Source organism: Scyliorhinus torazame, chromosome 5 (assembly GCF_047496885.1).
Source record: "Scyliorhinus torazame isolate Kashiwa2021f chromosome 5, sScyTor2.1, whole genome shotgun sequence".
Lineage (NCBI taxonomy): Eukaryota > Metazoa > Chordata > Chondrichthyes > Carcharhiniformes > Scyliorhinidae > Scyliorhinus > Scyliorhinus torazame.
The window spans coordinates 152,867,709-152,938,493 of record NC_092711.1 but is presented as its reverse complement, the minus strand read 5'-3'; the positions used below and the strand labels follow the sequence as shown (position 1 = coordinate 152,938,493).

Genomic DNA, 70,785 nt, shown 5'->3' with positions numbered 1-70,785 from the left:
TCATGTGGGTGATCAGTCTGTAGAAGCGTAACCCACTCTGGCTCCTTCTTTGACAGTAATTCTTGTGGGATTCAGCCTCGGGAGTCTGGCTCCTTCTTTGACAGTAATTTCCTTGGAACTCGGCCTCGGGAGTCTTCAGTACTTGGCCAGTAAGGAAGACCTTCAGAACCTCTACTTTTGTCCCCAAGTGACCATTACCTCACGTCAGAGTTGGGCCTGTTGTAACATGACAATTGGTCAATTTGGTCACTAGATTAATTTAATTGGATCCTAATTACTGACACCACCTTCTCTCATTATCTCAGACAGGAATACAATAGAACGGTTTCATAATATCCCTTTATCTGATTCTATACAATCCCTTATTCATACAGTTTCAAATGTTGAGGCTAATCAGAGGTTGAAGGTCTCTCTTTCCAGTACATTTATCCTCATTGCACATTCTTCACATGCACAGCAATTAAGCTTTTACATTTTTACAGCAAATAAAACTCAATCTCTTACTGTAACTACTGATTCATTATTGATTATTTTATTGTAACTCAATTAAGGCTCATTACTGAATCAGTCATCTGTTACTGACTGGTAGCTAATTAATACAGTAATCTTTCATTAATACATTTGGTTAATACAATATCCACTGGTTGAAAAAGACTTTTATGGAAGACAATCACTTTCTTTCTTACTAACTTTGATTGGATTGAACAATGAGTCTTAGACTTGAACCAGACTTTGGCAGGATGATACCGTGTAGCTTTACAAAATTTTGGAACAATGTTACTTTAAACAGTTTCGCCTCATTCAGCAGTTTCTAGAAACAGTTTGGTTTATACAGAATGAATTTTTAAAATAAAGGTCCAGTTTCAGAATTTAACATGGCTTCCTTAACCTTGTTACTTATAACAGTGAAGTTGGACGAATGATTGATCTTTTAAACAAAATATTATTAATGAGGCATACCCAGAATTTCCGACATTACAACAGTGACTAAACTTCAAAACTACTTCAAAGGCTGTAAAAAGCTTTAGAAGATTGTGTGGTCATGAAAGGTGTTGTAGAAATAGATATAGAATCCCTTGAGTGCAGAAGGAGGCCATTCAGCCCATCGAGTCGGCACCGACTCTTCCAAAGAGCAATCTACCCATATCCACGCACCCGTAACGAAAGAGAAAATGCTGGAAAATCTCAGCAGGTCTGGCAGCATCTGTGGGGAGAGAAAAGAGCTAACGTTTCAAGTCCAATGACTCTTTGTCAAAGTTAACAATCAGAGAATGTGGGGAATATTTATACTGTGGAGAATGAAAGATGAGTCATAGCCACAGAAACCCAGGGAAACGGGGTAATATTTCCCACTTTCTCTGTCTGTTAGCTTTGACAAAGAGTCATTGGACTCGAAACGTTAGCTCTTTTCTCTCCCTACAGATGCTGCCAGACCTGCTGAGATTGTCCAGCATTTTCTCTTTTGTTTCAGATCCCAGTATCCGCAGTAATTAGCTTTTATCCACTCACCCGTAACCCCATAACCTAATGTGCACATCCCTGGACAGTGAGGGGCAATTTATCAGGGCCAATTCTCCTAACCCATATATCTTAGGACTGTGGGAGGAAGCCAGAGCACTCAGTGGAAACCCACAGACACGGGAGAACGTCCAAACCCCACACAGACAGTGACCAAGGTCAGAATTGAACGTGGGTCATGGTGGGGTGAGGCAACAGTGCTAACTACTGTGCCACTGTGCCGCTCAATTAAATGTAATTTATTTTTACAACTTGTCAAACTTGGATATATCACACTCGGTCCACTCACGAAGATCACTCATAAAGACTGAGACTTGATTTTATGTAACAACCATGTTTTTCACTGCATTTCAAATACCCTGTGAAAATCCAAACACAGTATCTCATGAAGGTATTAGATTTAAAACAGAATGACTTGTTGTGATTTGGGATTCACTGCCTGACAATGGTGCAGGAAGTAAATTCTACTGTAACTTTCAAAAGGGAACTGGACAGATTCTGCAGGAAAATAAACTTGCAGGGCGATGGGACCAATTAGACTGTTCGTTCAAAGAGCTAGCATGGGAATGGTGGGCTTAATGGCCTCCTTCTTTGCCCTTTGATTCCTGTTTACATTTGAAGAAAATCTTAGACTTGAACCAGAGTTTGGCAGTATTTGGGAATTACCTGAAACCCACTTCCGAGGAGGGGGGTAGAAACGGAGATGATGGAATGTTTCCAAAAGGAAATTGGATGGGCCTTTGAGGGAAATAAACCTACAGGGATACGGGAATAGAACAGGGCAATCATTTGATCAATAGAAATCTACAAGTTGTGAATCTTTGGAATTCTTTACCCCAGAGGACTGTGGGAGCTCAGTCATTGAGTGTGTTTAAAGCAGAGACTGACAGATTTATAAATACCAATAACACAAAGGGATATGGGGATAGTGTGAGGAAAAGCATTGAAGTGGATGATCAGCCATGATCGTATTGAATGGTGGAGCAGGCTCGACGGGCTGAATGGCCAACTCCTGCTCCTATGTTCCAATGATACAAAGATAGGTAGGAAAGTAAATTGTGAAGAGGACATAAGGAGGTTACAAAGGGATATAGATAGGTTAAGTGAGTGCGGAAAACATCTGTAAAATTGAGTATTATGTGGGAAAATGTGACATTGTTCATTTTGGCACAAAGAATAATAAAGCTTATTATCTAAATTGTGAGAGATTGCAGAGCTCTGAGACTCAGAGGGATCTGGATGTCCAAGAGCATGAATCACAAAAGACAAGTATACAGGTACAGCAAGTAATTAGGAAAGCTAATCGAATGTTATTGTTTATTGTGAGGGGAATTGAATACAAAAGTAGGGAGGTGATGCTTCAGTTATACAGGACATTGTGGTGGGACCACATCTGGAGCACTGTGTACAGTATTGCTCTCATTTAAGGGATGATGTAAATGTGTTGGAAGCAGTTCAGAGAAGGTTTACTGGACTCATACCTGGAATTGGAGGCTGGTCTTATGAGGAATGATTGGACAGGCTGGGCTTGTGTCCGATAGAGATTTGGTGACTTGATTGAACCGTAGAAGATGCTGAGGGGCCTTGATGTGGAAAGGATGTTTCTTCGTGTGGGAGAATCTAGAAATTGGAGTCACGTTAAAACTAATAACTTGTCCACTTAAGGCAGAGGAGAACTTTTTCTCTCCGAGGGTCGCGAGTCTTTGGAACTCTCTTCCTCAAAGGGCAGTGGAAACAGAGTCTGTGAATATTTTTAAGACAGAGCTGGATAGAGTCTTGATAAGAAGGTGAAAGGTTATCGGGGGGGGTCGCCGGGAATGTGGAGTTGAGGTTACAATCAGATCAGCCGTGAACTTATTGAATGGTGGAGCAGGCTCGAGGGGCCGAGTGGCCTACCCCTGCTCCTAATTCGTATGTTATCACGCCTTTATAATAGATTGTAGCATTTGCCCTCCTACTGATGTCAGGCTAATGTCTGTGGTTCTCTGTTTTCTCTTTCCCTCCTTACACAGTGGGGTTACATTTACCACCTTCCAATCTGCAGGAACCATTCCAGAATCTATAGAATTTTGAAGATGATCACCAATGTATCCTCTATCTCTACAGCCACTTCTTTTAACACTCTGGGATGTGGAGCATCAGCTTTTGGGGATTTATTAACTTTCAATCCCATTAATTTCTCCAGTACTACTTTTTCACTAATACTAATCTCTTGCAGTCCCTCCTGCTCACGAGTCCCTTGGTTCTCTCGTGTTTTTGGGACGATTTCTGTATCTTCCTCTGTGAAACAGACACACATTGTTTAGTTTCTCTGCCATTTCCTTATTGCCCATTATAAACTCTCCTGTCTCTGCCTGGAATGGACCCACATTGGTCTTTGCTAATCTTTTCCTGTTCACATTCCCATAGGAGCTTTTCCAGTGGGTTTTTATGTTTCTCCCCAGTTTGCTCTCATATTCTAATTTCTCTTGATCAGTTTATTGATCCTTCTTTGCTGAATTCTAAAACACGTTCACAATCCTTAAGCTTACACTTATTTTGGCCATTTTAAGAACCTCTTCCTTTGATCTAATGAATTTTTAATATTTCTTGTTCGCCACAGTTGCATCACTTTTCCTGTCTCAGATTCACTGAAAGAGAAGAGAGAACGAAATGCAGTCCTGGGTGTAATTGAAGCAGAAACAATGACAGTAGAATCCATCACTGTAATCAATTGTGAACTTGTTGGTGTCTCAGCAGGGACCAGGAAACACAGAATCCCTTCCCACACTGAGAACAGGTGAACGGCCTCTCCCCAGTGTGAACTCGCTGGTGTGCCTGCAGGCTGGATAATTGAGTGAATCTCTTCGCACACTGAGAGCAGGTGAACGGCTTCTCCCGAGTGTGAACTCGCTGGTGTGTCTGCAGGCTGGATAATTGAGTGAATCCCTTCCCACACTGAGAGCAGGTGAACGGCTTCTCCCGAGTGTGAACTCGCTGGTGTGTTTGCAGGCTGGATAATTGAGTGAATCCCTTCTCACACTGAGAGCAGGTGAATGGCTTCTCCCCAGCATGAACAAATGTGTGACTCCGCAGGTTGGATAACCGAGTGAATCCCTTCCCACACTGAGAGCAGGTGAACGGCCTCTCTCCAGTGTGAACTCGCTGGTGTGCCCGCAGTTTGATTAACTGACTGAATCCCTTCTCACACTGAGAGCAGGTGAACGGCCTCTCCCCTGTGTGAACTCGCTGGTGTGCCCGCAGGGTGATTAACTGACAGAATCCCTTCCCACACTGAGAGCAGGTGAACAGCCTCTCCCTAGCATGAACACGCTGGTGTATCTTCAGGCTGGACAACTGAGTGAATCCCTTCCCACACTGAGAGCAGGTGAACGGCCTCTCCCCAGTATGAATTCGCTGATGTAAATTCAGGCGAGATAACTGAATGAATCCCTTCCCACACTGAGAGCAGGTGAACGGCCTCTCCCCAGTGTGAATTCGCTGATGTAAATTCAAGCTAGATAACTGAGTGAATCCCTTCTCACATTGAGAGCAAGTGAATGGCCTCTCCCCAGTGTGACTACGTCGATGAATCTCCAGCTCTGATGGGACTCTGTATCCCTTCCCACAGTCCCCACATTTCCACGGTTTCTCCATATTTTGGGTCTCCTCGAGTCTCTCCAGGTTGGACTATCAGTTGAAGCTTTGACCGCACACAGAACACGTGTATGGTCTCTCCTCGCTATGAAAGGTGCAATGTTTTTTCAGGCCGTGTAACTGGTTAAAGCTCTTTCCACAGTCAGTGCGTGTGTCTCGGTGCTTTTCCAATCACAATGAAATCTTTTGAAGCAAACAGGTTGGGCAAACAATACTCCTTCTAGATAATGGCCGATGAATCGAGTGACTGTCAGAACTAGACGGATGTTTGAGATTTCGGTCTGTAAATCCTATCTTTTAACATTCTGTAAAAGGAGTTTACAAAAGACATCACTGTCAGTGCAGGATAGAAATTCAGAACTGACAATTGTAGTTTCTCTGGAACATTCTTTCCTCTCTTGATCCCCAAAAGTTGCAAATCTCCATCCCACACACTCTCCCTCCATTCTCACTCTGCTGTATCTAATAGTCACTCTCCCAATTCTCCTGAAGGTGCTGATTCAGGCTGATTGACAGATCCATGCTCACTGCTTCCTGTCCTGGACACAGAGATCATAACAAACAGGTGCTGCAGTCGGTCATTCAGCCCATCGAGCCTGCTCAACCATTCAATGGGATCAGTGGCTGATCTACCTCAGCACCATTTTCCCACACATATCCCCCATATCCCGTGGTATGTTCAATATTGAGAAACGTGCCAATTTCTGACTTGCAAATACTTGATGACTGAGGCTCCACAGTCCTCTGGGGTAGAGAATTCCAAAGCTTCACTACATTGTCTTTAAATTCATTGACGATCCCAGCCCCGTGTCACTGTCCGTGTGGTGTCTGCACATTCTCCCCGTGTCTGCATGGGTCTCATCCCCACAATGTAAAACGATGTGCAGGGTCGGTGAATTGGCCATGCTAAATTGCCCCTTAATTGGGAAAAAAAGAATTGGGTACTCTAAATTTTTTTTAATAAATTAATTTACAGGATTGGGGCGTCGCTGGTTAGGCCAGTATTTGTTGCCCATCCCTAGTTGCCCTTCCGAAAGTGATGATAAGTGGCCTCCTTGCACACCCACTGTGCTGTTAGGAAGGGAGTTCCAGGATGTTGCCCCAACGACAGTGAAGGAACGACGATATATTTTCAAGTCGGTCTGGTGAGTGACTTGGAAGGGAACCTCCAGGTGGTGGGGTTCCCAGGTATCTGCTGCTCTTGTCCTAGATGGTAGTGATCGTTTTGCTGAGCACCTTAGGTCTGTGCACATTCAGGACCCTGACCTTCCCGTTGCTTGCCATTTTATTTATTTATTTATATAAATTTGAAGTACCCAATTAAGGGACAATCTTACCGTGCCAATCCTCCTACACTGCACATCTTTGGATTGTAGGGGCAAACGCCAAGCAGACACGAGGAAAATGTGCATACTCCACATGGACAGTGATCCAGAGCCGGGATCGAACCTGGGACCTCGGCGCCGTGAGGCAGCAGTGATTAACCACTGTGCCACCGTGCTGTCCCTGCTTGCCATGTTAACACAAGACCTGTTCCCAAGCCTGCCCTTGGCTTGTTGCAATGTTCCAGTGACGCTCAACACAAACTGGAGGAACAGCATATCATCTTCCGGTTAGGCAGGCTACAGCCTTCCGGTCTCAACATCAAATTCAACAACTTCAGATGATGAGCTCTACCCCACCTCAACCCCTTTGTTTTCATTCCATTTCATTTTCACTGTCTATTACCTTTTCTTTCTTTCTTGTCTTTCTTCATATATATATATTTGCCCCTCACTCTTTCCCCCTATCTTATCCTCCCTTTCTTTACCTTTTGTTTCCTTTGCTTCCCCCCTTTTTCTCATTTTACCGCTCTCCCAACCATGTCCCCCCTCCCCCCACATCTACATCTGTCACAGCTTACCCTCTGATTTTAGTTTCCCTGCTGTTTGGTCTTTCACACCTTTTATTCTTTCTGGGGACTGCCATTATAATCTTTATTTTATTAATAATCTTTATTGTCACAAATAGAATTACATTAACACTGCAATGAAGTTACTGTGAAAAGCCCCAGTCGCCACATTCCGGCACGTGTTCGTGTACACAGAGGGAGAATTCAGAATGTCCAAATTACCTAATGGCACATCTTTTGGGACTTTTGGGAAGGAACCAGAGCACCCGGAGAAAACCCACACAGACATTGGGAGAACATGCAGACTCCGCACAGTGACCTAAGCCGGGAATTAAGCCTGGGACCCTGGCGCTCTGAATCCACAGTGCTAACCACTGTGCTACTGTGCTGTCCTTTAGCACTCTTTTTCCTTTGTTTCTGTGGTTCTGACTCATCTTTCTTTCCCTCGCCCGACAGTATAAATATCTCCCACTTTCTATCTTTTTTCCCTTTGACAAAGGGTCATCTGGACTCGAAAACATTAGCTCTTTTCTCTCCTTACAGATGCTGCCAGACTGGCTGAGATTTTCCAGCATTTTCTCTTCTGGAAATATATAATGTAGCTCTACAGTACTATATTACACAACTGGAAATAATAATAAATGTGCTTTATTACAGAACCAATAATATATCTAATCTGTATGATGTAACAACACTACACATATTTCAATCCAAAATTAATTTACTGTCCCCTTAAATGTCAGCCATCTCCTGGGGAAATAGCCAGTTAACTGTGAACAATAGGAAAGAGACCATCAGGGGCAGCAAGGTAGCACAGTGGTTAGGCGAGTTGCTTCACAGCTCCAGGGTGCCAGGTTTGATTCCCGGCTTGGTTCACTGTCTGTGCGGTGTCAGCACGTTCTCCCCTTGTCTGCGTGGGTTTCCTCCGGGTGCTCCGGTTTCCTCTTACAGTGCAAAGATGTGCAAGTTAGATGGATTGGCCATGATAAATTGCTCTTCGTGTGCAAAAGGTTTAGGTGAGGTTACTGGGTTACGGGGTGGGCTTAAGTGGGGTGGTCTTTTCAAGGGCCGGTGCAGACTCAATGGGACAATTGGCCTCCTTCTGCACTGAGTATTCTATGAATCCTTTTAGCCAGACAGATAAATGTGTCAAGCTGAGGGAGCAAAGGATGTCAATGTCTTTGAGAGAGAGAGACCTGGGCCAAGCTTTGCAGAGTCTGCACCCTCCCTGGATTCACTTCCTTTCCCTTCAGTTGCTGCAAGTGAACAATTGAAGGTCAGAATGAGAAACGAAATGGAAAGGAGGAGAAAAGAAAGTGTTTTACTCACAGATGTTGGGCACAGCAGGACGTTTCAGTCTGCATGAAGCTGGAACGTCATTAACACAACTCCCGCGCACTGATTGGCTGGAGGACTACAGTCATTCCATTCCTCCAACTCTTCCCATTGGTTGCTGGCCGACTGGAAAAAAAGCAACGGATGTCACGTGGTCGTGGATGCCCTTTTGACCTAAATGGCAATGCACATCTTTTCCTCTCCTTTGGACATGCGCAGTCCCTGTCCGTCCGTCCCCCGGCGCTGTGGATAGAGCGGTTTCCCGGCGCGGGGGACTATGGGAAATTCAGCCGCCAGTACCCATCCGTAGCCCAGTCACCAAACTCCTTGGACTGGGATAAAAGGGGGGGGGGGGGGGGGAGGGAGGAGAGAAAGAGGGCGCAGGGACCCCACCCTGACACAAAGCACATGTGGGTAGTCACTGGGTTTGATTGTGACGTCCCACTGAGAAAACAGTTCGTTAACTTTAGACACCTGGGTGACATATTGGGGAGGGCAATAGGTGAGAGTGAAACTGAACCCGAGAGTCAGCATCTTCAGGGGAGGAGAATTGGGGGCAAGCAGGAGGAGGATAGTGGGATGAATTAGTGTTACAATCAATAGGGAGGGAGTGTGTGGAGGCAGAGTCAGAGAGAAGTAGTATTTCTGTCACATGATCATGAGCATGGACAATTTTATCAAATCATTTGTGAAACCTGGATTTACAATGTCCGTGAAAACATCTTGGGATATTGAATTACATTAAATGTGCTGTATAAATGCAGATTAATCTGTTATTGAAGGCCGTCACTTGAGCTCCTCTACTACCCTGAACACCAAGTCCCCGATCATGAACAGTCTGATTAACCAGCTTCTTCACACAGTTCAGACCAGCCCACCCATTCTCAGTGAATCTGCTTTTCTCAGACTCCCATGTAACTCCATCCCTGCTCTCACTGCGCTGAACTCAAGTGCGAACAAATCATTTATGTCTTCAGATTTTTAGTGCGGGAGGTTAAATCTATCAGGAGACAATGAATAGGCCAGTCACTGTTCTCATCAAAACACAAGGCTTAGGGGCTAATGGAGGGCTGTAAATTATGAAAGATTTTGATACACATGGAGAATGTTTTCACTTGTAAGGGTAAGAGAAAAACTAGAAGCTATGAATGTGAGATAATCTAATCAGGAATTCAGGAGAAACTTCTTCCCCAGAGAGTGGTGGGATTGTGGAACTCGCTACCACAGGGATTGGTGGAGATGAACATCGATATATTTATGGGGAAACTGGATGAACATGAGGGAGAAATGATCGAGTCAGATGGGAAAGCATGAGAGGAGACTCAAGTGAAGTCTAAACACTGGCATGGATTGGTTGGGCTGTTTCTGTGCTGTATATTCAATGTAATTTCGCCTGGTATTGCCTTTAACTCTCACATAGTCGATTCCAGGTTATAGTGAAAGTTTCACTCCCAGAAACATTTCAGCTCATTGTTTCCAGCTATTGTCCAATCAGTGCCTCTTGTCAGTCAAGTGTCCGTGTGAGGAGTCAAGGTATTCAATTCAACTACAAAGATCTCATGTAATTTGTACCAATATATCTTTGAAGAGCAGATCTTTTTTTCAAATGGACTGGATTATTAAAATTGATTAGGTTTTACTCAATTGTTTAAAGTACTTGATTATCAGACAGTCTTATTCAAATCGGAGAGTTTGTTTTATTCAAGACAAAGTAGGGACATGATCAGCACCCCTTTCACCATCTCCACCATTGATACCCAGTGGCAGCAGTGTGTAGAAACTACAAGCGGCACAGTAGCACAATGGTTAGCACCATTGCTTCACATCGCCAGGGACCGAGGTTTGAATCCCGGCTTGGGTCACTGTCTGTGAGGAGTCTGCACATTCTTCCTGTGTCTGCGTGGGTTTCCTCTAGGTGCTCCGGTTTCCTCCCACAAGTCCTGAAAGATGTGCTGTTCGGTGAATTGGACATTCTGGATTCTCCCTCAGTGTACCCGAACAGGCGCCGGTGTGTGTTAATGTAAGCCTACTTGTGACAATAATAAAGATTATTCTATTAATCTCCCAAGATTTTATTTTTAAAAAAAATATATTTTATTAAAGTTTTCAAACGCAATTTTTCCCCCTTACAAATCAACAAAAACGGTAACATGATAACTGATAGATAACATGGTTTAAATAAAATAGTGAACTAACAATATAACACAAAATAGTGCTCCCCCCCTGCCCCTTCACCCCCTCTAGAACAAAAACAATTTACCCCCCCCCCCCCCCCCTCTGGGCTGCTGCTGGCTATCTATTTTCCCCCTAATGTTCCGCTAGATAGTTGAGGAACGGTTGCCACCGCCTGGAGAACCCCTGAGCCGATCCTCTCAGCACAAACTTAATCCACTCCAGTTTTATGAACCCTGCCATGTTGTTTATCCAGGCCTCCACACCGGGGGGTTTCGCTTCCTTCCACATGAGTAAAATCCTTTGCCGGGCTACTAGGGCCGCAAAGGCCACAATATCGGCCTCTTTCGCCTCCTGCACTCCCGACTCATCCGCTACCCCAAATATAGCTAACTCCCAGCTTGGCTTGACCTGGACCTTCACCACCTTCGAGATCACTCCCGCCACTCTCCTCCAATACCCCTCCAGTGCCAGACACGACCAAAACATGTGTGTGTGGTTCGCCGGGCTTCCCCCGCACCTCCCGCACTTGTCCTCCACTCCGAAGAACCTGCTCAACCTCGCTCCCGTTATGTGTGCTCTATGTAGCACCTTAAATTGGACTAGGCTAAGCCTGGCACACGACGAAGAGGAATTTACCCTACTTAGGGCATCAGCCCACAAACCCTCCTCATTTTCCTCCCTGAGCTCTTCTTCCCATTTTCCTTTCAGTTATTCTACCAGCTCCTCCCCCTCTTCTCTCATCTCCCGGTATATTTCGGACACTTTGCCCTCCCCGACCCACACCCCCGAAAGCACTCTATCCTGGATCCCCTGTGTCGGGAGCAGCGGAAATTCCCTCACCTGTTGTCCCGTGAACGCCCTCACCTGCATATACCTAAAGATATTCCCCGGAGGCAGCTCATACTTTTCCTCTAGCGCTCCCAAGCTCGCAAACGTCCCATCTATAAATAAGTCTCCCACTCTCCTAATTCCTGCCCGGTGCCAGCTCTGGAACCCTCTGCCCAACCTCCCTGGGGCAAACCTATGGTTGTTCCTGATCGGGGACCACACCGAGGATCCCAGCACAACCCTCTGTCGCCTCCATTGCCCCCAGATACTTAATGTTGCCGCCACCACTGGGTTCGTGGTAAACCTTTTCAGGGAGAGCGGTAGTGGCACCGTCACCAGCGCTTTTAAGCTCGTTCCTTTACAGGACGCCATCTCCAGCCTTTTCCACGCCGCCCCCTCTCCCTCTATCATCCACTTACGGATCATCGCCACATTGGCGGCCCAGTAATAGTCGCCCAAACTCGGCAACGCCAGTCCCCCTCTGTCCCTGCTACGTTGCAGGAACCCCCTCCTTACCCTCGGGGCCTTCCCTGCCTACACGAAGCTCATGATGCTCCGATCTATTTTCTTGTAAAAGGCCTTAGTGATCAATATAGGGAGACATTGAAACACAAATAGTAACCTCGGGAGGACCATCATCTTAATCGCCTGCACTCTGCCCGCCAGTGACAGCGGCTGCATATCTCACCTTTTGAAATCTTCTTCCATTTTCTCCACCAGCCGAGTCAGATTGAGTCTGTGTAAGGTTCCCCAGCTCCTGGCTATCTGAATCCCCAGGTATCGGAAGTTTCTTTCCACTATCCTTAGCTGCAGGCCATCTATCCCTCTACTCTGGTCCCCAGGGTGTATCACGAAAAGCTCACTCTTTCCCATGTTAAGCCTATATCCCAAGAAATCTCCAAACTCCCTCAATATCTGCATAACCTCTGTCATTCCCCCCACTGGATCCACCACATACAGCAGTAGGTCATCTGCGTAGAGTGACATTCGGTATTCCTCTCCCCCTCTAACCACCCCTCTCCATTTCCTGGAGTCTCTCAGCGCTATGGCCATTGGTTCAATTGCCAGCGCGAACAGTAATGGGGACAGCGGGCATCCCTGTCTTGTTCCCCTATGTAGTCGAAAATACTCCGATCTTTGCCGATTTGTGACTACACTTGCCATTGGGGCCCCATAGAGGAGTTTAACCCAGCTGACAAACCCCTCCCCGAACCTCCTCAGCACCTCCCATAGATACTCCCACTCTACCCTATCAAATGCCTTCTCTGCATCCATCGCCGCCACTATCTCTACCTCCCCCTCTGATGTGGGCATCATTATCACCCCCAACAGCCGTCGCACGTTGACATTCAATTGTCTCCCCTTTACGAACCCTGTCTGATCTTCGTGCACCACCCCCGGGACACAATCCTCTATCCTCATTGCCAGCACTTTTGCCAACAACTTGGCGTCCACATTCAGAAGCGAGATAGGCCTATAAGACCCGCATTGCAGCGGGTCTTTATCTCGCTTCAGGATTAGTGATATCGCCTCCGACATTGTCGGGGGTAGAGTCCCCCCTTCTCTGGCCTCGTTAAAGGTTCTTACCAGCAGCGGGGCCAACAAGTCCACATATTTCCTGTAAAATTCCACCGGGAACCCATCAGGTCCCAGGGCCTTCCCTGCCTGCATGTTCCCCAGCCCTTTGGTCATCTCGTCCACCCCAATTGGCGGCCCCAGGCCTGCCACCTCCTGCTCCTTCACCCTCAGGAACCTTAGTTGGTCCAGAAACTGCTGCATCCCCTCTTTTCCCTCCGGGGGTTGGGACCTATATAACCTCTCATAAAAGGTCTTAAACACCTCATTCACCTTCCCTGCTCTCCGCACCGTAGTTCCCGTTTCATCCCTAACTCCCCCCATTTCCCTCGTCGCTGTCCTCTTACGAAGCTGGTGGGCCAACAGGCGACTCGCCTTTTCCCCATATTCATATCTCATCCCCTGTGCCTTCCTCCACTGTGCCTCTGCCTTCCCTGTGGTCAGCAGGTCAAACTCCGTTTGGAGTCTTCGCCTCTCCCTATATAGTCCTTCGTCCGGGGCCTCCGCATATCTTTTATCCACACTCAAGATCTCCCCCAGTAATCTTTCCCTCTCTTTGGCCTCTGTTTTCCCCTTGTGAGCCCTGATGGAGATCAACTCTCCCCTGACCACTGCCTTCAGTGCTTCCCATACTACCCCCACTCGGACCTCCCCATCGTCACTGGCTTCCAGGTACCTTTCGATACATCCCCGCACCCTTCCGCAGACTCCCTCATCCGCCAATAATCCCACATCCAGTCGCCAGAGTGGGCGCTGTTCCCTCTCCTCTCCTAGTTCCAGATCCACCCAACGTGGGGCATGGTCTGAAACAGCTATGGCCGAGTACTGGGTTCCTTCCACTCCTCGAAATCAGTGACCTTCCCAGAACGAAGAAATCTATCCGGGAGTATACCTTATGGACATGGGAGAAAAAGGAGAACTCTTTGGCCAGCGGCCTGGCAAATCTCCACGGATCCACTCCCCCCATTTGGCCCATAAACCCCCTAAGCACCTTGGCCGCTGCCGGCCTTCTTCCGGTCCTGGATCTAGATCTATCTAACCCTGGGTCTAACGCGGTGTTGAAGTGCCCCCCCCATTACCAGGTTTCCTGCCTCCAGGTCCGGGATACGTCCCAGCATCCGCTTCATAAATCCCGCATCATCCCAGTTCGGGGCATATACGGTGACCAGCACGACCTCCATTCCCTGCAGTCTGCCACTCACCATCACATACCTGCCCCCGCTGTCTGCTACAATGTTCCTAGCCTCGAATGACACCCGTTTCCCCACCAGTATGGCCACCCCTCTATTCTTTGCGTCCAGCCCTGAGTGGAACACCTGTCCCATCCATCCTTTCCTTAACCTAACCTGGTCTGCCACCTTCAGATGCGTCTCTTGAAGCATGGCCACGTCTGCCTTCAGTCCTTTTAAGTGCGCGAACACTCGGGCCTCTTAATCGGCCCATTTAGGCCTCTCACGTTCCATGTGATCAGCCGCACTGGGGGGCTGCCCGCCCCCCTCCCCTGTCGACTAGCAATCACCCTCTCTGGGCCAGTCCCACGTCCCGGTCCCGTGCACCCACCCGTCCCTCAGGCAGCGCATTCCCGCCTCGACCACCTTTTCTCTTACCAGCTCCCTGTTGTCGATCTCAGCAGCAGCAACCCAGTTGTGTCCTCCCCCCCCCCCCCGCTAGATCCCCATCTAGCATGGTTACTCCCCCCATATTGCTTCCGAAAGTCAGCTGACTTCAACTGACCCCGGCTTCTCCCGCTCTCCTTGAGCCCCCCGTGTGAGGAACTCCCTTCCTCCTTGCGCCTATCTTCCCGCCATCATCTCTCTGGCGCGGGAAATGAAAAAGAAACCCCGCGCTTTCTAGAACCATCCCGCCCCCCCCATGGCGCAGCTCCCCCTACAGCCCTGTTCCCATTCCCCATCCCCCGCCTGTGTCTCTTTTTCCCCCCACCGGCACCCACATTTCTCAGTGTCCCTCCCTCCCCAATTTACACCTCTATACATCAGCATTGTCATTTCCCCTCCAACATCAGTCCCTCAGTTCTGGTCCAATTTCTCTTTTTGAATGAAGGTCCATGCTTCTTCCGACGTTTCAAAGTAGTAATGTCTATCCTGGTGCGTGACCCATAATCGCGCCGGCTGCAACATCCCAAACTTTACTTTCTTCTTATACAGCACCTCCTTGGCTCGATTGAAACTCGCCCTCCTTCTCGCCACCTCCGCGCTCCAGTCCTGATACACTCGTATCACCGCATTCTCCCATCTGCTACTTCGTACCTTCTTGGCCCATCTCAAAACAACCTCTCTGTCATTGAAGCGGTGAAATCGCACGACCATCGCCCTAGGTGGTTCTCCAGCCTTTGGACTCCTCACAGGGACCCGGTGGGCCCCTTCCACTTCCAAGGGGCCCGAGGGGGCCTCAGCTCCCATTAGCGAACGTAGCATCGTGCTCGCATAAGCCCCGCCGTCAGCTCCTTCCACTATCTCAGGGAGACCCAGGATACGGAGGTTCTTTCTCCTTGATCTATTTTCCAGGACTTCAATTCTTTCGATGCACTTCTCATGAATCGCCTCGTGCGTCTGCATTTTGACCGCTTGGCCCAGGATCTCGTCCTCATTGTCAGTTACCTTCTGCTCCACCACACGGAGCTCTATCTCCTGGGCCTTTCGTGTCTCTTTAAGCCACTCGATTGCTTGTATCATCGGGGCCAGCACCTCCTTTTTTAGCAGCTCCACAAACCGTCTTAAAAATTCATCCTGGTCCGGTCCCCATGTCGCCTGGGCTCCTTCCGACGCCATCTTGTTCCTTTCTTTCCTCTGCCGCTGCCCTCGAGGATCGTCCGTGATCTGGCCGCCGCCGCCGATCTTTTTCTTCACACTGCGGGGGGGGGGGGGGGGGGGGGGGGGGGGGGGGGGGGGACTCCCTGTTGCTTCACCCCACACCGGGTTTCGTCGCAAAAAATTTCCCGTTGGGGCTCTTAAAAGAGCCCGAAGGTCCGTCAAAGCTGGAGCCGCCGAAACGTGCGGCTTAGCTGGTCATCGGCGCAACCGGAAGTCCCAAGGTTTATTTTCTAAGGGGCCTCTGTGGAGTTGAGGTTTCAATCAGGTCAACCGGGAACTTATTAACTGGTGGAGCAGGCTCGAGGGGCCGAGTGGCCGGCTCCTGCTCCTAATTCGTATGGTATTACAGCCTTTATAATAGATTGTAGCATTTACCCTCCTACTGATGTCAGACTAATGGGTCTGTGGTTCCCAGTTTTCTCTCCCTCCTTAAATAGTTGGGTTACATTTACCACCTTCCAATCTGCAGGAACCATTCCAGAATCTATAGAATTTTGAAAGATGATCACCAATGTATCCACAATCTCTACAGCCGCCTCTTTCAACACTCTGGGATGTAGAGCAGCAGCTTTTGGGGATTTATTAACTTTCAACCACATTAATTTCTCCAGTACTGCTTTTTCACTAAGACTAATCACTTTCAGTTCCTCGTGCTCACTGGTCCCTTGGTTCTCTGGTGTTTTTAGGGCAATTTCAATATCTTCCTCTGTGAAGAAAAACACACACTGTTTAGTTTATCTGCCATTTCCTTATTCCCCATTATAAACTCTCCTGTCTCTGTCTGGAATGGACCCTCATTGGTCTTTGCTAATCTTTTCCTGTTCACATTCCTATAGGAGCTTTTCCAGTTCTCCCCAGTTTGCTCTCATATTCTATTTTCTCTTTCTCAGTTTCTTGGTCCTCTTTGCTGAATTCTAAACAAGTTCCCAATCCCCAGGCTCACTACTATTTGGGCCACTTTATGAGTCTCCTCCATTGATATAATGGAATCTTTAACTTTTCTTGTGAGCCACGATAGCTTCACTTTTGTTGTTTAATTTTTGCTTCTTAAAGGAATCAATATTTTATGTAAAGAAAATGCGAGTGGTTGCCTGTCTATTGTCTATCGTCATATATAGAACAAAGAACAAAGAACAGTACAGCACAGGAACAGGCCCTTCGGCCCACCAAGCCTGCTCGGATCATGAAGTCTGACTAAACTATTGTAATTTCCCAATCTACTAGTCGACTTGCCCCTCATACCATGACAGTTTCCTTCTGCAAGAAACACACAGATAAATTAGGCAAGAGAACCATGTAACCACCATAGCCCATCTTCATGGCAATGTGGCTGCTTTGGGAACTAAATATCTTCCAACGTACAAACACCTTTTTCATTCTGTGCTCCTCGTCAAACTTGGAACCAGGTAATCGCAACGAGGCTCAAAAATGGTCAGCCCACCGGAGGCAGAGGTGTTAGACCGGCCAGTCCAGCAGAAAGAAACCCTCCAATCATCACCATTCACCAGATGTCAGAATGAACAAAATGCAGTCCTGGATGTCAGTGAGAGCAGAAACAATAACAACGGAGCCAACATCTGTAATTTATTGTGAACTTGTTGGAGTCACAACAGGTGTAATGAATCACAAAACCCCGCCCCACGTTGAGAGCAGATGAATGGTCTCTCCCCAGAATTAACTTGCTAGTGTCTCCGTAGTTGGGATGAATCATTGAATGTCTCCCCTGCTCAGAGCAGGTGAATGGCTTCTTCCAGGTGTGAACTTGCTAGTGCTCTCGCAGGGTGTATGGGTATCTGAATCCCTTCTCTCACTAAGAGCATGTTAACGCCTTCTCCCCTGTGTGAACTCGCTGGTGTCTCTGCAGGTGGGATAACTGAGAGAATCCCTTCTCACACTGAGAGCAAGTGAACGGCCTCTCCCCAGTGTGAAGTCGCTGATGTATCCCCAGGCTCTTTAAAGTAGTGAATCTCTTCTCACAATGAGAGCAGGTGAACGGCCTCTCCCCAGTGTGAACTCGCTGATGTATCCGCAGGTTGGATAACTGAGCGAATCCCTTCTCACACTGAGAGCAGGTAAACGGCCTCTCCCCAGTGTGAACTCGCTGGTGTGTCAGCAGGCTTGATGAAGTAGTGAATCCCTTCTCACACTGAGAGCAATTGAATGACCTCTCTCCAGTGTGAACTCGCTGGTGTGTCAGCAGGTTCGATGAAGTAGTGAATCCTTTCCCACATTGAGAGCAGGTGAAAGGCCTCTCCCCAGTGTGAACTCGCTGATGTTTCTTCAGACTGGATAACTGAGTGAATCCCTTCCCACACTGAGAGCAGGTGAACGGCCTTTTCCCAGCGTGAACCCGCTGGTGTCTCTTCAGGCTGGATAACTGAGTGAATCTCTTCTCACACTTAGAGCAGGTGAACGGCCTCTCCCCAGCCTGAACCCGCTGGTGTCTCTGCAGGCTGGATAACTGAATGAATTCCTTCCCACACTGAGAGCAGGTGAACGGCTTCTCCCCAGTGTGATCTCGATGGTGTCTCTTGAGGCTGGATAACTGAGTGAATCCCTTCTCACACTGAGAGCAGGTGAATGGTCTCTCCCCAGTGTGACTGCGTCGATGAGTTTCCAGCTCTGATGGAGATCTGTACCCCTTCCCACAGTCCCCACATTTCCACGGTTTCTCCATGTTTTGGGTCTCCTCCTGTCTCTCCTGGTTGGACAATCAGTGGAAGCTTTGTCCACACACAGAACATGTGTACGGTCTCTCCCCGCTGTGGATGGTGCAATGTTTTTTCAGGCTGTGTAACTGGTTAAAAGCTCTTTCCACAGTCAGCGCTCTGGAACACTCTCACTCGGGCGTGTGTGTCTCGGTGCTTTTCCAGTCACACTGATGGTTAAAATCTTTTGATGCCGACAGATCGGCAAACATTTCTCCTTCTAGATTCAAAGGCCGATGATATTCAGATCCAAGGTATCGAGTGACTCTGTAAGACTGAGACGTGATAATTGAGATTTCTGTCTGTAATTCCTCCTCTTGTAATATCTGTAAAAGGAGTTTACAAAAGTCAACACTCAGTACAGGATATAAATTCAGAACAGATAATTCTAGTTTCTATGGAACATTCCTTCCTCTCATTCCCCAATGCCTCGTCTTCAATACCTATTCCCCAGACCTAGTCTCCAGGGAGTGGACTCGGAGGGGCAGGGTATCGGAGCAGTGACTGTAGGAAGGATGAGCTAGCTGACCACTGCACCCTGGTACAGGAGGCCATGCAAGTGGGGGGAGGAAGTGGTCGTTGTCGGGGTTTCTATAATTATGGGAACTGATAACATCCTTTGGAAACAGGGCCAAGAGTCCCACATGGTATGTTGCCTGCCCGGTGCCAGGGTGAGGGGCATCTCTAACTGGCTTGAAAGGCTATTGGAGAGGGAGGGGGAGGATCCAGTTGTTGGGGTTCATGTTGGGACAAACAACATCGGCAAGACTCGGAAAGAGGATCTGTTTGGGGAATATCAGGAACTAGGAACAAAATTAAAGAACAGGTCCTCAAGGGTTATAATCTCTGGATTATTTGCCGAGCCACGTGTAATTTGGTGTAGGAATGAGAAAAATTAGGGAAGTAAACACATGGCTAAAGGAGTAGTGCGGGAAAGAGGGGTTCCATTTAATGGGGCACTGGCATCAGTATTGGGACAGGAGGGACCTGTACCGTTGGGACGGTCTCCACCTGAACCGATCTGGGACCAGTGTCCTCACGGAAAGGATAAATAGGGAAGTCACAAAGACTTTAAACTAACAAACGGTGGGGGAGGGGGAGGCCTCAGGCGAACTCAATACAGTTCCAAAAACAAGTAGCAGGATGGTCTGGACTGGGCACGAAATATACCAGTTATAAAGTTTACAGGAGGGACAGAGAATATGGCAGAGGGGGTGAAGTAGCCTTACTGATTAGAAATACTATCACCTTAATGGTGAGGGAGGATAATGAGGGGGAAGCATCCAGCGGAGACCATGGGCTGGATTCTCCGTCGTCGGGATCCTCTGCTTCGCCGGCAGCGCGCTCACGCCCGCCGATTTCCCAATGGCATGGGGGTGCCCATAATGGGAAACCCCATTGGCCAACGGGATGGAGAATCCCACCCCATATGGGTGGAACTGAGGAACAAAAAAATCTAAAACTGTAATGGGTGTTGTGTATCGACCGTCTGGTGGCAGTTCTGAGGTGCTAGATTGTATAAAGGCAGAAATTAGGCGAGTGTGTAGCAAAGGCAGAGTAGTATTAATGGGGGATTATAACTAACACACAGATTGGGAGGGGCAGACAAGCAACTGTCAGAAAGGGAGTGAATTTCTGGAATGTGTCCGGGATAGTTTCCTGCAGCAATATGTTCCAGATGTAACAAGGGGACAGGCAATATTAGATTTAGTTATGAGTAAGGAGCCCAATTTAATTAGTAGCCTAACTGTGCACGAACATTTATCAAATAGTGATCACAACATGATTGAATTCAGTGTAGTGTTTTAAAGTGAAAAGCACGTTACAGACAGTAGAATTTTAGACTTGGGTAAGGCTGACGTTAACGGGATGAGACAGAGACTGTCCACGGTAAACTGGGGAGATCTGTTAATGGGTCAAACAACTGAGGATCAGTGGAGAATATTTAAAGAAACATTTAACGAGATACAGAACAAGTATATCCCCCCGAGAGGAAAAGGCTCCACTTCACAAAAAAAAACAGCCACGGACAAATAAAGAGATTAGGGACAGCTTAAAACTAAAAGAGAGGGCGCACAAAAATACAAGACATGGTACAGATCTGGGCGAATGGGATAGGTACAAGGACCAGCAAAGGGTCACAAAGCAGCTTGTAAGAGCGACTAGAAGGGATTATGAAAGGAAACTTGCAAGGGACATCAATATCAATAAGAAGAAATGTTTAGTTATATAAAGGGAAAGCGGGTGGTGAAGAGCAATGTAGGCCCAGTAAAAGCTGAAAATGGAGATATTGTCAGTGATAATGGGGGAATGGCAGACACGCTGAACAATTACTCTGCCTCAGTATTTACAGTTGAAAAGGCGGATAACTTGCCAGAAATTAATAGTCGATAGAGAACAAGGACTTAATACAATTAACATAACTATACCATCACTAACTAGGAAACTAATGGAACTAAAGAGTGACGAATCCCCAGGACCTGACGGTTTCCATCGAGGGTGTTAAAGGAAGTCGGGGAGGACATTGTAGATGCTCTAGCTAGAATCCCTAGATTCAGGAGTAGTCCCTCTGGGTTGGAAAATTGCACTTTTTGAAGTACGGATACACCAGCGAGTTCACACTGGGGAGAGGCCATTCACCTGCTCTTAGTGTGGGAAGGGATTCACTTTTTAAGAAGGGTGAAAGGGGAAAAACAGGGAATTACAGACCAGTTAGCCAAACACAACATGGTAGCACAATGGTTAGCACTGTTGCTACATAGCGGCTGCAACCCAAGTTCGATTCCCGCCTTGGGTCACTAAGTGTGGAGTCTGCACGTTCTCCGCCGTGTCTGCATAGGTTTTATCCTGGTGCTCCCACAAGTCCCAAAAGATGTGCTGTTAGGTGAATCGGACAATCTGAATTCAGTCCCTCAGTATTAATGTAAGCCTACTTTTGAGACTAATAAAGATTATTGTTATGAACATCTATGGTGGGGAAACTGTTGGAATGTATAATTAGGGGTGGGGTAACTGAACACTTTGAAAAACTTTGTTCGATCAGGGACAGCCAGCTTGACTTATTTTACTGAATTTTCTGAGGAAGTGACTAAGGTAGGGGACAGGGAAATGTCTATGGATGTCATTTATATGGACTCCCAGAACGCATTTGATAAAGTCCCACACAAAAGACAGTTAGCTAAGGTGGAAGCCCTCGGAGTTGAGGGCAAATTATTGACACGGTTAGGAAATTGGTTGAGTGGCAGGAGAGTGTGGGGATATGGGTATTTAATAATATACAATGAAGAGTATAACACCGAGTTGTAGAGAAAACAAAACTTAACTTATTTTATTTAACATTAACTATATACACAGCTCCAGTTGCTGAGTTAGGAGAGATTACTCAAATTTGACCTGTTGCACTTTTCAAGACTAAATTCAATTTGCCACTGTTCTGCCATCTAACCAGCCCGTCCATATCATCCTGTAATCTGAGGCGTTCCTCACCATTTCCCACCCCCCCCAATTTTTGTGTCATCTGCCATCCTATCATATCTCCAACATTCACATCCAGATCATTGATGTACGTCCGAACAACATGGAACCCAACACCGGTCGCAGTGGAACACCATTGGACACAGGCTTCCAGTCACAAAGACAATCTGTGACCATCTCCCTCTGCCTGCTGCCAGGAAGCCAATTTTGGTGTCAATTTGCATGGAGCCCATCTTGGCCAGTCCCCCATGTGAGACCTTGTCACAAGTCTTACTAAAGTCTATATGGGCTACATGTGGGCGGCACATTTAGATGCTGTTTAACACAGGGCTAAATCGCTGGCTTTGAAAGCAGGCCAGCAGCACAGTTCAATTCCCGTAACAGCCTCCCCGAACAGGCGCCGGTATGTGGCGCCTAGGGGCTTTAACCAGTAACTTCATTTGAAGCCTACTTGTGACAATAAGCGATTTTCATTTCATTTTTTTCACAGAGGGTCGCACTGTTGCTCCGTAGTTCCATGATTCCAGGTTCGATTCCCGGCTTGGGTCACTGTCTGTCTGGACTCTGCACGTTCTCTCCGTGTCTGTGTGGGTTTCTTCCGGGTGCTCAGGGTTCCTCCCACAAGTCCCGAAAAACGAGCTTGTTCGGTGAATTGGACATTCTGAATTCTCCCTCCATGTACATACAGGGGCTGGTTTATCACAGGGCTGAAGAGCTGGCTTTTAAAGCAGACCAAGGAAGGCCAGCAGCACGGTTCAATTCCAGTAGCAGCCCCCCCGAACAGGCGCCGGAATGTGGCGACTAGGGTCTTTTCACAGTAACTTCATTTGAAGCCTACTTGTGACAATAAGCGATTTTCATTTTCATGTACCCAAACAGGCACCGGAATGCGGCGACTGGGGGATTTTCACAGTAACTTCATTGCAGTGTTAATGTAAGCCTACATGTGACAAAAGATATTATCAACTGCACGCCCCTCAACTACACACCTAGTCATCTCCTCGGAAAATTTAAATGAAATAGAATCCACAGAATCCTTCTGCACCGACCCTCCGATAGAGCATACTACCCAGGTCCACTCCCCCTCTCTATCCCCTTTAACCCACCTACCTTTTGGACACTAAGTGGCAATTGTTCATGGCCAATCCACCTATCCTGCACATCTTTAGGCTGTGGGAGGAAACTGGAGCACCCGGAGGAAACCCACGCAGACACGGGGAGAACGAGCAAACTCCACACAATGTAGACCATAGATCTCTTCCTTTCCAACCCCCCACCGTCTTCCTTCAAACCAACTTTCTCCTTCTCATTTCCTGCTTTCAGAGACCCAAAACCTAAGAGTCATAGAGTTTTACAGCACAGAAAGATGCCCTTCGGCCCATCGTGAAAATGCTGCCTGCTCAGCCACAGCAGGTCAAAGATGAAAAGAGAATGCAACAGCTTAGCACTTCATGAAGACACATAGCCATTTGATCTGTCCCTCTCTGCCACCAGCTCAGATACGACACTGCACAAACTTAGCAGCCACGATAGAGTTGGGATCAGCTGTGGTGAAACACTGGAACTGGATCCAGGTCAGGGTGAAATATAGTTTGCTTGCCAGTTCATTGGATGGTGAGATCAGAGATGGGTTCAGCTATGGGTGGACTCAGATGAGGATTTTAAGAGGCACTGATGAGGGTGTACATTGAGAGGCTGAGTGGATTGGCTGGCTTGACAGACAGTCAGTCCCCTTCACTGTCAAGCAGCATGTAGAAGGGGGCATGGGTGGGTGATGGTAGGGTGTCAGATATATATAGGGAAATGAGAGACGAGGGGGAGATGATGGTAGAGGAGCTGAAGGGAAAATGGGAGGAGGAGCTGGGGGAAGAGATTGAGGAGGGGCTGTGGGCAGATGCCCTAAGTAGGGTAAACTCTTCATCCTTGTGTGCCAGGCTCAGCCTGATACAATTCAAGGTTCTACACAGGGCGCATATGACGGCAGCAAGGCTGAGTAGGTTTTTTGGAGTGGAAGATAGGTGCGGGAGATGCGCGGGAAGCCCAGCGAACCACACCCACATGTTTTGGTCATGTCCGGTATTGCATGGGTTCTGGGTGGGTGTGGCAAAAATGATCTCGAAGGTGGTGGGGGTCCGGGTCAAACCAAGCTGGGGGTTGGCTATATTTGGGGTTGCAGATGAGCCGGGAGTGCAGGAGGCGAGAGAGGCCGACGTGTTGACCTTTGCGTCCCTAGTAGCCCGGCGAAGGATTCTACTTATGTGGAAAGAAGCTAAGCCCCCGGGTGTGGAGGCCTGGATCAACGACATGGCAGGGTTTATAAAACTGGAACGGATAAAATATGCATTGAGGTTCGGCTCAGGGGTTCACCGGGCGGTGGCAACCGTTCCTCGACTATCTCGCAGAGCGATAAGGGAAAATAGGAAAGGCAGCAGCAGTAGCCCAGGGGGGGGGGGCTCATTTCGGTCTTCAGGGGTTTTATGTGTGTGTTTATATATTAGTTATTTATATTTGATTTCACAAAGTTACTATTTTAGTTATTATTTCTGTTGTTTCTTATTTTGTTGTTGGCAGTTGCCGTTAGTCAGCATATTATTTATTTAAAAAACGATCAATGTATATATTATTACAAAGTTGTAAAATGGGAAATTTTTGTTTGATCGAAAAACTTAAATAAAATATATATATTTTTTAAAAAGCAGCATGTAGAGGTCTGACTTCAAGTCTCCAAATTGGCAGAGGACATTGTGCAGAACGTGCCCTGTCCACAGCCTCTGCTCCATCTCCTTGTTCTGGTGCAGAACCAGAGGCACTGCTACTGCTGCTCAGAAACCTGTTACAGCCTTTGTTTGGGTCGGTCTTTATAAGACATAATCTCCCTTTGACAAAGCCATGCTGACTATCCTTGATTAATTCTTGCCTCCGCAAGAGATTAATTCTGTCCCTCAGAATATTTATTTCCTGACCACTCACGTTAAACTCACTGGTCTGTAATCGCCTGGATTTTCTCTACTTCTCTTCTTGAATAATCGAACCACATTATCTGTCTCGTCATCTGGCACTGCTCCTGTGACCAGAGATTTGAAAATTATTCTCCTCTCTTGCGGCCCACAGCAGCCTGGGAAACTCTCTTCTGGGCCTGAGGATTTAAACAAGTCACCATGTGAATGTGAGAATGAGAACATAAATTTAATGGGGAGAAAAGAAAGTGTTTTACTTACAGAGGTTGGAGACAGGAGGACGTTTCAGTCTGTGTGAAGCCCAATCTCCTTTCACATAAAGCCCGCGCTGATTGGAGGACCAGCGTCCTTCCGGTCCTAACTCTATCCATTAGCCAACACCTCACAGGAAGGGCAGGGCTTTCCTCCACACATGCGCAGCTTCCCCTCACCCTTGGACATGCGCAGTACCTGATCACCCGCCCGTGCGGCGGATAGAGCGGGTTCCCCAGCGCGGGGGATTGTGGGAGCTACGGCCGACACGTTCCAAACTCCTGGGGTGAAAAGTGGAGGAGGCTTGGGCAGTTGTGTGCGAGCTTGGTGTCCGCCCCCGGGCCGATTCGAAAGGCAGGCCGCCTCTGGGAGCTTCCTGGATGGGGTGAAACAGCAACTCGGCGCCCATTGCTACTGGTCCCCGAGGGAAGGGGAGAAGACCGGTTTCGGAGTACTGCGACCAGTCGTGTTTCAAGTCAGTGGTTGAGCTGCGGAGACGCTGCTTCGGACTGTGAGGTTTGCTGTCGGCGGTTTTGAGTTCGCCCAATGGAGGACGAAGGAATGGAGGAAGGATGGCAGCTGGATAGGCTGCTGGAAGCGGCGGGTCGGAACTGGGAATGGATACCCGATGGGCGGCCCGCGGCCTGCAGCCTGGGGTGGGTTGCTGCCGTTCCTGGGGTCTCCGGGGGTTCGGCCCCCCTGGACGCCCTGTGGGTGGTTGGGACTGACTCTGGGACTTTCTTCCCCGTTGTCGACTGTTACCAACATTGGAGCGACTCTGGCCGCTGCCATTGGAGGACTTTGAGGACATGTTGTTCCTTGTGAAATTCCGGCTGGAGTGCCGGGGTCATGAAGTGGAACGTGCAAAATTAATGGACTCTTTTTATAGACTTTTCTATGTGTACTAAGGGATTTGTTTTCTTGTTTTCTTTGCTTTCGTTTTATTTAGCAGCCTTTGACATTTAACTCATTTCGGGTCTCCCTGAAATGGTATTTAGAAATTGTGGTGGAATGCTAGTTGGTGCAAAACTGCTCTCCCTCCGAATGGTCCCGTGCCTTTGGGCGGGGTCCAGGAGGGGGGAACCCTCTCTCCTCCGCCGCGCCCGGGTCTGGCTCTCCGGAGGTCTGTGCTCTTAGCGAGGAGGGGCCTTTCCCCCGGGGTGTCGGCTGCAGGGCTGGGTGAACGGGGGTGGGTGAGCGGGGATTAGTGTTTGGTGATGGATTCTATCCTGTTAAATCTTTTCTGGGGTGAATTAAGGCCTGGTGATCGGGTTTTTGATATGATACTGTTAAAATGAATCACGGCCCTGTGGGTCATATTTGTAACTGGAGCGGCCGTATTGTATCGGGGCCTTGTGCCTCGCGACTGCTTGGTTTTATGTGTTTAGAGTCGTTACCTTGAAATGTGCCTGTGTCGTGTGTTGTACTTTTGGGTTTTGTTTCTTTTCTTTTCTTCTTTGTTTCTTTTGGAGTGGTCGTTTGGTTTCGGGGCCTTGTGCCTCGCGACTGCTTGTGTATGTGTTCAGGGGTCGTTGCCTCGATGTACTTGTGTTTTGTGGTTTCCTGTTCCTCCTTGCTTTTGGAACGATCGTTTGGTTTCGTGGCCTTGTGCCTCACGACTGTTCGTGTTATGTGACTGTTTGATTGTTACCTGAACTATACGTGGGGCCTGTGCCTTGCGGCTGGTTGTGATAAGTGACTGGTTAATAGGTATTTGGAAACGTATTTTGGCCCTGTGCCTTGCAGCTGTTTGTGTTCAATGACTGTTACAACGTTACTGTGAAATGTAATTGGGCCTTGTGCCTTGCAGCTGTTTCGTGTTCAGTGACTGTTTAATCGTTAATGTGAAGTGCAATGAGGCCTGGAACCTTGTAAATGGGTCTGTGTTGATAATTGTGACGACAATAAAAGAGTTACTTACAGGGGTTAGAGGAAATTTCAGTCTGTGTGAAGCTGGAGGAAGAGCAGCTTTGCTGGGCAGACAGTGAAGGAAACTCCGTGCAGCCAGTGACACAGGCCCCAAACTCTGATTGGCTGGACGATCAGCGCCTGTCCGGTCCTCCACAGGTTCCTATTGGCCAATGCCCCTCATGGAGACAATGAGGGGGCGGACTTGGACGGGGATTTGACCGCCCTACGCTGAGCTGTTATCCAATCCGCAGTATTTTGTTTCTGTGACCAGAGATATTGCTCCCAATGGGAGACTGTGTGCTGGGAACGCCCCTCTGAGTCATTGTGACGTCGAACGGAGCCTTGCCTGAATCACTGCTCCGCGGTGACGTTTCCGGGTTCCAGTGCGCAGGCCCGGCGGGCGCAGACGAGAGCCTCGCCCCCAATCATTGTTTTCCCTACCTCCTGCACATCAGCAGTCAAGGTTTCCAGGCAACCGGCTGACGCTTCCGGCCAGAGCGAGAAGCCGCTCGGTGATCTCCATCTCCACCTGCGCATGTCCAAGAGAGACCGGGAACTGCGCATTGCAGAGGAGAGCCCACCCTCTGACCTTCCTGCTCAGGTGTTCGCCAATGAGGAACTGGGAGGACCAGAAGGATTCTGGTCCTTCAGCAAATCAGAGCGCGGATTTTGTGTGAATGGCCACTGAGCTTCACACAGACTGAACCTTCCTCCTGTCTCCAACATCTGTGAGTAAAACACTTTCTTTTCACCCCCCTTTCCATTTCTTACTCATTCTGACCTTCAATTGGTCACTTGCAGCAACTGAAGGGAAAGGAAGTGAATCCAGGGAGGGTGCAGACTCTTTAAAGGTTGGCTCCGGTCTCTCTCTCTCTTAAAGACATTGACATCATTTGCTCCCTCAGCTTGACACATTTATTTGTCTGGCTAAAAGGACAGTCTCTTTCCTCATGTTCACAATTAAAGGGCTGGTTTCCTCAGAGATGGCTGACCATTAGGGGAACAGTAAATTAATATCAGACAGAGAAATGTCCAGTGTTGGTAAATGGCATAGATTAGATATTATTTATGGTTCGATATAGTACATTTATTATTATTTCTAGTTTTTGTAACATTGTACAGTATCTACGTTATATATTTCCAGTCATCTCTCCCCTCAGAGGGTTGTTAATCTCTGGAATTATTTTCCCACAGGAACCAATGGAGTCTGGGGGTCATTGAATATATTCAAGGATGAATTAGACAGAATTATTTTTTTGAATTTAAAGTGCCCAGTCTTTTTTGTCAATTGAGGGCCTCTCTCAGTTCCGGTCACCCGCTCGCGTGTGCGGTGGATAGAGCAGTTTCTTCAGCACGGGGCGGGGGGGGGGATTGTGGGAGCTGCGGCCATCATTACTTTTCCGGAGCCCAGTCTTCAACATCCTGGGACTGGGCTGAAAAGTGAGGGGGTGGACATTGACCCCAACATGACAGAAAGTGCATGTGGCTAGAAATTGGATTTGATTGTGACTTCTCTCCCACCCACCCCCCCTCCCCTCCCCCCCCCCTCCCCCCCCCTCCCCTCCCCCCCCCCTCCCCTCCCCCCCCCCTCCCCCCCCCCTCCCCTCCCCCCACCCTCCCCCCCGTCCCCCCCCCCCTCCCCCCTCCCCCCCTCCCCCCCCCCCCCTCCCCCCCCTCCCTCCCCCCCCTCCCCCCTCCCCCCCTCCCTCCCCTCCCTCCCTCCCTCCCCTCCCTCCCCCCTCCCCCCCCCCCCCTCTCCCCCCCCCCCCTCTCCCCCCCCCCCCCTCTCCCCCCCCCCATCTCCCCCCCCCCCCTCTCCCCCCCCCCCTCCTCCCCCCCACCTCCTCCCCCCTCCTCCCCCCCCCTCCTCCCCCCTCCCCCCCCCCCTCCTCCCCCCCCCCCTCCTCCCCCCTCCCCCCCCCCCTCCTCCCCCCCCCCCTCCCCCCCCCCTCCTCCCCCCCCCCCCCCTCCCCCCCCCCTCCTCCCCCCCCCCTCCCCCCCCCCCTCCTCCCCCCCCCTCCCCCCCCCCCCTCCCCCCCCCCCCTCCTCCCTCCTCCCCCCCCCCCTCCCCCCCCCCTCCTCCCTCCCCCCCCCCCCTCCTCCCCCTCCTCCCCCCCCCTCTCCCCCCCCCCCCCCTCCCCCCCCCTCCCCCCCCCCCCCTCCCCCCCCCCCTCCTCCCTCCTCCCCCCCCCCCCCTCCCCCCCCCCTCCTCCCTCCTCCCCCCCCTCTCCCCCCCCCCCTCCCCCCTCCCCTCCCCTCTCCCCCCCCCTCTCTCCCCTCCCCCCCCCCTCTCCCCCCCCTCTCCTCCCCCCCCCCCCTCCCCCCCCCTCCCCCCCCCCTCCCCCCCCATCCCCCCTCTCCCCCCTCCCCCTCCCCTCTCCCCCCCCCTCTCCCCCCCCCCTCTCCCCCCCCTCCCCTCTCCCCCCCCCTCCCCTCTCCCCCCCCCCCCCTCCCTCTCCCCCCCCCCCCCTCCCCCCCCCCCCTCCCCTCTCCCCCCCCCCCTCTCCCCTCTCCCCCCACCCCTCCCCTCTCCCCCCCCCTCCCACCCCCCTCCCCCCCCCCCCCTCCCACCCCCCTCCCCCCCTCCCTCCTCCCACCCCCCCTCCCCCCCCCCCCCCCTCCCCTCTCCCCCCCCTCCCTCCCCTCTCCCCCCCCCCTCCCTCCCCTCTCCCCCCCCCCTCCCTCCCCTCTCCCCCCCCCCCCTCCCTCCCCCTCTCCCCCCCCCCCTCCCTCCCCTCTCCCCCCCCCCTCCCTCCCCTCTCCCCCCCCCCCTCCCTCCCCTCTCCCCCCCCCTCCCACCCCCCTCCCCCCCCCCACCCCCTCCCCCCCCCCTCCCACCCTCTCCCCCCCCCCCCCCCCCCTCTCCCCCCCCCCTCCCTCCCCCCCCCCTCCCTCCCCCCCCCCTCCCTCCTCTAGTCAGGGGAACAGATAGGCGCTTCTGTGGACGTGAAAGAGACTCCAGGATGGTATGTTGCCTCCCTGGTGCCAGGGTCCAGGATGTCTCCGAACGGGTAGAGGGAATCCTGAAGGGGGAGGGCAAACAGGTAGAGGTCGTTGTACATATTGGTACTAACGACATAGGCAGGAAGAGGCATGAGGTCCTGCAGCAGGAGTTCAGGGAGCTAGGCAGAAAGTTAAAAGACAGGACCTCGAGGGTTGTAATCTCGGGATTACTCCCTGTGCCACGTGCCAGTGAGGCTAGAAATAGGAAGATAGAGCAGACAAACACGTGGCTAAACAGCTGGTGTAGGAGGGAGGGTTTCGGTTATCTGAACCACTGGGAGCTCTTCCGGGGCAGGTGTGACCTGTATAAGATGGACGGGTTGCATCTAAACCGGAGAGGCATAAATATCCTGGCCGCGAGATTTGCTAGTGTCACACGGGAGGGTTTAAACTAGTATGGCAGGGGGGTGGGCACGGGAGCAATAGGTCAGAAGGTGAGAGCGTTGAGGGAGAACTAGGGAATATGGACAGTGTGGCTCTGAGGCAGAGCAGACGGGGAGAAGTTGCTGAACACAGCGGGTCTGGTGGCCTGAAGTGCATATGTTTTAATGCAAGGAGCATTACGGGTAAGGCAGATGAACTTAGAGCTTGGATTACTACTTGGAACTATGATGTTGTTGCCATTACAGAGACCTGGTTGAGGGAAGGGCAGGATTGGCAGCTAAACGTTCCAGGATTTAGATGTTTCAGGCGGGATAGAGGGGGATGTAAAAGGGGAGGCGGAGTTGCGCTACTTGTTCAGGAGAGTATCACAGCTATACAGCGAGAGGACACCTCAGAGGGCAGTGAGGCTATATGGGTAGAGATCAGGAATAAGAAGGGTGCGGTCACAATGTTGGGGGTATACTACAGGCCTCCCAACAGCCAGCGGGAGATAGAGGAGCAGATAGGTAGACAGATTTTGGAAAAGAGTAAAAACAACAGGGTTGTGGTGATGGGAGACTTCAACTTCCCCAATATTGACTGGGACTCACTTAGTGCCAGGGGCTTAGAAGGGGCAGAGTTTGTAAGGAGCATCCAGGAGGGCTTCTTAAAACAATATGTAAACAGTCCAACTAGGGAAGAGGCGGTACTGGACCTGGTATTGGGGAATGAGCCCGGCCAGGTGGTAGATGTTTCAGTAGGGGAGCATTTCGGTAACAGTGACCACAATTCAGTAAGTTTTAAAGTACTGGTGGACAAGGATAGGAGTGGTCCGAGGATGAATGTGCTAAATTGGGGGAAGGCTAATTATAACAATATTAGGCGGGAACTGAAGAGCATAGATTGGGGGCGGATGTTTGAGGGCAAATCAACATCTGACATGTGGGAGGCTTTCAAGTGTCAGTTGATAGGAATACAGGACAGGCATGTTCCTGTGAGGAAGAAAGACAAATACGGCAATTTTCGGGAACCTTGGATGACGAATGATATTGTAGGCCTCGTCAAAAAGAAAAAGGAGGCATTTGTCAGGGCTAAAAGGCTGGGAACAGACGAAGCCTGTGTGGCATATAAGGAAAGTAGGAAGGAACTTAAGCAGGGAGTCAGGAGGGCTAGAAGGGGTCATGAAAAGTCATTGGCAAATAGGGTTAAGGAAAATCCCAAGGCTTTTTACACTTACATAAAAAGCAAGAGGGTAGCCAGGGAAAGGGTTGGCCCACTGAAGGATAGGCAAGGGAATCTATGTGTGGAGCCAGAGGAAATGGGCGAGGTACTAAATGAATACTTTGCATCAGTATTCACCAAAGAGAAGGAATTGGTAGATGTTGAGTCTGGAGAAGGGGGTGTAGATAGCCTGGGTCACATTGTGATCCAAAAAGACGAGGTGTTGGGTGTCTTAAAAAATATTAAGGTAGATAAGTCCCCAGGGCCGGATGGGATCTACCCCAGAATACTGAAGGAGGCTGGAGAGGAAATTGCTGAGGCCTTGACAGAAATCTTTGGATCCTCGCTGTCTTCAGGGGATGTCCCGGAGGACTGGAGAATAGCCAATGTTGTTCCTCTGTTTAAGAAGGGTGGCAGGGATAATCCCGGGAACTACAGGCCGGTGAGCCTTACTTCAGTGGTAGGGAAATTACTGGAGAGAATTCTTCGAGACAGGATCTACTCCCATTTGGAAGCAAATGGACGTATTAGTGAGAGGCAGCACGGTTTTGTGAAGGGGAGGTCGTGTCTCACTAACTTGATAGAGTTTTTCGAGGAGGTCACTAAGATGATTGATGCAGGTAGGGCAGTAGATGCTGTCTATATGGACTTCAGTAAGGCCTTTGACAAGGTCCCTCATGGTAGACTAGTACAAAAGGTGAAGTCACACGGGATCAGGGGTGAACTGGCAAGGTGGATACAGAACTGGCTAGGCCATAGAAGGCAGAGGGTAGCAATGGAGGGATGCTTTTCTAATTGGAGGGCTGTGACCAGTGGTGTTCCACAGGGATCAGTGCTGGGACCTTTGCTCTTTGTAGTATATATAAATGATTTGGAGGAAAATGTAACTGGTCTGATTAGTAAGTTTGCAGACGACACAAAGGTTGGTGGAATTGCGGATAGCGATGAGGACTGTCTGAGGATACAGCAGGATTTAGATTGTCTGGAGACTTGGGCGGAGAGATGGCAGATGGAGTTTAACCTGGACAAATGTGAGGTAATGCATTTTGGAAGGGCTAATGCAGGTAGGGAATATACAGTGAATGGTAGAACCCTCAAGAGTATTGAAAGTCAAAGAGATCTAGGAGTACAGGTCCACAGATCACTGAAAGGGGCTACACAGGTGGAGAAGGTAGTCAAGAAGGCATACGGCATGCTTGCCTTCATTGGCCGGGGCATTGAGTATAAGAATTGGCAAGTCATGTTGCAGCTGTATAGAACCTTAGTTAGGCCACACTTGGAGTATAGTGTTCAATTCTGGTCGCCACACTACCAGAAGGATGTGGAGGCTTTAGAGAGGGTGCAGAAGAGATTTACCAGAATGTTGCCTGGTATGGAGGGCATAAGCTATGAGGAGCGATTGAATAAACTCGGTTTGTTCTCACTGGAACGAAGGAGGTTGAGGGGCGACCTGATAGAGGTATACAAAATTATGAGGGGCATAGACAGAGTGGATAGTCAGAGGCTTTTCCCCAGGGTAGAGGGGTCAATTACTAGGGGGCATAGGTTTAAGGTGAGAGGGGCAAAGTTTAGAGTAGATGTACGAGGCAAGTTTTTTACGCAGAGGGTAGTGGGTGCCTGGAACTCCCTACCGGAGGAGGTAGTGGAGGCAGGGACGATAGGGACATTTAAGGGGCATCTTGACAAATATATGAATAGGATGGGAATAGAAGGATACGGACCCAGGAAGTGTAGAAGATTGTAGTTTAGTCGGGCAGTATGGTCGGCACGGGCTTGGAGGGCCGAAGGGCCTGTTCCTGTGCTGTACATTTCTTTGTTCTTTGTTCTTTGTTGATTACAGGGGTTGGATTCTCTGTTATTGCTTCTGCTCACAATTACATCCAGGACTGCATTTTGTTCATTCTGACACTTGCTAAAGTGGGAGGGTTGGAGGGTTTCTTTCTGCTGGACTAGCTGGTCTCACGACTTTGCCTCCGGTGGACTCCAGTAACAAGAAACATTGAAGATTCCATTAGGTCAAAGGAAGAGGCTCATTGATAGATTACAGATTTATTGCTTCACTGATTTATTGGTAACCTTTAAGAATTGATGCAGTTTGCAGTATAATTCTGAAATTCAGTACATAGACAGAAAATGGAAAATCCACAAGGCAGTAATTGTTTCAGATAAATTATGAGAATTGCTGTACAGCAACTTAATATGTGTCAGAATCTAACACTGCTTCACAAAAAGTTGCATAAAAGCCCTCGTAACGAATAAACCATTGTTCTACAAATACATCTAGTAACGAAAAGGTATTGCAGCCTTAGAAACAGAAACATTTACAAATGTCGCAAAACCTCAGCAACAAGCAAGGTTAATGCAGAACATATTATCTTCAGAGGATTGGTACACGTGGCGGGAGCATATAGACATTTAATTAATTTGATAGACATTAATAAATCTTAAGTAATGACCAATGCCTGGATAACAAATCATGCTCCAAGAGTTTTTTGAATAAATCAGGAAGCCTCAGCTGAGAATTTGAAACCATTGATAAGAATTTCTTAAAGAATAAAGTTTCATGAATAAAGTTTGTTCTGTATTCATGCTTTAAGAAATTTTGAACCATCTATTGATTTCCTAATATTGTCTTATGTTTTTGTTTCATTCTCTTTATGATTTGATGTTTTATTTGATCTAAGTTTTGATTCATTTTTATGTAAGAGAATCAAAGTGGATAATTAGCAATAAAATTGTATTTTTGGACACCTCCAATCAACCAGATCTTGGGCTGTTATTTGAAGATAAAATAAGAGATCTTGTCACTCATAAAGTTGCCAAAATAAGTGTAACCCTGAGGATTGGAAACTTGTCTTAGAATTCAGCAAAGGAGGATCAAGAAACTCAAAAAGAGAAAATGGAGTATGAGAGCAAACTGGCGAGAAACATAAAAAAATGACAGGAAAAGCTCCTATAGGATTGTGAAAAGGAAGATTCGCAAAGACCAATGTGGGTCCATTCCAGGCATAGACAGGAGAGTTTATAATGGGGAATAAGGAAATGGCAGAGAAACTAAACAATGTGTCTGTCTTCATGGAGGACATGAAATTGTCCCAAAGACACGAGAGAACCAACGGACTAGTGAGCACGAGGAACTGAAGGAGATTAGTATGTGAAAAAGTAGTACTGGAGAAATTAATGTGGTTGAAAGTTAATAAATCCCCAAAAGCTGCTGCTCTACATCCCAGAGTGTTGAAAGAGGCGGCTGTAGAGATAGTGGACACATTGGTGATCATCTTTCACAATTCTATAGATTCTGGAATGGTTCCTGCAGATTGGAAGGTGGTAAATGTAACCCCACTATTTAAGGAGAGAGAAAACGGGGAACCACAGACCCATTAGCCTGACATCAGTAGGAGGGAAAATGCTACAATCTATTATAAAGGATGTAATAACATACGAATTAGGAGCAGGAGTAGGCCACTCGGCCCCTCGAGCCTGCTCCACCGTTTAATAAATTCACAGCTGATCTGATTGTAACCTCAACTCCATATTCCCACTGACCCACTGATAAACCTTCACCCCCTTGTTTATCTAGAATCTATCCAGCTCTTATTGAGTATAAGAATTGGCAAGTCATGTTGCAGCTGTATAGAACCTTAGTTAGGCCACACTTGGAGTATAGTGTTCAATTCTGGTCGCCACACTACCAGAAGGATGTGGAGGCTTTAGAGAGGGTGCAGAAGAGATTTACCAGAATGTTGCCTGGTATGGAGGGCATAAGCTATGAGGAGCGATTGAATAAACTCGGTTTGTTCTCTCTGGAACGAAGGAGGTTGAGGGGCGACCTGATAGAGGTCTACAAAATTATGAGGGGCATAGACAGAGTGGATAGTCAGAGGCTTTTCCCCAGGGTAGAGGGGTCAATTACTAGGGGGCATAGGTTTAAGGTGAGAGGGGCAAGGTTTAGAGTAGATGTACGAGGCAAGTTTTTTACGCAGAGGGTAGTGGGTGCCTGGAACTCGCTACCGGAGGAGGTAGTGGAAGCAGGGACATTTAAGGGGCATCTTGACAAATATATGAATAGGATGGGAATAGAAGGATACGGACCCAGGAAGTGTAGAAGATTGTAGTTTAGTCGGGCAGTATGGTCGGCGCGGGCTTGGAGGGCCGAAGGGCCTGTTCCTGTGCTGTACATTTCTTTGTTCTTTGTTCTTTGTTCTGCCTTCAAAATATTCAAAGATTCTGTTTCCACTGCTCTTTGAGGAAGAGAGTTCCAAAGACTCCCAACACTCTGAGAGAAAAATGTTCTCTGCCTTAAATGGACAAGTTATTACATTTAAAATGACTCCAATTTCTGGATTCTCCCACAAGAGGAAACATCCTTTCCACATTCACCCTGTCGAGGCCCCTCAGGATCTTATACGGTTCAATCAAGTCACCTAAACTCCATTGGACACAAACCCAGCCTGTCCAATCATTCCTCATAAGACCAGCCTCCAATTCCAGGGATGAGTCCAGTAAACCTTCTCTGCTTCCAACACATTTACATCATTCCTTAAATGAGAGCAATACTGTACACAGTGCTCCAGATGTGGTCTCACCAATGTCCTGTATAACTGAAGCATAACCTCCCTACTTTTGTATTCAATTCCCCTCACAAGAAACAATAACATTCTATTAGCTTTCCTAATTACTTGCTGTCCCTGTATACTCGCCGTTTGTGATTCATGCTATTGGACACCCAGATCCCTCTGAATCTCAGAGCTCTGCAATCTCTCACCATTTCGATAAGAAGCTTTTTTATTCTTCTGGCCAACATGGACAAATTCCCATTTTCCCATGATATTCTCCATTTGGCAGATATTTTCCCACTCACTTAACCTATCTATATCACTTTGTAACCTCCTTATGTCCTCTTCACAATTTACTTTTCCACCTATCTTTATATCGTCGGCGCAGGGGTTGGCCATTCAGCCCTTCGAGCCTCCTCCACCATTCAACACGATCATGGCTGATCATCCACTTCAATGCCTTTTTCCCCACACATTCCCCCATCTCCCTTTGTGTTATTGGTATTTAGAAATCTGTCAGTTGGGTGGCACAATGGTTAGCACTGCTGCCTCACGGTACTAAGAACCTGGGTGTGATCCTGGCCCCAGTCACTGTCCATGTGGAGTTTGCACATTCTCCTCGTGTCTTGTGGGTCTCAGACCCACAACCCAAAACGATGTGCAGCTGAGATGAATTGGCCTCGCTACACTGCCCCTTAATTGGAAAAAAATAATTGGGTACTCTTAAATTTATTAAACAAAAAAATAAAGAAATCTGTCAGTCTCTGCTTTAAACACACTCAGTGACTGAGCTTCCACAGCTCTCTGGGGTAGAGAATTCCAAAGATTCACAACTCTCTGAGTAAAGAAATGTCTCCTCCGAGACCGGTCCTAAGTGACTTCTCCCAGTTTGAAATTGTGTCCCCTGGTTGGAGAATCTGGAAACATCTCACCTGCACCCACCCTGTCTATTCCTTTATGGATGTTGTAAGTTTCAATGAAATCCCCTCTCATTCCTTGAAACTCCAGAGAAAAGAGGCCTAGTTTCCCCAATCTCTCTTCATAGGACAGTCCTGCCAAACCCTGAACAAGTCTGGTGAAACTTTGTTGCTGTTCCTCTGTGGCAATACCTTTCCTAAGGTAAGGGGAGTAAACTGCACACATTACTCCAGCTGTGGTCCAAGCATTTCAGAATGATCAATGTCATCGAGGCACGCTGCCTGGTTCTTCTTTGGCACCGGTATGATGGTGGTCTTCTTGAAGCAGGTGGGAACCTCAGAACGGAGTAGGGAGAGGTTGAGGATGTCTGCAAAAACACCTGCCAGTTGGTCCACGTAGGATCTGAGTGCACGACCAGGGATCCCGTCAGGACCTGTCGCTTTCCGAGGGTTCACTTTCAAGAAGGCCAATCTGACTTTGGACGCTGTGATGATAGGTATGGGTGTGTCGAAGGCTGCTGGGGCAGATGACAACGGTTTGTTGGGTTCCTGTTCGAAATAAGCATAGAATAAATTGAGTTCATCGGGAAGGGGTGCGCTGTTACCAAAGATTCTACTCGGCTTTGATTTTTTAGCCCATTATGTTGTTTAAGCCTTGCCACAATCGATGAGAGTCCATGATTCTAGCTTAGTCGGGTATTGTCTCTTGGCATCCCTGTTGGCTTTGCAAAGGTCGTACCTAGATTTTTTTGTATAGGTCAGGATTGCCTCTCTTGAACTTCTCACACCTGGCCTTCAGTAGGGAGTGAATCTGCCGATTAAACCATGGTTTCTGGTTGGGTAACGTACGTACTACCTTCTTTGACACACAATCTTCTACACACTTACTGATGAAGTCTGTGATGGTGCTGGCATACTCGTTTATGTTAGTTGCTGTGTTCTTGAATATGGACCAGTCACTAACTCCAAGCAAGTTGCGTCAGAGCTCTTCTGTTGCCTCGGACCAGCATTTGCACAACCTTCTTAACCGGATTCTCTCGCTTAAGTTTCTGCTTGTATGCCGGGAGAAGGAGCACCATCTTGTGGTCCGATTTTCCGAAGTGCAGGCGGGATAGATCATCAGGCGCCCTTGATGTTTGCGTAGCAGTGGTCAAGGATGTTGGGGCCCCTGTTGGGACAGGAGAGGTGTTGGCGGAATTTTGGCAGTACACTTGAGGTTGGCCTGGTTGAAGTCCCCGGCCACAATGAACAAAGCCTCCGGGTATTCTGCTTCATTGTTATTTATAGAGGTTACAATTCATCAAGCGCCTTCTTCACTTCCACCTGGGGTGGGACACAAACCGCTGTGATGATGGCAGAAGTGAACTCCGTGGATGTAGTATGGACGGTACTTCACAGTCGGGTATTCCAGGTCCGGGGAGCAGTAGTTCACCAGGGTCGCCACGTCCGAGCACCAGGAGGAGTAGATGAGAAGAAAAATCCCTCCACCCACTCCAGGTTCAGTCCTGGATGTGATTAACAGCAGGAATAATGGCAGAATCCAATCCGTCATCACTTGTGAACCCTTTGGAGTCTCAGCATGTTGGACGACTGAGTGAATCCCTTCCTACAGTGAGAGCAGGTGAATGGCTTTTTTCCAGTGTGGACTCGCTGGTGTTTCAAAGGGGCAGATGAATCACGGAATCTCCTCCCACAATCAGAGCAGGTGAATCAAGTGTGAACTCGCTGGTGTCTCCGCAATGTGGATGATGTTTGAAATCTCTTTGTGCAGTGAGAGCAGCTGAACGGTCTCTCCTCAGTGTGAATGCACTGGTGTTCCATCAGTACCCGAGAGCTTTTAAACCCACTCCCACAGTCGGAGCATTTAAAAGGTCTCTCGTTGCTGTGAGTGACGTTGTGGCTCAGCAAGTGATGACCGAGCGAAGCTTTTCCCAGTCGGAGAGGTGAACGGGCTCTCCCCGGTGTGACCTCGCTTGTGTTTCATCAGGTTGGATGAGGATCTAAACCTCTTTGTGCAGTGAGAGCAGCTGAACGGTGTCTCCTCAGAGTGAACGCGCTGGTGGGACATCAGTAGCTGTGAGCTTTTGAAACCCCTCCTGCAGTCAGAGCATTTAAAGGGCCTGCTCTTGGTGCGAGTGACATTGTGTTTCAGCAGGGTGGATAATTGAGCAAATCCCTTATCACACACAGTGCAGATGAACGGCTTCTCCCCGGTGTGAAGTCGCTGGTGTCTCTGCAGGTGGTGCAATTGAGTGAATCGCTTATCACACACAGTGCAGATGAATGGCCTCTCCCCGGTGTGAACTCGCTGGTGTCTCTGCAGGTTGCCAATGTCAGTGAATCCCTGTTCACACTGAGAGCAGGTGAAAGGCCTCTCCCCAGTGTGAACTCGTTCGTGTCTCCGCAGGCTGCCAATGCCTGTGAATCTCTTTTCACACTGAGAGCAGGTGAATGGCCTCTCTCCAGTGTGAACTCTCTGGTGGCTCTGCAGGTTGGATAACTGAGTGAATCCCTTCCCACAGTCAGAGCAGGTGAACGGCCTCTCTCTAGTGTGAACTCGCTGGTGGCTCTGCAGGCTGGATAACTGAGTGAATCCCTTCCCACAGTCAGAGCAGGTGAACGGCCTCTCCCCAGTGTGAACTCGCTGGTGTCTCTGCAGGCTGGATAACTGAGTGAATCCCTTCCCACAGTCAGAGCAGGTGAACGGCCTCTCCCCAGTGTGAACTCGTTCGTGTCTCCGCAGGTTGCCAATGTCAGTGAATCCTTTTTCACACAGAGAGCAGGTGAACGGCCTCTCTCCAGTGTGACTGCGTTGATGCCTTGCCAGCTCGCAGGGGGCTGTGAATCCCATCCCACACACATAACAGGTGAACGGCCTCTCTACAGTGTGACTGCGTTGATGCCTTTCCAGCCCGTACGGGCCTTTGAAATCCTTCCCACAATCCTCACATTTCCATGGTTTCTCCATGGTCCGGGTGATCATGCGTCTCACCGCGTTGGACGATCAGTTGAAGCCTCGTCCACACACAGAACACCTATACAGTCTCTCCCTGCTGTGAATGGTGTATTTTTTCAGGCTGTGTCACTGGTTAAAGCTCTTTCCACAGTCAGTGCTCTGTAACAGTCTCACACGGGTGTGTGAGAGTGTCTCAGTGCTTTTCCAGACACACTGATGTTTAAAATCTCTTGAAGTAGACAGAATAGACAAACATTTCTCCTTCTAGGTTCAAAGGCCAATGATCTCTGGTTCCCAAGAATTGAGTGACTCAGTCAGTTCTTGACATGATATTTAGTTTGAGATCTCGGCGTCAAACTCCTCTCGTTCGAACTTCCTGCAAACAGATTTTACAATAGTAATCATTGTCAGTCCAGGATAGAAACTCAGAACAGACAATTCTAGTTTCTAGCGAACATTCTTTCCTCTCTCTTTCCCTGAAATGCTCTAAATCTCAATCCCACACACTCTCCCTCCATTCTCACTCTGCTGTATCTAATATTCACCCTCTCAATTCTCCTGAAGGTGCTAATTCAGGCTGATTGACAGATTCACGCTCACTGCTTCCTGTCCTGGACACAGAGACCTGAAAATCTTCATGCAGGTTGCCAGACAGATATATGTCTATATTACTGGATGAAAAATGTGTGTAATATACATACTGTATTCACTTACTTTCCCTCCCAATTTTCCTGAAGGTGCTGATCAACAAATCTATCTAACCTGTGCAACCGTAGAGAAACTCCATATAAGTACATTTACTGATTAGAGATAGGGAAATTCTGAGGAAGAATTTTATTTAGTCATGGAGTGGTCATGACAGGGAACTCACTGCCCACAAGGGTTGTGGAAGTCCAGGTGATCAATAATTTAAAATAAAATAGGATGGTCACTTGAAGAAAATAAACTTGCAGGGGAACAGGGATATCGAGGGGGAATGGGACTGACTGGATTGCTGTACAGAGAGTCAGCATTGACTTGAGTTCCCAAATGGATTCTGTCAGTGCTGCAATGACGGTATGACTGGAAATATATAATGTAGGTACAGTACTATATTACAAAACCAGAAATAATAATACATGGATGTTATTACAGAACCATCAATAATATCAGAGAATATCATACCACATAACACTAAACATATCTCTGCCCGATATTAAATTTAAAAAAATGAATTTACAGGATGTGGACAATGCTGGTTAGGCCAGCATTTATTGCCCATCCCCAGTTGCCCTTCCAAAGGGGCTGGTTTAGCACTGGGCTAAATCGCTGGCTTTGAAAGCAGACCAAGGCAGGCCAGCAGTACGGTTCAATTCCCGTACCAGCCTCCCCGAACAGGTGCCGGAATGTGGCGACTAGGGGCTTTTCACAGTAACTTCATTGAAGCCTACTTGTGACAATACGCAATTTTCATTTCATTTCATTTCAAGTAGTGGTGAACTGCCTTCTTGAACTGCTGCAGTCCTTGAGGTGTAGGTACATCCCCTGTGCTGCTTTTTAAAAATTTGTTTTTTATAAATTTAAAGTACCCAATTCATTTTTTTCCAATTAATGGGCAATTTAGCGTGGCCAATCCACCTACCCTGCACATCTTTGGGTTGTGGAGGCAAAACCCACGCAAACACGGGGAGAGTGCGCTAACTACACATGGACAGTGATCCAGAGCCGGGATTGAATCTGGGACCTCGGCGCTGCTCTACATCCCTCCACCATGCTGCTCTACACACCCTGTGCTGTTAGGGAGGGAATTCCAGGATGTTGCCCCAGGGACAGTATATTTCCAAGTCAGGGTGGTGTGTAACTTGGAAGCGAACCTCCAGGTGGTGGGGTTCACAGGTTGCTCTTGTTCTTCTAGATGGTAGTGGTTGTGGGTTTGGAAGGTGCTGTCTGAGGAACCGTTATGAGTTACTGCAGTGTATCTTGTAGATGGTATACACAGCTGCTACTGTTTGTCGGTGGTGGAAGGTTTGAATGTTTGTGGAAGGCGACGCAATCAATCAGGCTGCTTTGTCCTGGATAGAGTCGAGCTTCTTCAGTGTTGTTGGAGTTGCACTCATCCAGAAAAGTGGAGCGTATTCCATTACACTCCTGACTTGTGCTTGTAGATGTCTGGTAGACAAGCTTTGGGGCATCAGGAGGCATTTACTCGCCGTAGGATTCCCAGCCTTTGACCTGCCCTGGGAGCTACAGTATTAATATGGCTAGTCCAGTTCAGTTTCTGATCAATGGTAACCCCCAGGATGTTGATTGTGGGGGATTCACCGATGGAAATGCCACTGAATGTCAAGGGGTGGTGATTAGATCCTCTCTTGTAGGAGATGGTCAATGCCTGGCACTTGTGTAGCACAAATGTAACTTGCCACTTATTAGGCCAAGCCTGGTTATTGTCCAGGTCTTACTGAACTTGGACATGGAATGCTTCATTATCTGAGGAGTTGAGAATGGTGCTGAACATTGTGCAGTCATCCGCAAACATCACCACTTCTCACCTTACGATGGAAGGAAGATCATTGATTAAGCAGCTGAAGATGGTTCGGCTAAGGAAACTGTCCTGAGGAATTCCTGCAGTGATGTCCTGGAGCTGAGATGATTGACCTCCAATCACCACAACCATCTTCCTTTGTGCCAGGTATGACTCCAACTAGTGGAGAGTTATCCCCCGATTCCCATTGACTCCAGTTTAGCTAGGGCTCCTTGATGCCATACTCGGTCAAATGCTGCAATGATGTCAAGGGCAGTTACTCTCACCTCACTTCTGGCATTCAGCTCTTTCGTCCAAGTTTCAACTAAGGCTGAAAAGAGGTCAGGAGCTGAGTGACCCTGGTGGAACCCAAACTGAGCGTCCAGAAGCAGGTTATTGAAGAATAAGTGCCGCTTAATAGCAACTTTGATGACTCCTTCCATCACTTTGCTGATGATGGACAGTGGACCTACAGAGAAGTAATTGGCTGAGTTGGATTTGCCCTGTTTACTGTCCCCTTAAATGTCAGTCATCTCCTGGGGAAACCAGCCCTTTAATTGGATTGGATTTGTTTATTGTCACGTGTACCGAGGTACAGTGAAAAGTATTTTTCTGCAAGCAGCTCAACAGATCATTAAGTACATGAGAAGAAAAGGGAATAAAAGAAAATACATAATAGGGCAGCACAACATATACAATGTAACTACATAAGCACTGGCATCGGATGAAGCATACAGGGTGTAGTGTTAATGAAGTCAGTCCATAAGAGGGGCATTTAGGAGTCTGGTGACAGTGGGGAAGAAGCTGTTTTTGAGTCTATTCGTGCGTGTTCTCAGACTTCTGTATCTCCTGCCCGATGGAAGAAGTTGGAAGAGTGAGTAAGCCGGGTGGGAGGGATCTTTGATTATACTGCCCGCTTTCCCCAGGCAGCAGGAGGTGTAGATGGAGTCAATGGATGGGAGGCAGGTTTGTGTGATGGTCTGGGCGGTGTTCACGACTCTCTGAAGTTTCTTGCGGTCCTGGGCCGAGCAGTTGCCATACCAGGCTGTGATGCAGCCTGATAGGATGCTTTCTATGGTGCATCTGTAAAAGTTGGTAAGAGTCAATGTGGACATGCCGAATTTCCTTAGTTTCTTGAGGAAGTATAGGCGCTGTTGTGCTTTCTTGGTGGTAGCGTCGACGTGGGTGGACCAGGACAGATTTTTGGAGATGTGCACCCCTAAGAATTCGAAACTGCTAACCATCTCCACCTCGGCCCCGTTGATGCTGACAGGGGTGTGTACAGTACTTTGCTTCCTGAAGTCAATTACCAGCTCTTTAGTTTTGCTGGCATTGAGGGAGAGATTGTTGTCGCTACACCACTCCACTAGGTTATCTATCTCCCTCCTGTATTCGGACTCATCGTTATTCGAGATCCGGCCCACTATGGTCGTATCGTCAGCAAACTTGTCGATGGAGTTGGAACCAAGTTTTGCCATGCAGTCGTGTATGTACAGGGAGTAGAGTAGGGGGCTAAATACGCAGCCTTGCGGGCGCCGGTGTTGAGGACTATTGTGGAGGAGGTGTTGTTGTTCATTCTTACTGATTGTGGTCTGTTGGTCAGAAAATCGAGGATCCAGTTGCAGAGTGGGGAGCCAAGTCCTAGGTTTTGGAGCTTTGATATCAGCTTGGCTGGGATTATGGTGTTGAAGGCGGAGCTGTAGTCAATAAATAGGAGTCTAATGTAGGATTCCTTGTTTTCGAGATGCTCTAGGGATGAGTGTAGGGCCAGGGAAATGGTGTCTGATGTGGACCGGTTGCCGCGGTATGCGAATTGCAGTGGATCAAGGCGTTCTAGGAGTATGGAGGTGATGCACTTCATGATCAACCTCTCGAAGCACTTCATTACGACTGAAGTCAGGGCCACTGGTCGGTAGTCATTGAGGCACGTTGTCTGGTTCTTCTTTGGTACCGGTATGATGGCGGTCTTCTTGAAGCAGGTGGGGACCTCGGAGTGGAGTAGGGACAGGTTAAAGATGCCCGTGAATACCTCTGCCAGCTGGTCCGCGCAGGCTCTAAGTGCACGACCAGGGATCCCGTCTGGGCCCATCGCATTCCGAGGGTTCACTTTCAGGAAGGCCAATCTGACTTTGGAAGCTGTGATGGTGGGTATGGGTGAATTATGGGCTGCTGAGGCACTCGCCAGCGGATTGTTGGTTACCTGATCGAACCGAGCATAGAATGCATTGAGTTCATCGGGGAGGGGTGCACTGCTGCCAGAGATACTGTTCGGCTTCGCTTTGTAGCCCGTTATGTTGTTTAGTCCTTGCCACAACCGCCGAGAGTCTGTCTGTGACTCTAGCTTGGTTTGATATTCTCTCTTGGCATTCCGGATGGCTTTGCGAAGGCCGTACCTGGATTTCTTGTATAGGTCAGGGTCGTCTGCCTTGAACGCCTCAGATCTGTCCTTCAGTAGGGAGTCAATCTCGCGATTGAGCCATGGTTTCCGGTTGGGGAACGCACGTACTGCATTCTTTGGCATGCAGTCGTCCACACATTTGCTGATGAAGTCTGTGACGGTGGTGGTATACTCATTTAAGTTGTGAACATTAAGAAAGAGATCGTCCTTTTAGCCAGACAAATAAATGTGTCAAGTTGAGGGAGGAAAGGATGTCAATGTCTTTAAGAGAGAGAGACCTGGGCCAAGCTTTCCAGAGTCTGTACCCTCCCTGGATTCACTTCCTTTCCCTTCATTTGCTGCAAGTGACCAATTGAAGGTGAGAATGAGAAAAGAAATGGAAAGGGGGAGAAAAGAAAGTGTTTTACTCACAGATGTTGGAGACAGGGAAAAGTTTTAGTCTGTGTGAAGCTCAAGCTCATTCAGGGTTGGAGGAACAACAAACAGCTTTGCTCGGCAGAAACCTCCATGTCCAGCTTCCGCATTGAGACAATGGGGGAGCTCTGATTGGCGGAGAAACAGAGTCCTTCCGGTCCTCCAATCTTCCCATTGGGCACAAGTCAGCGGGGAAGTCAGAGATCGTGAGCTCACCCTGTACATGCGCAGATTCCCCTCTCCCCGAGACATGCGCAGTCCTGAGTTGGTGGGAGGGGCTTCTCGCTCTGGCCTCAGCTGTCAGCCGGTTGCCTGGAAACCGTCTTGACGATGTGCTGAGGGAGGGAGAACAAAGGGTGAGGGCGGGGCTCCCGTGTCCTCGCGCCTGGCGGGTGCGCTCAAATGCAGTGACGTCACTGCGGATCGGATTTATTCCTATTGGCTGATTTAGAGGACGAGCTCCTTTGTGATGTCACAATGTGGAGGTTGGACAATGAGTTTTAGACTAAAACTTCCTTCTCTGGGCAACATCTGGGAGCAAATCAATATCTCCCCTTTCATAAGGTCATAAGATATAGGAGCAGAATTAGGCCATTTGGCCCATCGAGTCTGCTCTACCATTCTATCATGGCTGTGCTCATCCTGGCTTTAATTCCACCGTACTGCCAGTTCCCCATTACCCTTCAATCCCTTACCAATTAAAAATCTGTCTTCCAAAATCTGGATTTAGCCCTTTATATAAATTGTGTGACATTCATGGAAGTTTGCCAACTGGAGCGTTATTCTCAGTTAAATTCAGCCCTCAGCTCCGTCGCTGCCTGTCATTGACATGAGTAATAGAGACAGAAAGGTGCCCGAGGCTCAAATGGGAAGTCAAACCTTGTGACTCGAAACCAACACCTCAACATTTGTCAGTCAAATCCATGTTATTTATACTGGGGTTTTTATTATTACATTTAGACACTGGAGGCAAAGGGTGGGGATTTTAAAGGGTAACTTTCACTTTCTAACTTTGTATTGTCTACAGTGTCAGCCGTGGCTCAGTGAGCAGTTCTCTCACCTCTGAGTCAGAAGGCTGTAGGATCAAGTCCCAGTCCAGGGACCGAAGGACAAAAATCACATCCAACATTCCTCCTCGCAGCACTGAGGGAGTGCTGCACTGTCAGAACAGCCTTCTTTCAAATAAATGAAATGAAAATCACTTGTCACAAGTAGGCTTCAAATGAAGTTACTGTGAAAAACCCCTAGTTGCCACATATCCGGCGCCTGTTCGGGGAGGCTGGTACGGGAATTGAACCATGCTGCTGGCCTGCCTTGGTCTGCTTTCAAAGCCAGCGATTTAGCCCAGTGCTAAACCAGACCCTAATAATAAGATTCAAATAAGATTCTAAATGGAGGCCCTATCTGTCCCTATCAGGTGGATGTTAAAGATCCCACAGCGGAGAGGGAGAGGCTGGTGGGAGAGATACCTAGGGTAGACAGGAAGTACGCGGAGGTTCCCGAGGGGGGGGTTGTGAAAGGAGCGCCAGAGATTATAGGCGGAGTTCGATTTGCTGACCACTGGGAAGGCGGAGGCACAGTTGAGGAAAGTGAAAGGGGCAGTTTACGAGTTTGGGGAGAAAGCAAGTAGGATGCTGGTGCACCAACTTCGCAGGAGACTTGGGGCCAGGGAGATCGGGGGAGTGAGGGATAAGGAAGGTAATACGGTCTTGGGCCCAGAGAAGGTCAATGAAGTCTTTAAGGAGTTTTACTGTAAACTGTACGAGTCAGAACCCCCGAGGGGAGGGGAAGGGATGAAGCAATTTATGGATCGATTGAGGTTCCCAAGGGTGGACGAGGAGCGGGTGGAGGGACTGGGGGCCCCGATTGAGTTGGAGGAGATGGTTAAGGGCCTAGCAAGTATGCAGTCGGGCAAGGCCCCGGGTCTGGACGGCTTCCCTGTAGAATTTTATAAGAAATTCTCGGAGCTACTGAGCCCACTCCTGCTAAGAACCTTTAACGAGGCAAAGGAGAGAGGAACCCTCCCCCCGACGATGTCGCAGGCACTGATCTCGCTCATTTTGAAGAGGGGGAAGGATCCGCTTCAATGTGGGTCCTTCAAGCCGACATCCCTCCTGAATGTGGATGCCAAACTGCTAGCAAAGATTTTGGCTACCAGAATAGAGGACTGCATCCAGGAGTGATTGAGGAGGACCAGACGGGTTTCGTCAAGGGTAGGCAATTGAACACAAATGTGAGGAGGCTCCTGAATATTATTATGATGCCCTCAGAAGGAGGGGATGCAGAAGTAGTGGCTGCAATGGATGCAGAGAAAGCCGTTGACAGGGTGGAATTATTATGATGCCCTCAGAAGGAGGGGATGCAGAAGTAGTGGCTGCAATGGATGCAGAGAAAGCCGTTGACAGGGTGGAATGGGAGTACCTGTGGGAAGTGTTGGGTAGGTTTGTATTTGGTGAAGGGTTCATAGGGTGGGTCAAGCTACTGTATCACGCCTCCACAGCAAGTGTATCCACGAACCGGCTGAGGTCGGAGTATTTTAGACTGCATTGAGGGACGAGGCAGGGGTGCCCCCTATCCCCGCTACTGTTTGCCCTGACAATTGAGCCGTTGGCCATAATGCTGAGGACTTCAAGGAACTGGAGGGGGCTGGTCCGGAGGGGGAGGAGCATCGGGTTTCCTTCCACGCAGACGACCTGCTGTTGTATATTTCAGACCTGCCGGAGGGGACGGGGGAGATCATGCGGATCCTAAGGGACTTTGGGAGCTTCTCGGGATACAAGTTGAACGTGGGGAAAAGTGAGCTGTTTGTAATCCACGCTAGGGGTCAGGAGGAGAGACTGGGATAGCTCCCGCTCGAGATGGCGGAGGGAAGCTTTCGTTACCTAGGTATACAGGTGGCTAGGAACTGGGATGCATTGCGCAGGCTCAATCTAGCTCGGCTTGTTGTGCAGGTGGAGGGAGACTTTAAAAGGTGGGACATGCTCCCGCTTTCCCTGGCAGGAAGGGTGCAGACTGTGAAGATGACGCTTCTCCCCAGATTCCTGTTCGTTTTTCAGTGCCTCCCCATCTCCATCCCCAAATCCTTCTTCAAGCGGGTGAACAGGATTAGCACGGGATTTGTGTTGTCAAACAAGTTAAAAGACTGTTTTTGGGGCATAGCCGGGGTGGGGGGTTGGCACTGCCGAACTTCTGTGGCTACAATTGGGGTGCTAATGTGGCCATGATTAGGAAATTGGTAATGGAGGAGGAGTCAGCGTGGGGGCGGGTAGAGGCGGCGTCATGCAAAGGCACCAGCCTAGGGGCACTAGGAACAGCACCACTGCTGCTCTCGCCGGCACGATACATCACGAGCCCAGTGGTGACAGCGGCGCTGAGGGTCTGGGGTCAGTGGAGAAGGCACAGGAAGGAAGAGGGGGCCTCAGTATGGACCCCGATACCGAACAACCATAAATTTGCTCCGGGCAAGATAGACCGGGGGCGGGGGGGTTCAAGGCTGTCATTGGGTATGCATTAGAAGGATGGGAGACCGGTTTATAGATGGGACTTTCCCTAGCTTGAAGGCGCTGGAGGAGAAGTTCAACCTACCCCCAGGAAATGCAAGTCCGTGACTTTCTCAAAAAGCAGGAGGGGGCATTTCCGTTGCTACCCCCTCGAAGGATACAGGACAGGGTGGTGTCTGGCATCTGGTTATCATAGATTTTATCATAGAATTTACAGTGCAGAAGGAGGCCATTCGGCCCATCGAGTCTGCACCGGCTCTTGGAAAGAGCACCCTACCCAAGGTCAACACCTCCACCCTATCCCCATAACCCAGTAACCCCACCCAACAATAAGGGCAATTTTGGACACTAAGGCCAATCCACCTAACCTGCACATCTTTGGACTGTGGGAGGAAATCGGAGCACCCGGAGGAAACCCACGCAGACACGGGGTGGATGTGCAGACTCCGCACAGACAGTGACCCAAGCCGGAATCGAACCTGTGACCCTGGAGCTGTGAAGCAATTGTGCTATCCACAATGCTACCGTGCTGCCCTCATAGGAGCAGGAGTTGGCCATTCAGCCCATCGAGCCTGCTCCACATTCAACATGATCATGGCTGATCATCCACTTCAATGTCTTTTTCTCCACACTATCCCCATATCTCTTTGTGTTATTGGTATTTAGAAATCGGTCAGTCTCTGCTTTAAACACACTCAATGACTGAGCTCCCACAGCCCTCTTGGGTGGAGAATTCCAAAGATTCATAACCCTCTGAGTAAAGAAATGTCTCCTCCGAGACCGTTCCTAAGTGGCTTCCCCCTTATTTTGAAACTGTGCCCCTTGGTTCCAGTCTCCCCAGCCAGGGGAAACATCTCACCGACATCTCTCCTGCCTATTCCTTTAAGTATTTTATAAGTTTCAGTAAGATCACCTCTCATTCTTCAAAGTTCTGGAGACTGGACACTGTTTCCGCAATCTCTCTTCATAGGACAGTCCCGCCATCCCCGGAACAAGTCTGGTGAATCTTCATTACCCTCCCTCTGTGGCAATAATACCTTTCCTAAGGTAAGGGGATTAAAACTGCACACAGTACTCCAGCTGTGGCCTCTCCAAGGTTCTATACTATTGAAGCAAGTCTTCACTACTCCCGTACTCAAATCCTCTTGTGATAAAGGCAAACATACCATTAGCCTTCCAAATAGCTTGATGCATCTGTATGTTAGCCGTCGGTGACTTATTGATAGGACACCCGGGTCCATTCACACCCAGGTCCCTTTACCACAATACCATTCACGTTAACTGCACACGAAGCTCAGGTCGCACAGAGGGAGACCATTCGGCCGATCGTGCTAATGCCAGATCTGTGAAAGAGCCAACCAATTAATCCCACTGTCCAGAAATGTTCTTTTCTTTTCAAGGATCTGTCCAATTCCCTTTTGAAGAAAGAGTTGAATCTGTTTCTTGCAGCCTTTTCAGGTAATGCTCTCCTGATCACAACAACTTGCCTGTATTTTAAAAATAAATTATTCAGGATATTGTGTGTTTACATTTCCACTGAGAATTTCAGAGAATCAAAATATTGCTCAAAATTTAAGCTCAATCTTTGTCAATCTTTTTGATGAGGGGACCAAATGTAATATATCCCAAGTTTGAGGAAAATCTAAAAAAAATACTTCTCTATAGCATCACAGAAGTCCCAAAAGATTTTGATATATTGTTACGTGTACTGAGGTATAGTAAAAAAATATTGTTCTGCATACAGTGCAGGGAGATCGTTCCACAGATGAAAAACATAGGACATGCAATAAATACACAATGTAAATATAGACATTGGGTGAAGCTTAATGAGTGTAGTGCTAAGTGTAGTCATTGTTGTAATGTACAAAACTGTAGGTAGGACTGGGAAATCCATTCAATTTTATAATTCCATCACTTTTCCACCATATTCATGGTTTGAGTACCAAGGTCAAGGAAGCTACTTTAAACTCTAACATGTAGCTTCCTTCTTGCACAGATTACATAACATTTCTTTGTTAATCACATATCGATTTCATATTAGAAGCCAGTCACAAAACAGTTGATTATTCAACAATGAACTTTGATTAAGTTATAATTCGCAAAACAATGTAATAGATAATATTGTAATGGCTGAATTGTTCTTTTATAAATTAAGATTGTTTCTAAATGTTTCTAAACTGCAGAGCTAGCATAAATCATTTATACAAAGAAAGTATTTTGATAAATGGTAGGCTTTCATATTCTACCCAAATGTGGCTCAAGAATAAGCTTATTATTCAACCTGATCAAGATTAGTAAAAAAGAAAGCTATTGCCTTCCACAACCTGTCTTTTTAAACCAGTGTATCTTATATTAACCAAATGTATGAATTAGATTACTGTATTAATTAGCTACCAGCAGTAGCAGTAATACCTAGTGAGGCTTAATCGAACTGCAGCTAATGAATCCATCATGAATCAGTAGTTCTAGTGAAAGACTAAAAGTCTTTACATTTGCTGTAAAAATGTACAAGCTTAATTGCTGTGTATGTAAAAAATGTGAAATGAAGATAAATGTACTGGCAAGAGAGACCTTCAAGCTCAGATTAGCCTCAACATTTGAAACTGTATGAATAAGGGATTGTATAGAATCAGATAAAGGGATAGTATGTAACAGTTCTATTGTATTCCTGTCTAAGATAATGAGAGAAGGTGGTGTCAGTAATTGGGGATCCAATTCAATTAATCTAGTGACCAAATTGACCAATTGTCATGTTACAACAGGCCCAACTCTGACGTGAGGTCATGGTCACTTTGGGGATAAAAGTAGAGGTTCCGAAGGACTTCCTTGCTGGCCAAGTACTGAAGATTCCCAAGGCCGAATTCCAAGAATATTACTGTCAAAGAAGGAGCCAGACTCCCAAGGCTGAATTCCACAAGAATTACTGTCAAAGAAGGAGCCAGAGAGGGTTATAGAATCATAGAATTTACAGTGCAGAAGGAGGCCATTCGGCCCATCGTGTCTGCACCGGCTCTTGGAAAGAGCACCCTACCCAAGGTCCACACATCCACCCTATCCCCATAACCCAGTAACCCCACCCAGCACTAAGGGCAATTTTGGACACTATGGGCAATTTAGCATGGCCAACACACCTAACCTGCACATCTTTGGACTGTGGGAGGAAACCGGAGCACTGGAGGAAACCCACGCACACACGGGGAGAATGTGTAGACTCCTCACAGACAGTGACCCACGCCGGGAATCGAACCTGGGACCCTGGAGCTGTGAAGCAATTGTTCTATCCACAATGCTACCGTGCTGCCCATATGTTCTGCAGACTGATCATCCGCCTGCCCGATGGGTGACCTGATGGAAAACTTTAAGATTATAAAGGGATTCAACAATCCAATTGGAATTTCAATAGAAACCTCTTTACTGAGCGAGTGGGGAGAATGTGGAACTCACTACCACAGCGTGTGGTTGAGGTGAACAGCATGAATATATTAAACGTAAAGTTAGATACACACGAGGGAGAAAATGTAGAAGGAGATGCTGGTGGGAGAGATGTAGTGGGGTGGGTGGAGGATCATGTGGAGCATAAATCCCGTAACAGCCTCCCCGAACAGGCGCTGGAATGTGGCGACTAGAGGCTTTTCACAGTAACTTCATTTGAAGCCTACTTGTGACAATAAGCGATTTTCATTTCATTTCATTTCATAAATACTGTTAGAGACCATGGCTAACCTCAGCCGGTCTGGGAATTTAATCTGTGCTGTTGGTGTCACTCAGCACAGACCAGACATCCAGCCAACTGAGCTAACCGATCTCTGTAAATCTGTAATAATTCCTTCAATATCTGTCTCCCTCCATACTATTTAATGTACTTTCCCAGTGCACCTCAGACAACTTGCACCTCGTACCCTGGTAGTTTTCTTCTGTGAGAAGCACCAAGAAAAATAAAACAAAAGAACCATGTAGCCACCATAGCCCATCTTCATGGCAATGTGGCATGATTTTGGGGGTTTCCAAACAGAAACGGTAATGAAACATCCTCTAACCCCCAAACCCCCTTTCACTCCTTCTGAAATGTGAAACCAGATATTCGCAAGAAGTCTCAGAGAGTATCAGCCCACTGGAGATGAAGTTGTGAGACCGGCCAGTCCAGCAGAAAGAAACCCCCAGACCATCCCCATTGACCAACAGAATGAATAAGATGCAGTCCTGGATGTAATTGAGAACAGAGATAAGAACAGCAGAATCCAATCCCTGTAATCAGTTGTAAACTTGTTGGTGTCTCAAAAAGTGCGATGAATTACAAAATCCCTTCACACATTGAGGGCAGGTGAATGGCCTCTCCCCAGTATAAACTTCCTGTTGTGACTGCAGACGGCATAACCAAGTGAATCGCGCAAATAGACATAAACGAGTGGGAGATAATCGGGATTCTGGAGACATGGCTGCAGGATGACCAGGGATGGGAACTGAATATATTCAGTACTTAGGAAGGAGAGACAAAAAGGAAAAGGCAGTGGAGTGGCAGTGCTGGTTAAAGAGGAAATTAATGCAATAGTGAGGAAGGAATTAGCTCTGACAATGTGGAATCTGTATGGGGCAAAAAAATTAGTGGGCATCGTATTTATACCCCCAGACTGCAGTGGTGATGTTGGCATAAAACAGGAAACTAGGCTGATTGCAAAAGTTTCTATAGGTATGTGAAGAGAAAAAGATTGGTGAAGACAAATGTAGGTTCCTTACAGTCAGAAACAGGGGAATGTATAATAGGGGACAAAGAAATGGGTGAGCAAATAAATACATACTTTGGTTCTGTCTTCACAAATCGGATGCTAGAAATGTTGGGGAACGCAGGATTTAGTGAGAGGGAGGAACTGAAGGAGATCAATATTAGGAGAGAAATGGTGTTGGGGAAATTGATGGGATTGAAGGCTGATAAATCCCCAGGGCCTGATAATCTGTATCCCAAAGTACTTAAAAGAAGTGGCTCTAGAAATAGTGGATGCATTGGTGGTCATCATCCAGGATTCTATAAACTCTGGAACAATTCCTGCAGATTGGAGGGTGTCTTATGTAACTCTACTATTTAAAAAGGGAGATAGAGAGAAAACAGGAAATTATAGACCAGTAAGCCTGACATCGGCAGTGGGGAAAATTCTAAACTCCATTATCATAGAATTTACAGCAAAGCACTTAGAAACCAGTGTCAGGATCGGACAGAGTCAACGTGGATTTATGAAAGGAAAATCATGCTTGACAAATCTACTGGAATTCTTCGAGGATGTAACTGGTAGAGTTGATGAGGGGGAGCCAGTGGATGTGGTTTATTTGGACTTTCAGATGGCTTTTGACCAAAGTCCTGCATAAGATATTAGTGTGTAAAATTGAAGCACATAGGATTCGGAGCAGTATATTGAGATGGATAGAAAACTGGTTGGCAGGCAAGAAACAAAGAGTAGGAATTAATGGTCCTTTTTAAATTGGCAGGCAGTGACTAGTGGGGTACCGCAGGGATCGATGCTAGGACCCCAGATATTCACAAGATATATTAATGATTTTTTAAAAAATGTAAAGTACCCAATTCCTTTTTTCCAATTAAGGGGCAATTTAGCGTGGCCAATTCACCTACCCTGCACAACATTGGGTTATAGGGTGAGACCCACGGAGACACAGGAAGAGCTTGTTTCCACACAGACAGTGACCCGGGGCAGGATTGAACACTAGTCCTCAGCACAGTGAGGCAGCAGTGCTAACCATTGTGTCACCCTATATATTAACGATTTAGATGAGGGAACAAAATGCAATATCTCCAAATTTGCAGATGACAGCACGTTGCCCGGGGAGGGGGGGGGGGGCTGTGAGGGGGATGCAGAGATCCTCCAGTGTGATTTGGACAAGTTGAGTGAGTAAGAAAATGAATGGCAGATGCAGTATAATCTGTAGCAATGCAAGGTTATCCTTGATAATTATCTAAATGGCCATAGATTAGGAGAGGGGAATGTGCAAAGAGACCTGGGTATCCTCGTACACCAGTCACTGAAGGAAAGCATACAGGTACAGCAGGCAGTAAAGAGGGCAAATGGTATACTAGTCTTCATTGTGAGCAGATTTGAGTACAGGAGCAGGGCTATCTTGCTGCAATTATACTCAGAGAATTATTCTCAGAGGTAGGATCGATTCACATTTGGAAGTGAATGGTCTTATCAGCGACAGACAGCATAGTTTTGTACGAGGGAGGTCATGTCTCACTAATTTGATTGAATTTTTGAAGAGGTGACATAAATGATTGATGAGGGAAGGCCTGTGGATGTTGTCTACATGGACTTTAGTAAAGCATTTGATAAGGTCCCTCCTGGCAGGTTGGTGCAAAAGATTAGATCACATGGGGTCAGGGGTGAACTAGCTGGATGGATCCAGAATTGGCTTTGCCACAAAAGACAGAGGGTAGCAGAGGAAGGGTGTTTTTCCAAATGGAGGTCTGTCACGAGTGGTGTTCCGCAGGGATCAGTTCTGGGACTGCTGCTCTTTGTAATATATATATATATATATAAATGATTTAGAAGAAAACAAAGCGGGTCTGATTAGCAAGTTTGCGGATGATACTAAGATTGCAGGAGTCGCGGACAGTGATGAAGATTGTCAGAGAATACAACAGGATATAGATATGTTGCAAAATTGGGCAGAGAAATGGCAGATGGAATTTAACCTGGACAAATGCGAGGTGATGCATTTTGGTAGATCCAATTCAGGTGGGAGCTATAAAATAAATGGCAGAACCATCAGGAGCATAGAGACAGAGAGAGATCTGGGCGTGTAGGTCGACAGATCCTTAAAAGTGGCAGCACAGGTGGAAATGGTGGTGAAGAAAGCATATGGCATGCTTGCCTTCATAGGACGAGTATAAAAGCTCAAATATTATGTGACAATTATATAGAATGTTGGTTAGGCCACATTTGGAATACTGTGTCCCATTCTGGTCACCGCACTACCAGAAGGACGTGGAGGCTTTGGAGAGAGTACAGAAAAGGTTTACCAGGATGTTGCCTGGTATGGAGGGTATTAGCTATGAGGAGAGATTGAATAAACTGGGATTGTTCTCCCTAGAGAGACGGAGGCTGCGGGGGTGACCTGATAGAAGTTTATAAAATTATTAGGGGTAGAGATAGGGTGAACAGTTCGAGGGTTTTTCCCAGGGCGGAAATGACAATTACAAGGGGGCACAAGTTGAAGGTGAGGGGGGGAAGCTTTCAGTGGAGATGTGTGGGGGTAGGTTTTATACACAGTGGGTGGTGGTGGCCTGGAATGCACTGCCAAGTGAGGTGGTTGAGACAGATACGTTAGTGACCTTTAAGACTTATCTGGATGGCACATGAACAGACGGGGTATAGAAGGACACAGGCGGTTGGTCGAGATAGGACACGTGACCGGTACAGGCTTGGAGGGCCGAAGGGCCTGTTCCTGTGCTGTATTGTTCTTTATTCTATACAGGGCCTTGACGAAATCGTACCTGGAATATTGTGAGCAGTTTTGGTCTCCTTATCTGAGGAAGGATGTTCTTGCGCTAGAGGAAGTGCAGAGATTACCAGACTGATTCCTGGGATGGTGGGACTGATGTATGAGAGATTGAATCAGTTAGGATTGTATTCGCTGGATTTCAGAAGAATGGGGGATCTCATAGAAACCTGTAATATTCTAACAGGACTTGACAGGGTAGGTGTAGGAAAGACTTTCCCGATGGTGGGAGTGCACAGAACCAGAGGTCGCTGTCTGAGGATACAGGATCGACCATTTAGACACAGGTGAGGAGAAATTTCTTCAACCAGAGTGGGGAGCCTGTGGAATTTGTTACCACAGGAAATAGTTGAGGCCAATACATTGTATGTTTTCAAGAAGCGGTTAGATATAGCACTTAGGGCAAAGGGATCAAAGGATATGGAGGGGAAAGCGGGATTAAGCTATGGAGTTGGATAAGCCATGATCATAATGAATGGCAGAGCAGGCGCGAAGGGCCAAATGATCTCTTCCTTCTCTTATTTTCTATGTTTCTATGTAATCCCTTCCCGCACTAAGAGCAGGTGAATGGCCTCTCCCCAGTGTGAACTCGCTGGTGTGTTTGCAGGGTGGCTAACTGTGTGAATCCCTTCCCACAGAGGGAGCAGGTGAATGGCTTCTCCCCAGTGTGAACTCGCTGATGTCTCTGCAGGATGGATGAATCAATAAATCCCTTCCCACACTGAGAGCAGGTGAATGGCTTCTCTCCAGTGTGAACTCGCTGGTGTGACTGCAGGCTGGATAAATCGTTGAATCTCTCCCCACACTGAGAGCAGGTGAGTGGCTTCTCCCCAGTGTGAACTCGCTGATGGCTCTGCAGACAGGCTAACCGAGTGAATCCCTTTCCACACTGAGAGCAGGTGAATGGCTTTTCCCCAGTGTGAACTCGCAGGTGTCTCTTCAGGATGGATAACTGTGTGAATCCATTCCCACAGACGGAGCAGGTGAACGGCCTCTCCCCAGTGTGAATTCGCTGATGTTGCCGCACGGCGGATGAATGAATAAATCCCTTCCCACATTTAGAGCAGGTGAATGGCCTCTCCCCAGTGTGAACTCGCTGATGTACCTTCAGGTGAGATAACTGAGTGAATCCCTTCTCACACTGAGAGCAGGTGAATGGCCTCTCCCCAGTGTGACTACGTCTATGAGCCTCCAGCAGAGATGGGGCTCTGAATCGTTTCCCACAGTCCCCACATTTCCACGGTTTTTCCATGTTTTGTGTCTCGTCGTGTCTCTCCAGGTTGGACAATCAGCAGAATCCTTGTCTTTACACAGAACATGTGTACTGTCTCTCCACACTGAATGGTGTGATGTTTTTTCACGCTGTGTAACTGGTTTAAGTTCTTTCCACAGTCAGTACACTGGAACACTCTCACTCAGGTGTGTGTTGTGTGGGTCTCGGTGTTTTTCCAGTCACACTCACGTTTAAAATCTTTTGAAGCCGACAGATCTGACAAACATTTCTCCTTCTTGCCGATGATATTCAGATCAGAAGGAATCGAGTGCGTTTGTCACATCGAGACGTGATGTTTGAGATTTCTGTCTGTAATTCCTCCTCTTCCAATATCCTTTAAAAACAATTTACAAAAGTCATCATTGTTATTACAGGATAGAAATTCAGAACAGACAATTCTAGTTCCTATGGAACATTATTTTCTCTCTCATTCTCCAAAAGCTGTAAATATCCATTGCACACAATCTCCCTCCATTCTCACTCTGCTGAATGTAATATTCACCCTCCCAATTCTCCTGAAGGTGCTGGTTCATGTTGATTGACAGATCCATGCTCGGTTCACTGCTTCCTGACCAGGACACAGCGATTAGAATAGGAGCAAGACTAGGCCATGAAAATGAAATGAAAATCGCTTATTGTCACAAGTAGGCTTCAAATGAAGTTACTGTGAAAAGCCCCTAGTCGCCACATTCCGGCGCCTGTTCGGGGAGGCTGTTATGGGAATTGAACCGTGCTGCTGGCCTGCCTTGGTCTGCTTTCAAAGCCAGCGATTTAGCCTTGTGCTAAACAGCCCCATTCGGCCCACCGAGTCTGCTCAACCATTCAATGCACTCCTTGGCTGATCTACATCAGCACCATTTTCCCGCACGATCCCATATCCCTCGATATCTTCGATATCTAGAAACCTATCAATGTTTGTCTTGAACATACCTGATGACTGAGGCTCCACATTCCTCTGGGAAAAGAATTTCAAAGCTTCACCACATCCTCGAGTGAAGAGATCCCTCCTCATCAGCTTTCTCTCTATTTTCCTACCTGTTCCCCATAACCCTTAACTCCATTGTCAATAAAATATCTGTCAAACTTGTGTTTCAGTATATTCGATGACCCCCAGATAAAACTGGTGCCTGTGGAAGAGAAATCCAGAGACTAACAACCCTCTGAAGGAAGAGATGACTGGAAATCTATAACGTAGCTACAGTCTTATATTACAAGAGGAGAAATAATAATAAATTTACTTTACTACAGAACAGTAAATAATATATCTAACCAATACCATGTAACAACACTGGACATATCTCTGTCCATTATTAATTTCTTTTTAATAAACAATTTTAATGAGGTATTTTTGGCATAATAAACAACAATAGTATAAAACAGTGTACAAAGAACAATAAACATAGGGGTGCAATCACCACATCACATCCCACCAAGACCTCCCTAATTAACCCCCTATTCTACACTACCCTAACCCCCCCCACCCCGCTGACGATTAATTCACTGCGAGGAAGTCGATGAATGGTTGCCAACTCCGGGCGAACCCGAGCAGCGACCCTCTCAAAGCAAACTTCATTTTCTCCAAGCCGAGAAAGCTCGCCATGTCCGAAAGCCAGGTCTCCGACTTCGGGGGCTTTGAGTCTCTCCAGGCTAGCAGTCTCCGTCTCCAGGCTACCAGGGAAGCAAAGGCCAAAACGTCGGCCTCTTTCTCCTCCTGGACTCCCGGGTCCTCTGAGACCCCAAAAATTGCCACCTCTGGTCTCATCACCACCCTGCTTTTCAAAACTCCGCAAACCCCTGCCAAAATCCCCTGAGTTTTGGAAACGACCAGAACATGGGCATGGTTCTCTGGTCCTCCTGCACATTTTGCGCACCTGTCCTCTATCCCAAAGAATCTACTCATCCAGGCCACTGTCATGTGGGCCCGGTCAACAACCTTGAATTGAATCAGACCAAGCCTGGCGCACGGTACGGTCGCTTTGACCCTGCTCAGCGCATCCGTCCACAGGCCCTCCTCTATCTCTTCCCCCCCCTCCCCAAGCTCCTCCTCCCACATATGCTTCAGCTCCTCGGTCTGAATCTCCTCTGCCCCCATGAGTTCTTTGTAGATGTCAGAAACACTTCCCTCCCCCACCCATCCTCTAGAAACTACCCTGTCCTGGATCTCCCTTAGTGGCAGGAGTGGGAAGGATGATACCTGCCTATGCAGAAAGTCGCGCACCTGTAAATATCTAAAATCATTCCCCCTCGCCAAACCGAACTTCTCCTCCAGCGCCCACAAGCTAGGAAAGCTCCCTTCTAAAAACAGGTCCCCCATCCTCTCAATTCCCATCCTCCTCCATATTCAGAACCCCCCAATCCAAGCTCCCCGGGGCAAACCGGTGATTGTCGCATATTGGGGACCAGACCGATGCCCCCATTGCTACCACATGCCTCCTCCGCTGACCCCAGACCCCCAGAGCCGCCACCACTACAGGGCTGGTGGAGTACCGTGATGACGGGAACGGCAGATACGGCGTTACCAACGCCCCCAGACTAGTGCCCCTACACGACGCTGCCTCCATCCGCTCCCAGACCGACCCCACCCCCCACCATCCATTTCCTTATCATGGCTATGTTGGCCACCCAATAATAATTGCTAACATTCAGCAGCGCAAGTCCCCCTTTCCCCCGCTTCTGCTCAAGCATCACCTTCTTCACTCGCAGGGACTTACCCGCCCACACAAAGCCCAGGATAATTTTATTAACCCTCAGGGCAGCACGGTGGCGCAGTGGTAGCACTGCAGTCTCACGGTGCCAAGGTCCCAGCTCTGAGTCACTGTCCATGTGGAGTTTGCACATTCTCCCCGTGTTTGTGTGGGTTTCGCCCCCACAACACAAAGATGTGCAGGGTAGTTGGATTGAACATGCTAAATTGCCCCTTAATTGGGAAAAAATGAATTGGTACTCTAAATTTATAAAAAAATAAAAAATTAAAATTTATTGACCCTCATGAAAAAGGAACGCGGAATGAACATGGGGAGACACTGAAACACGAACAAAAATCTCGGGAGGACTGTCATTTTAACCGTCTGCACTCTCCCAGCTAACGGCAATGGGAGCGCATCCCACCTCCGAAACTCGCCCTTTATTTGTTCAACCAACCGGGACAGGTTCAACTTGTGTAACCGGCCCCAGGCCCGAGCCACTTGTATCCCTAGATACCTGAAGCTGTCCCCAACCAACCTAAACGGCAACTCCCTTAGCCGATCCTCCTGACCCCTCGCCTGGACTACGAACATCTCACGCTTTGCCATGTTCAATTTATACCCCGAAAACCGGCTAAATTCCCCCAAGATCTCCACGATTTTGCCCATCCCTGCCACCAGATCTGAAACGTATAGGAGCAGGTCGCCTGCGTACAACGAGACTCTATGTTTCACCCCCCCCCCCGAACCAGCCCCTTGAAGCCCTCAGAGCAATTGCCAGCGGCTCTATAGCTAACGCAAACAGCAGTGGGGAGAGGGGGCACCCTGTCTTGTCCCCCGGTAGTCTAAAGTAGTCAGAAGTTGTCCTATTCGTTCTCACACTAGCCTCCAGGGCCTGATACAACAGCCTAACCCAGTCGATAAAGACCTTCCCGAACCCAAAACGTCCCAGCACCTCCCATAAATAATCCCACTCCACCCGGTCGAACGCCTTTTCCGCATCCATCGCCACAACTACTTCAACCTCCCTTCTTTCCGGGTGCATCATGATCACATTGAGCAGCCTTCTTATATATGCCACCAGCTACCTGCCCTTAACAAACCCGGTTTGGTCCTCCATAATAACAGTCCATTATTAATTTAATTGCCATGAAATGTCAGCCTTCGCCTGGGGAACCCACCCCTTTAATTGTGAACATTAGGAAAGAGGCAAACCTTTTTTGAAATAAATTTAGACTACCCAATTCTTTTTTCCCCCCGATTAAGGAGTAATTTTAGCGTGGCCAATTCACCTACCTGCACATCTTTTTGGATTGTGGGAGCCAGACCCATGCAGACACGGGGAGAATGTACAAACTCCATACTGACAATGACCCGGGGCCGGGATCAAACCTGGGTCCTCGGCTAACCACTGACCCTGCCCCTAGTGATGACTTTTGTAAACTCCTTTTACTGGATATTACAAGGGGAGGATTTACAGATGGAAACTCAAATCAAACTTCACATCAAGATTTAACAGAGTCACTCCATTCATCAGGACCTGGATATCATTGGCCTTTGAATGTGGAAGAAGAAACGTTTGTCTGTTGGAAAACGTTTTCAAGATCAGTGTGACTGAAAAAAACCCCGATACACACAAAGACTCGAGTGAGAGTGTTCCAATGAACTGACTATGGAAAGAGCTTTTAACCAGTTACACAGTCTGAAAAAACATCACACTATTCAGAGCGGGGAGACCGTACACATGCTCTCTATGGGGACAAGACTTCAACAGATCATCAAACGTGGAAAGCAACAAGGACACCAGCAGCAAGCTGAAACCATGAAAATATGGGGACTGTGGGAAGGGATTCAGATCCCCATGTGAGCTGGAGACTGATCACCATAATCATACTGGCGACAGACCATTTACCTGTTCTGAGTGTGGGAAGGGATTCACCCAGTTATTCCAGTGAGGATTTATCCTCGAGGTGGGCAATATCATCGTTCTTTTTCTTTTTGTTCTGAGAGGGGTTGCCCCGCCAGAAGTGAGCTGGTGAATGAGAGTGAGATGGGGGCTGCAGGTGTTGAACCAGTTTTGGCTAGTTTTGTCTGGATAGAGATCAATTGATTCTTGGAGGGGACTTCAATTGTGTTCTGGATCGTAAATGGACTGGTCCAAGCCCATTCAACCTCTACAATATCACAGAAAAAGGAATGAAACCAGACCGACCATCTGACATTGACCCACGCACCAGAAATGACAATGGCAAACCCAGAAAAAGATTTTTTTAAACTTCCATCAGCAGACTGTAAAAGGATTAGGGGACACAGATTTAAGATTGTGAACAAGATCTACAGGGGAGATAGGAGGTAGTCATTTTATCCAGATCTGGAACTCAATGCTTACACACAAAAGTTGATAATCTCCAGGTCCTGATAACTCAAACAGTGGTGTCAGAATTTCATGTGAGGATTGGTTGTGAGTTTCCTGTCTGCGAATCCCTTTCTAATCACCCGTGAAAGAAGTTTATAAAGGCATCACTGTCAGTCCAGAAATGTAATTCAGGAAAGATAAATATTTCTCCTGGTTTGAATTTGCTGTGTGTAAATCCTCCCCTACTAATCCCCTGTAAAAGGAGTTTCCAAAATTAATCACGGTCAGTCCAGGAAAGAAATCCACTACATTCTCCCCTCCTGCTCCCTGGTCCACAATGACCACTCATGCTCCCCTCTGCACACTGACCCGCGTTGTCATCAGCAGTCCCTTGATTTGAGGGTGATGTTGACTCAGGGTTGCGAGTTTCTGCCCTGGGTCTTCATGTGACGGAACAGAGCCGCAGAGCTTTGGACACATGGGGCACGATGTCCAATGAGGCAGTGAAATCCGGAGAGCAGGATTTGCTTCCTTTTCTTTTAATCTCTGCCACCGCTTTGCATCATCACTAAGACATTGGGACTCAAATACTAATCCAGTTTGATGGACAGGTTGTCTCCATTCTGAACAATGGGGAACAAGCTCCTCCCATTCATTGAAACATCGCCCCGACAAAGACGGCAAATGCGCATGCGCCCTGATGCACACCCAAGAAAGATGGCGGCCGTTAACGCGAGCCGAAATGAGTTGCAATTCTGTTCGATACAAACTGCGTCCTGAAAACATTTTTCCGCGGTTTTCGGCTCACAACAGCTTTATACAACGTTTCCGCCCACCTCCGCGATCTCTCGCTCCCTCCATATGGTTAATCGCCTCTTACCAATTTCCGATCTGAAAAAGACATCTTTCTGCATCTCCATTACCCACACTGCGCATGCTTCAATCACAGCCTGGCCCCGCCCCTTATTCACTCCGATTGGTTGGAGGACCAGCCGCTCTCACTCGGTCCTCTTGTCCCGCTTCCTCTTCCTATTGGTCGGGCGCCGCCGTCAATCACCCGGACATTGTGACAGTTAACAGATGGTGAGAGCGGCCGCAGGTTCACGCTGACTGTTCCAGTCTCTGCCTCCTCCCCAATCCTGCTGCCCCAGCCTCTGTCCTCCCACCCCTGTGCCTGAGGTGGGAGTGGGACCAGCTGGGACTGTTGTGAAGACCAAGGGCTTTGTTTTGGGCCCCACAGGGCTGAAGAGCGCCGTCCGCCTGCCTTTCACCACCTGTAGCGGGTGTGGGGCAGCCTGGGACATTGTTTTAGGCCCCTCCAGGGCTGAAGAACGCTGCCCCGCTCTGCTGTTGCCCTGCAGCACCTTCCCTTGTGGCACCTGCTGTTGTGGTGCCACGTCCATCCCCTCCTCCCCCCACCCATACCCTACTACCCTGGTCTTAGATACACGGCCGGACCGTACCAGGGGTGGGCTTGGCCAATACCCCAGGGGCATCCTCCACCTCTGCCGGGGGCAGGGCGGCCAAGAACCTCTGCAGGGAAGGGAGCCCCTCGACCATCCGCGACCCCCTCGCCTTTCTGCCTACTAACACGGCAACTTAGGGTCAAATGTTGTGCCCAACCCCACCATGACCATCGAGGCGTGCACTCGTGCAATGGCCGGGGTCTTCAGCCCCTCGGCCATCGTAACCGCCTCCAGGATGTACGGTAAGGTTATGTTTTTCCTGCGGGCCGAGCAGGCGGTCCACCATGTACTAGAAAAGGGGGCTCACGGTGGGTGGGACACATGTGGTGGTGCACCCGCTGAAGGCCACCGCCGAACGTGTGGTTCTTTCAAACGTCCCGCCCGACCTCCCCACCGAGCTCCTCCTCCCCCATCTCAACCTACTGGGGGAGGTCAGGTCCGGGGTGGCACCGCTGACACTCGGCCTGAGGGATCTCACCCTCCGCCATGTATACCCCTTCCGGCGTCAGGTTTTTGTCTGCTTGACCTGGGAGGAGGTCACGGAGGGAGGTTTCGTGGTCTCCCACCAAGGGGAGGACCATAAAGTGTTCTGGTCTGCGGATGGCATGCGGTGCCATGCCTGCAGAGGGCTGGGGCACATTCGCCGGAACTGCCCCACCCTAACGGCCGCCACCAACTCCAGGGCGGCTGGCACTGCCCCCATCTCCTCTATCACCTCTTTGTCTGCCCAACAGCCGTCCCCTGACAACACCGCGGCTGCTGGGTGGGGGCAGAGGCAGCCTAAAAAGGCCAAATGGAAGACGGCACGGCGGTCGGACTGGGCCCATCCACAACTTGGACCCATCACGTGTACTGACACCGTGCCCATCCCAACCAACTTGGAGGCCGCAGCCTCACCTCGGGACACCGCAGCCGCCTCTCAACAACCTGAGGTGCATGGAGAGATCACCGCACGGGCTCCGGAGGGCGGTGGGGACCCTGTGTACTGCCCTGAGCTGGAGGCTGTTCCAGCCTCACCACAGCCCCGCAGCAAGGTGAGCCTGCCCCCTGCAAGCGCCGCCTGCCTCGGCTGGAGGAGCTGGTGGATCTCGCTACGCCCTCCCCAGGCGAGCGGTGTTGGGTATCGCCTGCGTTTACTCCCATCACACTGACGCCCAGCCCCATTAAAAAGAAGGTCAAGATGGCCTCCAAGGCCACCGAGGTGCCCGTTCTGCCGTCGTCCCCCGAACAGGGGGGCCGGACGGAGATGTGACCCGCGAGGGCTCATTCCGCCCGGTACAGTTTTACTCCCCGGTCACCTTTTGTTCGTCGCCGGGGGCTGGCGGCAGCCACCAGTGACCTTATATATTCAGGTCATGGGCGAGCGACGGCGAGGAAGGCTCCCCGCTCACAACACCCAAGCAGATGATGCCAGGTTCCACCCCGGAGCTGTTCCCCGGGGTCTCTCTGAGGGCCCGGCATCGACAGCGCAGGCGGGATCGGAGCCGCCGCCGGCCACGGACCCTGAATCGTGGGGGGAGCTTGTAAGGAACCCACCTGAGGACGATCCTGGGGGTGGGATGAAATGAAAATCGCTTATTGTCACAAGTAGGCTTCAAATGAAGTTACTGTGAAAATCCATTAGTCGCCACATTCCGGCGCCTGTTCGGGGAGGCTGGTACGGGAATTGAACCGTGCTGCTGGCCTGCCTAGGTCTGCTATAAAAGCCAGCTATTTAGCCCTGTGCTAAACCAGCCCCGGATCAACTCGGGCCAAGGGCTAGTTGATGGGCCTGCGGCGCCCGCCACGGGGGCTCGGGTTCAGGCGGTGACCACTCGGAGGAGGAAGGCTGCTCAGTGGCGGGCGAGGAGGAGGATATAGACGCTCTGCAGCGAGGCAGAGGGCACCCTCATGCCCAGCACTGAGTCTCCCCTCATCCCCTCCGGGCATTTTTGAAAAGCATCGTGGCCCTGGACAACTGGGGAAATCTGGGGCGGCTCCTCGAGTCCAAAGCAGCGAGCTGGTATGTCGAGCACCTTCCTGTCTCTTGACCAGGAGAAGGCGTTCGGCAGGGTGGGGCACGAGTATCTGCTCGGGGCTCTGTAAGCTTTCGGGTGCGGAACACACTTTGTCGCCCAGATCCGATTACTGTACGCTGCCTCGGAGTGTCTGATTAAGGTTAACGGGTCCCTGACGGCGCCCCTTCGCTTTGGGAGAGGAATGCGTCAGGGCTGACCCATGTCCGGCCAACTTTATTCTCTCTGCTTGGAGCCTTTTCCTGCGCCTCCTACAGAGGAGGTTGTCGGGGCTGGTTCTGCGCGAGCCGGACATGGAGGTGGTCCTCTCGGCTTATGCTGATGATGTGCTCCTCACGTTCATTGACCCTGGTGACCTGCGGAGGATGCGAGAGTGCCTGTATACTCCGCCGCGTCTTCTGCTAGGATCAACTGGGCTAAATGTTCCAGACTCCTGGTTGGTCCATGGCAAATGGACCCCTCCCAGAGGAGTTCAGGCCCTTCAGCTGGAGCCGGACCAACATCCTCTACTTGGGAGTCCATCTTTGCCCAGCAGGGAAAGCCTGGCCAGCGAACTGGCAGGAGTTGGAGACCAATATCACCACTCGCATGGGACGCTGGACAGGACTGCCCCGAGTGCTGTCCCACAGGGGTCGCGTTCTCGTCATAAACCAGCTGGGTTGCCTCCATGTTGTGGTACCGGCTGGTCACTTTGACTCCTCCCCCTAACTTTGTCACACACATCCAGAGAACCCTGATTTGGCTCTTCTGTGACAGTGGATTGCACTGGGTCACTGCGGAGGTCTTGAATCTCCCAATTGCGGAGGACAGTCAGGCGTTGGTGTGCCTTCGCACCCAGGTAGCGACTTTCCGCCTTCAGTCTGCAACGTTACCTATACGTTGAACCTCCTCCATGATGGTGTGCCCTGGCGACGTATTCTTCTGCCAGGTGCATGGCCTGAACTACGATGTGCAGCTCCTGTTCGTTGACCAGCAAGGTCTTCGGAGTTCTTTGTTGGCAATGCCTGTCTTGTACCAGGACCTTCTCAAAATCTGGAACATGGTCGCCACGCACCGCAGCTCTCCCCCCATTAGGAGTAGTGGCTGTCGTAAGGGAGCCGGTGCTCAGGAATTCGCAACTCCGCCAATATCCATTCCAGTGGCCTGCAGAGTGGAGGGCTGTGGATGCTGGGGTGACCAGGATCGGGGACATGCTGGGTGGCGGAGGAGTGGGCTGGATGACGCCCTACGAGCTTGCCAAGCGCGGAGCAGTGTCCGTCCAGCGCGCGGATAAAGTCATCCAAGGCCTAAAATCAGTCGTGCTCGGCCCCGTGGGCACACTTGGACTCGAGACGTCGCAGTTGTGCGGTGTTTGCACTTCAGCCCCACGCTCCTAATCTACGGACATCCGGCGCGGAGAAGGCGGAGGACCTCCTTGTGAACCAGCTCCTGGGCCTGTCCAAACTTGCCATTAATAGGTCCAGGCAGCGGACGACTGAGGGGGCTATCCAGCCTGACTGTCTGCCCCTCTTCTGCAGCCTTGTTCGCGGCCGGGTGTCCCTGAAGTGGGAGCATGCGGTGTCCACGGGCACACTCGAGGCCTTCCGTGCTCGATGGGCACCCCAGGGGTTGACTGCCTTTAGCCCCTGATTTCCGCACTTTGATTTGACGGGTTTTGTTAAGTTTTCACACCGTGTATCACGCCAGACTAAGTGGCGGATGCAGGATATACTCCTGCTGCATGTAGATAAACGCAGCAGGTCATCACTCACAAAACTCCAAAAACAAAAAGTAAAATTGTTATAATTATCTGTACTTATCAAATGACAGTCATTAAACCCTATAAAACTACAGGGTCTCAGACAATAATAGTGGAGATGGGGCCCAGAGGATAAACAGCAAAGGATTCACTCATTTTGAGAGTAACAAACACAGTGTCTGTTCCAATAATAAGAGTCGGGCTGCTGTGCGTGAGTGAACACATCATTGGATCCAATGTAACGATAATACAGTGAGATTTTCATTTCATTTCATTCAGTATCTAGAGAACCATAACTAAAGTTTTGTTTTCGTATAATAGTGAGTTAGTCATGGTTTGTTAACAACATAATATAATCCACTTCTGGTGTGTGTTACTCTGTCACTGTTAGACCATAACCTTTTAAAAAAAAAAAAATTTTGAGTACCCAATTCATTTTTTTCCAATTAAGGGGCAATTTAACGTGGTCAATCCACCTACCCTGCACCTCAATGAGAATCTGAGTGAGTCGAGAGATGTTCAGTGAATGAGAGACAGGAGAGCAGGTTCACATACCGGAGGATCACTGAGAATGATCAGAATAAGGAGACCACTCAGAAAACAGCCAATAGGAAGCTTCAGCTGAACACATCACTTATTCTTAAAGGGACAGTCGGGGCCCTGACACTGCTCAGCTCCCAGTTAAAGGGGTAGACACAGCTTTGCCGTTTTCTCTGGTATGTTTATGATTGCTAAAGGCTGGTCGGAGTGAGGTTTATTTAAAAGGACAGAATGTGGGAAGCACACATCAACAAAACTGGGAATTCTTGGACACAAACAGCAGCTCCTTCTTTATCTGGGAATGAAACTATTGTCTAATTCTCCCTGCTGTTACCAGGCTCCTGTGATGTCCTCCAGCTGCTATTTTAATGCAAACTTCAATCAATTTGTTTTAAGTAGCTTTCTATTCAATGAAATAATTGCAACTATCACAGAAACACATTAAAATGTTTGAGATGGATTCCGATGCATTTTCAGCATGGAAACTGAATCCTGCTGCTTTACATTCAATCAGGAACATCACAGTTTTACACCAATCTCTGATTTGACACCACATTCCCAGTACTCACCGTTGTTCTTCCCGACTCTGAACACAGTTGTAAAGGTGCTTCTGTTCTAGGGATTTAGGGGTTCTGAGATGTGGAAGAGTGTGATTGGAACACATTCCTTGCACACCTCAGGATTTAGCCACACGGGGACTTTGCTGACAGTGAAGAGAGATGAGAAAGACCAAAGTGTTGTTTGTCCCTCTCAGTGTGACCCTGAAGGACTGTGTCCAGGCTGAAGTTCTGTTCCTGCCATATGATCCTTCCCCAGATTGTCCTTTCTGAGCTCCAGGCAGGTGCTGTTAAACACTCCGGTAGGAAAGACAAAAATCTGCAACAACTTTTCAAACAAAGCTGATTTATTCAGAATATTAAACCTCTTCAGCAGATTAAGACTGTCAGAGTGAACATTATTCGGTCCTGGACATGATTAACAGCATCAATAAGAGTAGAATCCAAACCTTGTAGTCGCTTGTGAACTCGCTGGTGTGTAAGCAGGTGGGATGGCTGAGTAAATCCCGTCCCACAGACATTAGAGGTGTATGGCTGCTCCCCAGTGTGAATTCAATGGGTTTCAGGAGATAAGATAAATGAGAAAATTCCTTCCTACAGATGGAGCAGGTAAATGGCCTCTCTCCAGTGTGAACTCTCTGGTGTGTCAGCAGGTTGGATGACTGACTGAATCCCTTCCCACATACCGAGCAGGTGAACAGCCTCTACCCAGTGTGAACTCGCTGGTGATTCAATAGGTTGGATGAACGAGTGAATCCCTTCCCACACACTGAGCAAGTGAATGGCCTCTCCTCACTGTGAACCTGCTGATGAGTCAGAAGGTTGAATTAATTAATGAATCCTTTCCCACAGTCAGAGCAGGTGAATGGCCTCTCCCCAGTGTGAATTCTCTGGTAGTTCAGACGGGCAGATGGACGGCTGAATCCTTTCCCACACACTGAGCAGGTGAATGGTCTCTCCCCAGTGTGAGCATATTGGTGTAATAGTAAATGCTTTTTGTTTTTAAAGCTCTTCTCACAGTCCGGACAGTTAAAATGTTTGTTATCAGAGTGAACAATTGATGTGTCTGTAGGTGGGATGACTGAATGAATCCTTACCCACACACGGAGCAGGTGAAAGGTCTCTCCCCAGTGTGAATACATTGATCTGTCAGCAGATCAATTTTATGTTTAATGCGCCTGCACAACTGCCATCTTTCTTGGCACAGTACGAAGTCTTACAACACCAGGTTAAAGTCCAACAGGTTTGTTTCGATGTCACTAGCTTTCGGAGCGCTGCTCCTTCCTCAGGTGAATGAAGAGGTCTGTTCCAGAAACACATATATAGACAAATTCAAAGATGCCAAACAATGCTTGGAATGCGAGCATTAGCAGGTGATTAAATCTTTACAGATCCAGAGATGGGGTAACCCCAGGTTAAAGAGGTGTGAATTGTACCAAGCCAGGACAGTTGGTAGGATTTCGCAGGCCAGATGGTGGGGGATGAATGTAATGCGACATGAATCCCAGGTCCCGGTTGAGGCCGCACTCATGTGTGCGGAACTTGGCTATAAGTTTCTGCTCGGCGATTCTGCGTTGTCGCGGGTCCTGAAGGCCGCCTTGGAGAACGCTTACCCGGAGATCAGAGGCTGAATGCCCTTGACTGCTGAAGTGTTCCCCGACTGGAAGGGAACATTCCTGCCTGGTGATTGTTGCGCGATGTCTGTTCATTCATTGTCGCAGCGTCTGCATGGTC

The 70,785-nt window shown here is 48.7% G+C and overlaps 3 protein-coding genes and 1 long non-coding RNA gene across 8 annotated transcripts in view; all 4 read right to left on the bottom strand.

Annotated features, from left to right (window-relative positions):
• LOC140422138 (uncharacterized) overlaps positions 1-8,689 on the bottom strand; it is an 8,760-nt gene extending 71 nt beyond the window's left edge. Inside the window, exons 1-3 of one of the 3 annotated variants that reach the window (XR_011947277.1) lie at positions 8,375-8,689; positions 3,000-5,459; positions 1-216 (exon numbers count right to left, since the gene is read on the bottom strand). The exon at positions 1-216 is cut by the window's left edge and continues 71 nt beyond it. Coding sequence is in view for 1 of the 3 variants with exons in the window: in XM_072507137.1 (XP_072363238.1) it covers positions 4,228-5,154 (927 nt within the window). In the remaining 2 variants the exon portion in view is untranslated. Of the gene's footprint in view, positions 5,460-8,374 lie in introns of all 3 variants that reach the window. The other 2 variants (XR_011947278.1, XM_072507137.1) reach the window with 2 other exon arrangements.
• An 8,663-nt stretch (positions 8,690-17,352) lies between these two features.
• On the bottom strand, positions 17,353-27,576 carry LOC140422139 (uncharacterized). Of its 3 annotated transcripts, none has more exons than XM_072507138.1 (3): positions 27,102-27,576; positions 24,942-25,107; positions 17,353-18,823 (listed from the first exon to the last, which is right to left on the bottom strand). In XM_072507138.1, the coding sequence occupies exon 3, from the start codon at positions 18,464-18,466 to the stop codon at positions 17,600-17,602; it is 867 nt and encodes a 288-aa protein (XP_072363239.1). In that variant the 5' UTR covers positions 18,467-18,823; positions 24,942-25,107; positions 27,102-27,576; the 3' UTR covers positions 17,353-17,599. The 3 variants fall into 3 exon arrangements, with proteins under 3 accessions (XP_072363239.1, XP_072363240.1, XP_072363241.1); XM_072507139.1 differs by lacking the exon at positions 27,102-27,576 and adding an exon at positions 25,190-25,400; XM_072507140.1 differs by lacking the exon at positions 24,942-25,107.
• Positions 27,577-35,610: 8,034 nt separating this feature from the next.
• On the bottom strand, positions 35,611-45,640 carry LOC140420110 (uncharacterized). Its single transcript, XM_072504128.1, has 2 exons — positions 45,417-45,640; positions 35,611-40,483 (listed from the first exon to the last, which is right to left on the bottom strand). The coding sequence occupies exon 2, from the start codon at positions 40,132-40,134 to the stop codon at positions 39,016-39,018; it is 1,119 nt and encodes a 372-aa protein (XP_072360229.1). The 5' UTR covers positions 40,135-40,483; positions 45,417-45,640; the 3' UTR covers positions 35,611-39,015.
• Positions 45,641-50,595: 4,955 nt separating this feature from the next.
• Positions 50,596-63,672, bottom strand: LOC140420109 (uncharacterized). The gene is made up of 2 exons (XR_011946190.1): positions 63,616-63,672; positions 50,596-58,029 (listed from the first exon to the last, which is right to left on the bottom strand). It is a non-coding gene; the product is annotated as an uncharacterized lncRNA (long non-coding RNA).
• Positions 63,673-70,785: the final 7,113 nt, after the last annotated feature.

What these genes read in the sequence shown, in the direction of transcription:
- LOC140420110 (XM_072504128.1), bottom strand. Translation starts at nt 40,134, where the DNA reads ATGATCACCCGGACCATGGAGAAACCATGGAAATGTGAGGATTGTGGG.
- LOC140422139 (XM_072507138.1), bottom strand. Translation starts at nt 18,466, where the DNA reads ATGGAGAAACCGTGGAAATGTGGGGACTGTGGGAAGGGGTACAGATCT.